The sequence below is a fragment of the Arachis hypogaea genome, chromosome 2 (assembly GCF_003086295.3).
Source record: "Arachis hypogaea cultivar Tifrunner chromosome 2, arahy.Tifrunner.gnm2.J5K5, whole genome shotgun sequence".
Taxonomy (NCBI): domain Eukaryota; kingdom Viridiplantae; phylum Streptophyta; class Magnoliopsida; order Fabales; family Fabaceae; genus Arachis; species Arachis hypogaea.
This window is the reverse complement of record NC_092037.1, coordinates 46,225,022-46,297,110: the sequence shown is the minus strand read 5'-3', so window position 1 is coordinate 46,297,110 and position 72,089 is coordinate 46,225,022. Positions and strand designations below refer to the sequence as shown.

Genomic DNA, 72,089 nt, shown 5'->3' with positions numbered 1-72,089 from the left:
TTTAAATAAAAAACTTTTTGAAAAAACTTGTATGAAGAAATATTATTTTGGAACATAGTTTAGAGCTCGAACACACAAAACCAGTGAGATTTTGAGCCTATTTGATTGGTTGCATTTTATCAACCAATATATTTTATTTTTGTGTGTTATTCTCTCTAAAATTGTAATCGTTGTCTTGCTTAATTCTATATTTCCACTGTTTGATGTATGCATGCATTTATATGACTGAGGTCTTGTTTCACTAAGCTTACATACCCATATGGCCTTACCCTTCCATTATCCTTTGCAAACCAATTTGAGCCTATTTTACCCATTTGTTCTTTACTTTAGCTCATTACTAACTCTAAGCGGAAAACAATAATGTCCTTAATTTGAATCCTTAGTTAGCTTAGACTAGTAAAAGTGCTCATGATTTAAGTGTGGGGAAGTTAGATTTGAAAATATTTTGTTTGAATAATTGGGTATTGTATATTTTAGTAAAAATGTGCAAAATAATAGTTGAGAACATATTATTACATTCAATACTTTAATCATATGCATTGAGAAAAATAAAAGAAAAAAAAAGAGAAGAGAAAAATAAAAAGAAAAAGGAAAAAGAAAAGAAAAAAATGTAATAATAAAAAGAGACAAAATGCCCCAAAGTAAGTGTTGGTATCAATGCATATATACTGAACTCAAATTTAGGATGCATGAATATGTGGAAAATATAGTTAATGGGAAGTTAGATCTTGTATTGTGATTATATGGATTGTCTTAAGTTAGGTGAGAAAAGTTTATATTAATTAAGGATTCAGATTTCAGTCCACTTGTCCAAATACAATCCTGCATTGACCCTAACCCCATTACAACCCTTAAAAGACCTCTTGATTTGTGTATTGGTGCATTAAATTTTTGTTGATTGTTAGATGAAGAGCAAGCTATAGAAAGCAAGATTAGTAGAGAATTGAGAGAATTAACCCTAGACACTTGAGAGTTAGAATGATATACACTACCAAGTAAGGGTTCAACGCTTAATTCTATGTTCCCTGCTTTCATGAGCTATCTTCTTCTTGCAAGTTATTTGTATTGTATTTTGTGATTTGAATTAGTGAAATCCAGTTCATATTTATTCTTGAAAAATTTAGTTACTTTTTCACCAAGTAGGTAGAATCATTTTAGCATGTAGTTGCATTCACATTCATAGGTTGCATTGCATGAGTCTTGCCTTTCCCTACTCATTTATTTAGTCTCCTTGAGTTTAGCATGAGGACATGCTAATGTTTAAGTGTGGGGAGGTTGATAAACCACTATTTTATGGTTTATATTGTGTTTTATTGAGTGGTTTTATCAAGTTTTTCACCCACTTATTCATATGATTTGCATGTATTTACAATTCCTTCCTAAAAATATCCTATGATTAATAACTTGCTTCCTAAGGACTTTTTGTTGTATATTTTTATCTTCCTTCATACCATTCGATGTCGTGATCTATATGTTAAGTGTTTTAGGCTTCATAGGGCAGGAATGGCGTAAGGAATGAAGAGAAAGCATGCAAAAATAGAAAGAACACAAGGAATTGAGGAGATGACCAGCGAGAAGTCATGCGGTCGCATGGCTCACGCGACCGCGCAAAATAGAAGGAATTACCGTGACGCGCTAGCGTGCCTGACGCGACCCCGCAAATTGGAAGCTGCACGAACAACGCGAAAGTGTGGACGACGCGCACACGTGGTACAAGAAATGCTGAGTGACGCGAACGCGTGGACGACGTGGACCCGTGACGAGCGCGATCTACAGAATCACAGAAGTCGCTGGCACAGATTTTGGGCCACATTTTAACCCAGTTTTTGGCCCAAAACACAGATTAAAGTCCGGGAACATACAGAGACTCAGGACATCAATTCATATCAGATTATAATCCACTTTTCATAATTTAGATGTAGTTTTTAGTGAGAGAGGTTCTCTCCTCTCTCTTAGGTTTTAGGATTAGGATTTTTTTAGTCATTAGGATTACTTCATCGTATCAGGTTCAATAATTTATGTTTCTCTTCTACTTTTATTTACTCTGATACTTTTATTTGTGTTTGATTTATGTCGCCCAATTGGCTTATGAATATTGTCCATGTTAGAATTGACATCTCTATTTAATATAAATTGAGGTATTTCAGACTTATATGTTATTGATGCTTGGGCTCTATCCAAATTATTTTCATTCAAGTAGATTTTATTCCCTTTTGGTTTTGGTTGATTAATTGGTAACTCTTGAGTTGTCAAACTCAGCAGTGCTTGAAATTGGCAGATTCTAATTAATCTAGATCGCTCTAAAGCTAGTCTTCCCACAGAGATTGACTAGGACTTGAGGATCAAACTAATTAGTCTACTTGAATTTCCTTTGCTTTAGTAAAGGATAACTAAGTGGGATTAAAACCCAATTCTCATCACACCTGATAAGGATAACTAGGATAGGACTTCCAATTTCTAATATCTTACCAAGAGTTTATTTTACAGTTATTTATTTATTTTACTTGTCATTCAACATACTCCTTCCTCACTTTCAAAACCCCCAATTTACAAGACTCATAACCAATAATAATAACATACCTCCCTGCAATTCCTTGAGAAGACGACCCGAGGTTTAAATACTCGGTTATCAATTTATTTAGGGGTTTGTTACTTGTGACAACCAAAACGTTTGTACGAAGGGATTTTCTGTTGGTTTAGAATCTATACTCACAACGCGACTATATTTTTACAAAATTCTTTACTAGTAAAAATCCTAACGTCAGCAATCTTGGACCTATGCCCATCTGGATCATTAGCCGTCTCATCAAATTGGGGATTCAAATTCCTCTTGCCCTTGAAAGTAACAACATGATCTTCATGATTAACCCTCTCTCCATATTCGGAAGATGCATCAAGAACTTGGGAGAACACCTCCTATGACATACAAATTAACAAAAGGTATAAAAATCACTCAACAATGCAAAATACATTTAGAAATAGCACACATACGAAGGGAAAAAATATTATATGATAGCACCTGAGTTTCTTTCGCTAGTGAGCTAAGTAATATATCCAGTTCAGCAGAAAGATCATCACTAAGGGTATCATTCTCGAGTGTTTTCTCAGTTTTTTCACTTTCATGATTAACTAAGGCAGCAACCTCAGTCCATCCGAAAATATCAGGCTGTTTTTCAGCTAGAAAATCTAGAAGAGATGGGGATTTACATAAAATCCCAAAAGACTCAGCAGCAACTTTTTCACTTTTGGTAAAAGTCCTTGATGACTCCTTCTTAATACCAATATCTCCATTTCTACGGAGAACAAATTTGTTCAATTCAGGCTCCTATTGATATAGCATAAGAGTTAAAAAATAGATAAAAACATAAGAAAAGTTGACCACAACACAATACACACAAAAAAAAGGAATTTACACAATATAAAAATACTTATATGTATATGTAATCTTTTTTGGAGTATACTCATCATCAGCATCATAATCGGGAAGTTTAAACATAGCTGTAATGGTGGGATCATCACATACTCTCCTAACTCGGAAAGTGCCATAAAATTTATCAAGTCCGACACCTTTGGTATCAACCTTCAGCAGCAACTTTTTTCCAATGAGCCCTTGGAATATGTAAGGATAAGTATCCCTACATATAAGCTATTTTCAAGGTAATAGATAAGAGATACACAATTTGAATAACACATATGAACCAAAATAAAGAATATGGGTATAAAAAAATGAACCACATAAAGTGAACAACACACAAAAGAAAACTAAGCACATACACTTGCAATTTTTTGAACCTCAAAAAATAAGTCAGCGCATGATTTCTTAAACAAATAAGATGCTTCACGATCAAAGAGAACGAAAATACCCTCCCCACTATGATCTTCAAGTGTTATTTTAATTTTAAATCTGTAGAATGAAGAAAAAAAAGAACACAATGATTCAAGATAAATAAAAACATGAAACATTATTCTTATATACAATCCACAACAAAAAATGAAAAAACATTTTGAACAAAATTTCTAACCTCAGAGTGACATTAGTTATATGCTTCACACAGAAATCACAGTAGTATGCACGATTTTGAGGATAGATACCCTTTTCACACACACAAGCAGAATACCACCAACTTCCGTCCTTAACAATACCTCTGATTGTACCAAAAATGATAAAAGAACCTTCCTAGGCAAGGGACATTTTAAAATTTGTTAACAATATGCATGAAAGAACAGATCTGAAAATTGTTCTTTTTTTTCTGTTCATTGGTGTATAAAATAAACACAACTAACCCAAAAAAATGTCAACCTCATTGTTATCTTGGAGCTCTTTAATAGTGCATCTTCTAGTTAAACACATGAAATCATCTTCCAAGGAGACAACTTTACCCTCATTTGTGATAAACAGTGGCTGGGTACCATTGACACCTTGCTCAATCATACTAACAAAAAAATGATGCAAGTACATGTACTTGTTACTCCAGATTGATTATAACTAAGGAACAGAAAGAAAAACACCAAAATAAACCATGCTAACTTCTGCCTGAATTCAACAACTTCAGGAATATCATGATTGAATAATATTTAAGTGGCATACATCACATTTTGAAGACCTACTTGACCTACACAGCAATACTAAAAGAGTCTAACAAAATTCATGGGAGACAACACATAGAGTAACAATAAGAAAATGTAGAGAAATTAAACAATGTACCCTTAAAGAACTTGACTTTTGCAAGTTGAATGACAACAACAGGCTGCTCCACATAGCTAGAGGCTAGGAAATGATTTACTTGATTAACATAGTCCCCAAACAATGCACAACGCACTGTAATACTGAAACTTAAAACATGAGAAAGAATGAAACAGAAAATAAGGAAAAAATATTATTAAAAGATAAAGAGAAACCACCATAAATGACTGAATTAACATACTCTTTTGAAGTTAATTTGAGCACAATCATTTTCACAATTTTCTGCTCTTTTGCGTATTCTTTCTCTTCACCCACTGAAGTTAAAAGATCAATGACATCTATTCCAAATAAACACAATCTATTAAATGTTTAAAAATTTCGTTAAAAAACTTGAATAAAAGAATAGCACGATGATGATATACATACTAGTGGACGAAATTGTGATCCTCAAAATTGGTCTCTTTGTATTTGCATGAAATCAAAAATACCCCAAAGAGATCATGGTATGATGAATTGGGATCTTAATAATTCCTGGTAATGGCACCAACAGTTTAGTGTTGTTGTTGGACCAAAAGAGTTACAGGCACTATTAGAGAAGCTCACAACTTCGTTCAACTTAACCAGCAAGTGTACTGAGTCATCCAAGTAATACCTTACGTGAGTAAGGGTCAATCCCACAGAGATTGTTGGTATGAAGCAAGCTATGGTCACCTTGTAAATCTCAGTTAGGCAGATTAAATGGTTTATGATGAGTTCGAAAATTAATAATAAACAGAAAATAAAATAGGATAAAAACACTTATGTAAATTAATGGTGGTGATTTCAAGTAGGCGTGTGGAGATGCTAGAATCCTCTCGAATCTCTGTTTTCCTATTGCTTTCATCCAATCCTTCTTACTCCTTTCCATGGCAAGCTGTATGTAAGGCGTCCCCGTCGTCAATGGCTACTTTTCATCCTCTCGGGAAAATGGTCCTATGCGCTGTCACTGCATGGCTAATCGTCTGGAGGCATCACCCTTGACAATGGCTACATCCCATCCTCTCAGTGAAAATGGTCCTATGCTCTGTTACAGCACGGCTAATCATCTGTCGGTTCTCAATTAGGTTGGAGTAGAATCCCTTGATTCTTTTGCGTCTGTCACTAATGCCCAGCCTTCAGGAGTTTGAAGCTCGTCACAGTCATTCAATACCGGAATCTTACTCGGAATACCACAGACAAGGTTAGACTTTTCAGATTCCCAGAATCCTACTCGGAATACCACAGACAAGGTTAGACTTTCCAGATTCCCATGAATGTCGCCATCTATCTAGCTTATACCACGAAGATTCTGTTGGGGAATCTAAGAGATATGCACCCGGCCTAAGGTAGAACGGAAGTGGTTGTCAGTCACGCGCGTTCATAGGTGAGAATGATGATGAGTGTCACGAATCATCACATTCATCAAGTTGAAGTGCAACGTATATCTTGGAATAAGAATAAAAGAGAATTGAATAGAAAATAATAGTAATTGTATTGAAACTTGAGGTACAGCAGAGCTCTACACCCTTAATCTATGGTGTGTAGAAACTCCACCATTGAAAATACATAAGTGAAAGGTTCAGGCATGACCGAGAGGCCAGCCCCCTGAATGATCAAAAGACCGAATGGCCAAAAGATGACTAATACACTAGTAAAAGTCTTATTTATACTAAACTAGCTACTAGGGTTTACATGAGTAAGTAATTGATGCATAAATCCACTTCCGGGGCCCACTTGGTGTATGTTTGGGCTGAGCTTGATCTATCCACGAGCTGAGGCTTCTCTTGGAGTTGAACGCCAAGTTATAACGTGTTTTGGGCGTTCAACTCCGGGTTGTGACATGTTTCTGGCGTTTAACTCCAGATAGCAGCATGTACTTGGCGTTGAGCGCCACTTTACGTTGTCAATTTCCGAATAAAGTATGGACTATTATATATTTTTGGAAAGCTCTGGATGTCTACTTTCCAACGCTATTAAGAGCGCGCCATTTGGAGTTCTGTAGCTCCAGAAAATCCATTTTGAGTGCAGGGAGGTCAGATTCCAACAGCATCAGCAGTCCTTTGTCAGCCTCCTATCAGAGTTTTGCTCAAGTCCCTCAATTTCACCCAGAAATTATCTGAAATCACAGAAAAACACACAAACTCATAGTAAAGTCCAGAAATGTGAATTTAACATAAAAACTAATGAAAACATCCCTGAAAGTAGCTTAAACTTACTAAAAACTACCTAAAAACAATGCCAAAAAGCGTATAAATTATCCGATCATCACATACCAACCAAAAAATCATAATCTTGGGTCATGTTTAGCGGGTCAGAAAAGGAAAACATGTTGAAACAAGTCTTTGGGATAACATCTTCGTCAACAAGTACAACAGTGGTTTGGTGAAGGAAAACCAATCTGAATTCATGAGAAGTTACTCTATAACTTCCATGATTTGACACAACAGTAAAGTATGTCATTCTATAAACTTGACCTTCAACTATATGATCCCTAAACCTATTAAGAAGCTATTTCTTAACTGTAGCTTGAATTTTTCCAGCCTGAAAATGCAACAAAAAATCAGATTAGTGAAAAATATAATTTTAAGTTGAAAACTGAAAAACAACAACTAACACCATATTTAAAACAATAGCTAATAGGGGCTAACATGCTCTTCAAGGAGAATCATCTCCATTGAGTTAGGAACCTCATGGTTACCAAAAGAGGGCACAACCTAAAGCCTTAGAACCCTAACTTTCCACCTTCAAGCCTCTCTAGGAGGATGCATCTTAGAAATTATATCAAATGGAGGAGGCATTGAAGAAAAAAAAAGAAAAAAAGGACGAAAACAGAGTTGATGAAATAGATGAAGATATAAACACATAAAATTTGAAATAAACAGAGCTTAGGAGGAAATAAAAGACAACAGAATGTTTGTGCATTGAATGTAGTTCACCAACCATCCTTTTATAGAAAAATTTCAGGGCACAAGACTCACCTTTTTTATTCAAATTGAACATGGAAATGGAGGAAAAGGAAAATCTCAGTCCACATGCATCTCCATTCAATGGAATAGGGAAAATTAATCACATGAGCAAAACCTGAACAAAAAAAAACGAAAAAAACAAGTGAAAGTTTGAAGAATTCAAGGAATAGGGACCAAAGAAAGAAGATATCACACAATACCTAATACAGTGCACCTACATATCATTATACCATAGGGAAAACACAGTCATCAACCACCCCAAATAATGATTCTACTCATGGCAATGAGAGTTCATAAATGTATTAGGTAGGCATAGATTCAAAACGGCAAATGAACATGAACAAACTTATAGACACACATCAATAAAATTCTGTCAATCACATCAACAATCATGAAATAGATTAGATAGAAACCCCATACCTTCATAATGATTCCCAAATTTCCAATGAAGAATGTATGGCACAACATGATTATGTGTGCAGAACATATTTTCAAGGGAAGATAAACCTGCTAGATAGATTTCTCTTTAGATGAAGAAGTTTGTTAGTTAGATAAACAATACCGTAAAGCCATTTTAGTGGCACAAGCCCATTCCTTTCTCAATGAAGCACATAAATTCATGACAAATAGCTCTAGTGCTATGCAAGAGGTGAAATATACACCAATTTTTGCATAACCAATAAAAAATTGAAATGCAATTGAGTTGACTAACCTAAGATTTCATCAAAATGCAAATAAATGACCAAGAAGCTATCAATCAATTCCTATCAATCACATCACCACTCACCAAATAAATTACATAGAAACCCTATACCTTCATAGGAATTTCCACATTTTCAGTGAAGAATATATGGCAGAATATCATTATGTGTGCAGAAGACATTTTCAAAGGAAGATAACCTACTCCACGTATTTCTCTTTGAAGGAGGGAATCCCCTAGTTAGACAAACAGTACCGTGATGCCATCTTAGTGTAACAAAGCCCATTCTTTGCGCAATGAACCTCTTAAATTCAAGGCAAAGAGCTGCATGTCTATGCAATAGATGAAATATAAAATAATTTTTATATAAACAATAAAAAATGAAATGCAATTGAGTTGAAATCAAAATATAAATAAATGACCAAGAAACTATACATCAATTTCTGTCAATCACATCACAACTCATATATAGATTACGTACAAAACTTATTCCTTGATAATGATTCACACAATCCACATGCAACCAACAATTCACTTTATGTAAACTTAATGGATTTGTTGAATATACACAAAAAGAAAAATAGATTCATCAGTTTTTAATATTGGAATGAATGGGTCTACTTTGGATATAATAATTTGAGTGCTTCATAAAATTTGACATCAAGCATATATAGCAGAACATGATTTTGAATGCAAAAAACATTATAAATTCCTAGATTCAGCCCAAACAATTGAAAGGGATTATTGAATGAAAATGGAAATCGGAATGCAAAACTTGAATAGGAGAGAATGGAAATGCAAAACTTGAATAGGAGTGGCACAATCCCATTCCTTTCTCAATGAAGCACACAGATTCATGACAAACAGCTCTAGTTCTATGCAAGAGGTGAAATATACAACAATTTTTGTATAACCAATAAAAAATTAAAATGCAATTGAGTTGACTAACCAAAGGTTTCATCAAAATACAAATAAATGACCAAGAAGCTATCAATCAATTCTTATCAATGACATCACCACTCATCAAATAGATTAGATAGAAACCCCATACCTTGATAAGAATTCTCACATTTTTAATGAAGAATACATGGCAGAACATCATTATGTGTGCAGAAGACATTTTTAAGAGAAGATAACCTACTCCACGTATTGATCTTTGAAGGAGGGAATTTCCTAGTTTGACAAATAGTACAATGATGCCATCTTATTGTTACAAAGCCCGTTCCTTTCTCAATGAACCTCTTAAATTCAGGGCAAAGACCTGCATGTCTTTTCAACAGCTGAAATATAAAATAATTTTTATATAAACAATAAAAAAATGAAAATGCAATTGAGTTGAATAGCCAAAAATTTCATCAAAATATAAATAAATGACCAAGAAGCTATCAATCAATTCCTATCAATCACATCACCATTCACCAAATAGATTATATAGAAACTCCATACCTTGATAGGGATTTCCACATTTCAGTGAAGAATATATGGCAAAACATCATTATGTGTGTAGAAGACATTTTTAAGGGAAGATAACCTACTCCACGTATTTTTCTTTGAAGGAGGGAATTTCCTAGTTAGACAAAAAGTACCGTGATGCCATCTTAGTGTGACAAAGCCCATTTTTTTCTCAATGAACCTCTTAAATTCAAGGCAAAGAGCTGCATGTCTATGCAACAGCTAAAATATAAAATAGTTTTTACATAAACAATAGAAAAATGAAATGCAATTGAATTGAAATCAAAATATAAATAAATGACCAAGAAGCTATACATCAATTTCTGTTAATCACATCACCACTCATAGAATAGATTAGGTACAAAACCCATTCCGTGATTGATGAGCGGATAATTTATACGCTTTTTGGCATTATTTTTAGGTAGTTTTTAGCATGATCTAGTTACTTTTAGGGATATTTTCATTAGTATTTATGTTAAATTTATATTTCTGGACTTTACTATGAGTTTGTGTATTTTTCTGTGATTTTAGGTAATTTCTAGCTGAAATTGAGGGACTTGAGCAAAACTCTGATAGGAGGCTGACAAAGGACTGCTGATGCTGTTGGAATCTGACCTCCCTGCACTCGAAATGAATTTTCTGGAGCTACAGAACTCTAAATGGCGCGCTCTCAACAGCGTTGGAAAGTAGACATCCAGAGATTTCCAGCAATATATAATAGTCCATACTTTATTCGAAAATTGACGACATAAACTGGCGCTCAACGCCAGTTCCATGTTGCTGTCTGGAGTAAAACGCCAGAAACACGTCACGACCCGGAGTTGAACGCCCAAAACACGTTACAACTTGGCGTTCAACTCCAAAAGAAGCCTCAGCTCGTGGATAGATCAAGCTCAGCCCAAACACATACCAAGTGGGCCCTGGAAGTGGATTTATGCATCAATTACTTACTCATGTAAACCATAGTAGCTAGTCTAGTATAAATAGGATAATTTACTATTGTATTAGACATCTTTGGACGTTTAGTTCTAAGATCATGGGGGCTGGCCACTCGGCCATGCCTGAACCTTTACCACTTATGTATTTTCAATGGTGGAGTTTCTACACACCATAGATTAAGGGTGTGGAGCTCTGCTGTACCTCAAGTTTTAATGCAATTACTACTGTTTCTATTCAATTCTCTTTATTCCTATTCTAAGATATTCGTTGCACTTCAACTTGATGAATGTGATGATCCGTGACACTCATCATCATTCTCACCTATGAACGCGCGTGATTGACAACCACTTCCGTTCTACCTTAGGCCGGGCGCATATCTCTTGGATTCCTTAATCAGAATCTTCGTGGTATAAGCTAGAATTGATGGCGGCATTCATGGGAATTCGGAAGGTCTAACCTTGTCTGTGGTATTTCGAGTAGGATTCCAGAATTGAATGACTGTGACGAGCTTCAAACTCCTGAAGGTTGGGCGTTAGTGACAGACGCAAAAGAATCAAGGGATTCTATTCCAACCTGATTGAGAACCGACAGATGATTAGCCGTGCTGTGACAGAGCATTTGGACCTTTTTCACTGAGAGGATGGGATGTAGCCATTGACAACAGTGATGCCCTACATACAGCTTGCCATGGAAAGGAGTAAGAAGGATTGAGGGAAGAAGTAGGAAAGTAGAAAAAGAAAGGGCACAGTATCTCCATACGCTTATCTGAAATTCCCACCATTAATTTACATAAGTATTTCTATCCCTTTATTTTATTTATCTTTTAAATATCTAATCCAATTACATTTGACTCTACCTGACTGGGATTTACAAGATGACCATAGCTTGCTTCATACCAACAATCTCCGTGGGATCGACTCTTACTCACGTAAGGTATTACTTGGACGACCCAGTGCACTTGCTGGTTAGTTGTGCGAAGTTGTGAACCATGGTATTGGTACCAGGTTTTTGGCGCCATTGCCAGGAAAAGAAAGAGCAATGAATTTTACAAAATACATAAACATATGAATCACAATTTCGTCCACCAGTGATAATGATTCACACAACCTACATGCAACCAGCAATTCACTTTATGTAAACTTAATGGATTTGTTGAATATGCACAAAATAAAAAAAATAGATTCATCATTTTTTAATATTGGATTGAATGGATCTACTTTGGATATAATTATTTGAGTGTTTTATAAAATTTGACATCAAGCATATATAGCAGAACATGATTTTGAATGCAAAAAACATTATAAATTTTTAGATTCAGCCCAAACAATTCAAAGGGATTATTGAATGAGAATGGAAATGGGAATGCAAAACTTGAATATGAGAGAATTGAATTGAGAATGCAAAACTTGAATAGAAAAAGCTGGGTCTATAAACTCACTTTGCTGGAGAACTCTGTCAATCACATCACCACAGAGAAAGTAGATTAGGTAGAAAACTCATACCTAGACAATGATTCACAAAATCAAATCCATGATCCATAAATTTAAAAAACATAAGTAAGAAGACAATCTTTATAATCATTATAAAATCCAAAAATTGATGAAATACACAAAGTACATGCAACAAACAATTCAACAGCTAGCAAAAGGAGAAATGATAATCAAATTAACAACTCAATTTGCTGGAGAAATTCTGTCAATCACATCACCACAGAGAAAGTAGATTAGGTAGAAATCCCATACCTACATAATGATTCACAAAACCAAATCCATGATCCATAAATATAAGAAGACATAAGTAAGAAGACAATCTTTATAATCATTATAAAATCCAAAAAATTGATGAAATACACAAAGTACATGCAACAAACAATTCAACAACTAGCAAAAAGAGAAATGATAATTAGATTAATATCAAATTCTAAACAATGAAATGAAGAAGTTGAACCAGATTCATAGACCATACTCAAATTAATAGCAACTTCCAAAGAATGTAACCAAGAACATGAATCCAGAAACACACCAAGTCACATAGACAATTTACAAATTAGAAAATTCACAAATTCTAGACAATAAAATCTGGGTTAACCGTTTAAGAAATACCAAAATTGATCACAAGGATGTACAAAATGAAGGAAAAGAAAAACGATGAAGAGAAAAATAGGTTTGGAACTAAAGGCACCAGAAGAGTGCACCTGATTGATTGATTGGAGATCTTGATTTTGAGACTGTAACAGAAAATTCCTAACCTGGATGAATGGCAGGGAAGTAAAGTCCCAAGAAACAGAGCGTCTACACAATGTTTTGTAGGGCAGAGGAAAGAAAATTAGGAGAAGAAGACAAAGGTCCTAAGATTTGAAGTAATGATTACATGTTCAACCAAATCCGTGAAGAAGGGAGGTTACGTGAGTAAATTGGTAAAAGGAATAGCTGACGGCAGAATCACAGAGGAGCACATGAACCCTTGACGGCTGGAGGAGAGCGTCTACCTAGAATTGGAGCCGGCCTGGAACGTGAGGAGCTCTCTACATCGGAGATGAATCCATGTGAATTCTATGTTTAATAGATGTATAATGAGAAAAGAACAAAGATTCAAACTCAGATGTTCATGTAGTTGATTTAAAAAAATAAAAATGGCTAACTAAATTGGACAAAGAATACCATATACAATATTATTATTAATTTTGTTATAAATAGTTGGGAGGCCATGGTTGGCCAAAATAAAGCTCCGTCCCTATGATGTATATATACTGATACAAATATTGGACACAAGATGATACGAGATATGTTAATACACAAATTTTCAAATTTTATAAGATACGCATATATATAAAATATAAAGTATTTTTTAGATAGATCGTAACGATATTTTTACATTTTATTAATATTAAAATATAAATTATTTTTAATATTTTATTTTAATTATATAAAATATTTAAAATAATTTTTGTTTTCATAAATAATAATATATAACACATATTAAGAATAAGATTAAATATGTTAACACGTGATGGTATTTAGGTGTGTTCAAGTATGTCAAGAGAAGAATTTTTTATTTTTTATTAGTTATTAAGACACGGTTAGACACAACAGACACACATGTCAAATAAGTGTCGATGAGTGTTGTATTCAATACACAAACACGACAACTCAGTGAAGTGTCCGTATTTTATAAGCTCCGCCCTAGTTGTTAAATCTCACTATTAATCTATGATTATGCAAGGTAAAAGAAGATGGATTAATAGTTTATGAAAATATCTCTTTTTTCTCCTTATCATGGGTTGAGTTTTGTAAAGAATGCTTTAAAAGTATAAAAAAGAAATTCTCAGTGGATTATGATCAGTTACTCAAAGTAAAGTAAGACTTCAGCACATCTAATCTATTGTTTAGTAGGACCAACTACAAAGACTCTGTTTCCAAATTTGAGACAAGCTAAACCAACAATAGATGAATCTTCTCATATTAGCTAAGACAACAAGTAGATAGAAATGAAACACAAATCCAATTGTCTTGAAGACAAATCGAATTGTAAAGCAAAATTTTTGGGTTCCCTTTCTATTCCTCCTTACGTTAACCCAGACTCACCAACAACCCCAGCAGCTAATTATTCTTTTCGATCTTCAGCGTATCAATGAAGTTCTTCCCTTGAGCGATGTCATTAGACGCAAGAAAATCAAGAAAATCTCTGAAGCTGCTTTCCCTGTACTTCTTTGGATGCTCATGATCATCATCATCATCATCAATAAGCTCTGCAGCAACCCCCATCTTATCATCCATTCCCAAACTAAACAAGCTAACAATGGAGAACCTTGTCCTGTCCCTGTGAAGAGTAGCTCTATGGACAACACTCTTGAACAAACCATTGCTTAGCACCTCAAAGTGATCACCGATATGAACTTGAAGTGCATAAGGAACATGTGGAACTAACTTCCAAGAACACGTAGTAGAATCCATTATCTCAAGGCCTTGGCAGTTTTGGTACACGATGGTGAGGCAGCTGTAGTCAGAGTGTGGTGGAAGGCCTAAGGCCATAGCTGGCTCTGGACATGGTGGGTAGCAGTTCACTGCCATCACTTGCATCCCATCTTCAAGTTTTTTTGTTAGAGCCGGTGTTGTTGATGCCTTCAATTTCAGACTTTCTAGGATTGCTTCCATCACCTCTAGGCTCACTTTCTTTATTTCTTCACAATATCTCCCCATCTTTTCCCTAAAATAATCTCCAAACTTTTATTTTTTACAAATCAAATTCTAACTATAAAATACTAATTTGAATTCCTTACAAATATTTTACCTTATTATGTCATTACACAATAGAATTAATTAATAATAAAAATTAAATTAAATATTTCTAATTTTACTATATTAAAGTCAACGTAGCTTTTCTGCAAGGATAATAAACATATCTAAGTTTTATTCTTCTAATATATATATATATATATATATACTAGATCCAATTACGTGTAGGTTGTTTATTGTCCGACAATAAAATAAGTACTCACTACTATAAAAAATAACAAATTACCAATAAATTTATCCACGAAATTTTTCTTTTTTGTCGACCAATTTTTGTTTACAAACAAATTGGTTGTTCGCCGTGGGTAAAAAAAGTAAAACATAAAATAAAAATATATTTAAGAAATACTATGAGAAAATTTAATTTCGCTTTTAAATATTAAACTTGCTTGATATATATATATATATATATTTTAGGAAAATAACAAAAAGTTTGGACATTCGAAAATTGAAAAATTAAATATTCAAAATTTAAAATTACTCAGCTAAAATTTATGCTATTTGATAATTAAGTATTATTAGTTTTTCCTTATAAATTTCCTAACTGCACTAGCAATATAGTAAAGAATGAATAAAATTAATATTGGTATTAAGTTTAAATGATTTTTTTATTAGCTAATATGATAAAACTTATCCTGCATGCACATGCATTGTTGATGTTGAGACATGTGGAACCGAACCGACAGAAGAATGAGAGAGGAACATTGAAGCAACTCCAACTCATGACTTATAAAAATACAAAAAGAAAAAGTTAAGAGATGTCATATAGTTGCAATGACTAGTTTAGATCATACAGCGTATGTGGGGCGATATATATTGTACATACTACCTAAAAACATGAATTTGTAGTTCACGTACACAGCACCGTTGAAGTTGGATGAATGCCACAAATGAATAAAATAATAGGAATGAAGATAATTATGTATGGTTAAAAAGGTACGTATATTTAAGACTTTTTTATTTGAATAAATTTAAAAGGGACCAGACTTACACGAATCCATTAAATGAAATTTTGACGCCAAATTAAAGTTTTCAGTAGTTTTTTTTTTTTTCAATTTCCGATATTTTTAGTTGAAATTTCTAACTAATTTTTTTTAAAGAAAAGATGTGCATAAATAATATGAAAGCATCACATAGAAATGGATTTTTTTTAAACGAAAATACCTGTAGTCTGGTGGATTATCAGGCCACATGTGAATCCAATCGTTCAAGGGGTGAGCATAGTGTTTTAGAAAAACCCTCCAAAATTGATGCTTATCAACCCCATTTTTCAAGCTTGTTGCGTACCTCACTGGCTTGCGCACATCACTTGAACCCAATTTCAACTTTTCCTTTGTCGGCAAATCGAAAAACTTCGATGCTACGGATATTGCTCCCTCCAACACTGACTCACTTATTCCGTGGTTTACAATCTGAATCAGTTTCCAAACTCAACCGTGTAAGCAAATCTATTACAACAAATTAAAGTTATTAATTATGAAACTAAACCTAGAGAAAAAAATTAATCTTTTTTCCAAATTAATGATAATAATGATAATTTTCAATTTTGTGACGTTTTGTTGGGATTTAGGTCAATATTGATTTAGGTTATTATTATTATTATTATTATTATTATTATTATTATTATTATTATTATTATTATTATAGGACAGAGAAATGGTGTACTACTTTTCTTTTCTAAAATATCTTTTAATATATTTATGAAAAATATATTTCTAAAACCGTGCGTTTCGTTAAATAAATATTAAGTATTTATCATCTTAACTAACTTGATATTTTCTATTATTATACATATTTGAAAAGATAGATTAATATGAAGTAATATATTTATTGATATACTAGCATATATAATATAAATAATAAAAAGATTAAGTATGCAATTTTTTTTCAAAATATCCTTCATCGTATATAATTATAAAAATTTATTTTATTAACTCCAAGAGTTGAAGTCATGACTTCTTTCTCAAATTTGTTATTATTATCCTATTTAATTTATTAAATAGTTGAACCAAAATAAATCGAATGAAAATTTTTTTTGAGAACTAATAAATTTATTGCTTACGAAAATTCTATACTGAAATATATTAAGTAGTTAATATTAATTAAACTTTTTATTCTAAAATTATAATTTTAATATTTATTTTTGAAAAATATACAATTTAGTGTTAGAATTTAAAATATAATTTAAATTTAGAATTAAAAAATTGGCTGAAAACAGTTAACTTCTTATTAGATTCATGAAAAACCAACACCGAATCATGAAGACGTTGGATATCTTTCTGAAAAAAAAAAAAAAACAAAATTGACCGGCATCAATACTATTGGTTAAATATATTAATTCAGTTTGATATAAAATTGGGATGTGAAATTTTAAAAGATAGAATAGAACTTTATTATAGCAGAGAAATTGAGAAAAACATAACCAAAGTGTTTAGATATATTTATAAATTAAACTTCCATGAAACACGTGTTTAATACCGTTAGTATTACGACGACAAGGTAGTTTGGAGCATATGCATATAATATAAAAGGATTCCAAAAAGCTTAAATTGATTTTGGAATTCACCGAGTATCGGACTCTTAACTTTTTAGATTTAACATTCTAATATCATATTATGATATTACTTATTTTAAAAAACTTCAGTTGATGAAAAAAGATAGCAATTATATCTCTAATATTCCATAAACCTCTATTATACACATCGTATAAATATTTCATTGACTCCTTATATTTTTTTATATAAAAATAACATACTTAAAACGTTAGACGTGTCTAAATTAAAATTAACTATTAAAATTAATTATTAAAATAAAATATATAAAAATAATATTTAATTTAATCTTGATAGGTAAAATTTAATCTAATCCTTACAATTTTAATTGTTTCTATTTATTTTTTAAATTTTACTATATAATTTATGTTAGTCTCTAAGATCATTTTAGATATTAACAAAATGTTAATGTGAATAGTTAAATATCTCCTTAAACTCTATAAAACAACATGGTATTTGTTTTGACACTCAAATAGTATAAAAACATTTTAAGTTATTAAAATTTTTCCTCTCAAAACAAGTAATTTGACATTCTTTTTAAATTATTTGAGTGTCAAATTTAAAATAGCATAGTCTTTCAAGTTCTAACATGCATATTATTTGACCTTAGTACTCCATTAATATTTATGTGTCGAAAATTATTTCTGAAACTAATATAAATCATATTTAAAAAATTCAGAGACTAAATAAAAATAATTAAAATTTTAAAAATTAAATTAAAATTCACACGTAAATTTAAAATTAAATTAAATATTAATTTAAAATACATATTAAAATATAAATATATTAAAAATAAATTTAATTATATATATTTATTATACATAAATATATAATAACTGATTTAATAGTTAATTTTTAGTATATACATAAGATATTTAAAAATTATATCTTGAGTTGAAATTTGAAAGAAATCATGTGACAAAATCTAATTTAATTTCAACATTTACAAAATTAACTAACTTACTTGAAAGAAGCCCAAGCTACGACAGGCGTCGCTAATTTCTTGAATTACACGAAACCTATTTTCTGCTGACAAGCCATTATTATTCCTGAGCGCAGCTATGTCAATAACAGCAACATTAGCATCGTTTGGTGCCAAACTGGGCCTTTGCAAAGTTGGAACCACGTAACGTTGTGGAACATAAGTGAAACCCATCTCTTGAGCACTATTTCCTGTTGAGAATAATGAACTTGATTTCTCCTCCTTATCATGATCCATTTTTTTCTTACGGATTGTATGTTTATTCAAGTTCAAAATTACGATGAATATAATGTGCAACAGAATTTATGCTTTTATAGCCATAGTGCTTGGTAGCTAAGTTATTACATTACTAATTAATGCTTTGAATTGGGACTGCCGTATTTGCAAAATTTAAAAGCGTCAAATTGTACTGAAACAATAATATAAAACACATATTTCATTCATGAATTCTGGTTACTATAGGAATTTTTATATATATATATATATATATATATATATATATATATATATATATATATATATATATATGCATCTGGTCTTTTTTCTTCAATAAGATTAATTATACAATTTTTAAACAAGACAACTTTCATGTTCTGCCGTGTTAGTTTTTTTATTGAGATATATGCATGTGGTACCGTTTTTTATGTTATTATACTACTTGGAGACCAGGAAAGAGACAAAATTAGTCTGAATCAACTTAGAAACAATAGACGTGGTTTTTGTTGTTTTGCCGCTGATTCTTGTATATGTTTTGTTTTGGTATGATGGATTTGAGATACTTGATATATGAATACGTAGAAGTGAAGAGATATTTGAATGTGGTCAGATTTAGTACACATACGTACATAACAATGTACTTTAACATACATGAAATTTTGTGTACTTTTTTTCTTCTTTACAATTTAATCAACATTAGAAAATGGAGTTAGTTATTAACCTGCACATTTTTATTTTTAATATTAAATTAATAATAATATTTTTTGAATTGTGATCTATTATGATATTTTTTTAAAATGTGGAATGATTTAATTTAGGGAGTACAAGTCACACTGTCAATTTTGAAGGAGTACAGAAATCGGACGTATTTAAAAAATTAAAAAAATTTAGAGTAAACAAATTGGACCGTCAATATTATTATATACAATCGACATCATTTTTGTCGATATTTGATTCAATTAAATCGACAATAGTTTTGTCTATAATATGCTTAATAAAATCGACAACAGTTTCATCTATAATATGCTTAATAAAATCGATAACATGCCGTCGATATTTGATTCAATAAAATCGACACGATTGCTGTCGATTTATTAATTTAGATACCGACAAATTCTTTATCTATATTTTGTTTTTTTCAATTTTAAATTTAAAAAGCGACAATTTTTCCGTCGATTTTAATAGTTATATGTTTTAATTATTTTTTTATTTAAAAAATAGTAAACAATTAATACAAATAAACTTTTAAATATATAAATAAAATTTATACAAAATATTAAATAACAAGACAAATAAACTTTTAAATATAAAAATAAAATTTATACTAAATATTATTTTGCCAATATAACCTTTCCTTATTTCTAGTTAATATTTGTTATGTATATATGTCAATCTATCTTTTGCCTTTATGAAAAGCTAATTAATAAAAAGAAGCTGTGACATACACTAATTAGGAATGAAAGTACAACAGGAATTAATTAATTAATTAATTAATTTACATGTTGTTGAAGGAAAGAAGAAAGTAGTGACTAGTGAGCAAGCTATGCATGTAATATATATAATTGAGGACTTAACTTGTGCATAGTTTTGATGATTCAACACTTGTAATTAAGACTACACTAGTAGTAGTACTAAGAACAAAATTGAAAACTTCAGTGGTGTCTGAAGCTACCTAATTAATCCAAAACATATAGAAATTTGCATTATCAAGAGGTAGTGAATGTGGCTACCCTTGTGATCTTCAGCCTTTTTACAGTGGAAACAAACATCCTACACCAACATCAATATATAATATCAATTAGTTTCATTAAAAAAAAAAAGAAGAGAATTTAGATGATGATGATGACTTACTCCAAAGGAACATCCCTAACTATAACAAGATCTCCTTCTTCGTCTTCATAAGTGAGGACATGGCATCTCTCACCAGGTTGAACTACAATTTCATCCATCTCTCTACTCCAGAGAATGGTGGTATTGAACATGTTTTTTTTTGAATTAAAGCTCGACACAACAGGTGGAGCATAGGGACCAGCATCATAGAAGAACTAGTAACTAAAAAAACTAAATTAAAAAACCAACAATCAAAGCTGTAGATACCCCTTTGTCATCTCCGGCATTGCCATCAACAACAGAAAGGGTCAACACCTAACCACTCTTTGTAGCTCAACGCAGACATGTTGATAATCTCCTCAACTCATTTTCCTTTGTTCTAAAAAATCCTTCGGTTCCGTTCCAACCATAAGTTCCAGATGATCGCGCAGAAACACACCATCCATCTCTTGCACTCCTGTTTTGTACTTGAGCTCTCAATCCAACTCTGGAAGTGGTCGTTTACTGCACCTGGGCAAACCCACTGCATTCCAACATAAGATAACCAAGCACACCATACCTGCCAAGCAAAGCTGCAACCAAGAAATAGGTGGTGGACATATTCTACATTACTGTTACATAAAACACACAAAGTATCTTGTTGGGGAATGATCCCAAGTCGACTCAGTCTCTCCTTCGTATTAACCCTGCCAACCAGGACAAACCAGACAAACAGCTCTACTCTGGGTGGGACAAGGCCTTTCCAAATGGTCCTAGTAAAGTTATAGCTATGTATATCCTCTGGAGCCATTTCCACCTGCAACACCTGCACAAATGAGTTAGTAGAAAAAATCCCTTGTTTATCATACTTCCATACAACTCTATCCTCTCTCCCAAGATCAAGTTTGACCAGCCTTAGAGTGAGGTGAAGCTGGTTTACTAGATTCAACTCCCATTGGAACAATTCTCTCCTCCATTGAAAATTCCATACCCATTCTAACCCATCCCAAAACCCACAATCCCCTATCATTGATCTTGTTTGGTTTGAAACCGAGAATAGCCTTGGAAAGCGGTCTTTCAGAGAACCTCCATGAATCCAGACATCCTCCCAAAACCGGTTCGTCTCCCATCACCCACCTCCATAGACAACCCAGTAATCATCTTTTGTCAGACTTCTTGACTCTTAAACTGTAACTGACAAATATCCTTCCACGGACCACCTCGGATAGGTAGTTCCTGAGAGTACAGGGGCTCATTTGGATTGAGGTTGTTATAGGAACATACAACCTTCTTCCACAGAGGACACTCCTCTTTAGAGAACCTCTACCACCATTTAAACAGAAGAGCTGAATTTCTTATCATAGCATCCCCAACCCCCAACCCACCTAACTTCTTAGGGGCCTGAACCACTTCCCACTTCACCAAAGCCATACCACTCTTTCCATCCTCTTTATTTCATAAAAATCTTCTCTGCAAGGAGATCAGTTTCTCTGTAACAACCTTTGGCATCTTATAGAGGCTCAGATAATAAACCGGTAGACTATTTAACACAGATTTGATAAGTACTAGCTTACCGGCCTTATTGAGGATCTTGGCCTTCCAGAGACTAAGCTTCTCCTCTACTTTGTCTATTACTGGCTTCCACGTCTTCACCAGCCTTGGGTTTGCTCCTAGCAGGATATCGAGATATTTAACAGGTAGATTGGCTTGCTTACAGCCCAGCACACCACACATACGTTGTACCCACTGTTCATCGCAGTTAACAGGAATCAAACTGGATTTATCAAAGTTAATGCTTAAACCTGACATCAATTGGAAGCATCTAAGCAACCTCCTGTAGTTTTTTATTGTGTCTTCCTCCGGCGGGCAGAACAAAACAGTATCATCTGCGAACTGTAGATGCGACAACTCAATATGATCTCTCCCAACCATCAACGGTAATATGCGACCGTTTCTCACAGCTTCTCCAATCATCCTATGTAGTACATCAACAACAAGTACAAAGAGAAATGGGGACAGAGGATCCCCTTGCCTCAGCCCCCTTTCCATCTTGAACGGCTTGGATGGTGAACCATTTATCAATATTGACATAGAGCACGTGCTGATACACTCCATCACCCAACCCCTCCATTTTCGGCCAAACCCCATCTTCTGCAGTACAAGGTCTACAAAACTCCACTTGACTCTGTCGTATGCTTTCTGAAAGTCCAACTTTATTATTGCTGCTTTCCTCTTCCATTGTTTGATCCACTGAACTGTTTCACATGCGATAAGAGCCCCATCATGAATCTTCCGACCTTTTACAAAAGCACTCTGTGTCTCGCCCACTAGTCCTGGCATAACCCCTCTCATTCTCCTAACCAGCATCTTCGAGATTACCTTATATACACACCCCATCATGCTAATTGGACGCAGATCTTTTATTTCCTTTGCACCGGGAAACTTGGGGGCCAACGCCACCCATGTGACATTAGCATCAGGCGGCAACCTTGAAGATTGGAAGAAATCCAACACCGCTGCCGTGAAGTCGGATCCTATATCATTCCAACACTTCTTTATGAAGTTCATGTTGTACCCGTCACATCCTGGAGCCTTGGATGATTCACAATCCCACACTGCCTCTTTAATCTCCTCAGGTGATGGTAGCACCTCTAGTGCAAGAGAATCCTCCTCGCTGATCCTTTCCACCAGGCCATCTCTGAACCCCATCTCAGGAGACCTCTCTTGATGATATAATTCTTTGTAAAACTCCCTGATTGCAATTTTAATCCTAGCTTGATTCCTTACCAATCTTCCATTAATAGCTAGTGTATCAATCCTGTTATTACGCCGTCTCGCCGAAGCTAAGTTATGAAAGTATCTCGTATTTTTATCCATGTCCCTTGCAAGCCTCGACCTTGACATCTGCTTCCAATGTAATTCTTTCCTCACATACCATTTTTCGCAGCACTTAACTAACGCCTTCCTTCTTACTTCCACTGTCTCGTCATAGGTCCCATTGCCAACCATGTCATCAATCTTCTGAATCTCTTCCTCAAACTTCAAAATTTTCCTGTCCATATCACCAAAGTTGTCTCTGTGCCATCTCCCCAAAGGAACCATCAACGCCTTCAGTTTATCAGTGAATTGTATCTCTCCCAGCCCTCTCCATTCCTCCTTGACTATCCTTAGAAACCCTTCATGAGTAAACCATGAATCCAGACTTCAAAACGGCCTCGGTCCAACTCTCAGTCTCTTCACTTCCACTATGATAGGACAGTGATCTGACAACTCCCGTGGCCCACCTCTCAAACGAGTCTCCGGGAACGCCTCAAGCCATTCCAAGCTAACCAAAGCTCTGTCAATACGGCTACATGACTGTCCTCTGAACCATGTAAACTTACGGTCTGAAATTGGCAGGTCCACTAAGCCCATGTCATGTACCCAAACCTTATAGTCCTGAGCCGATAGAGGTAAGCTTTCCAGACCTCGCCTTTCTTCCATTTGGCCAATCTCATTAAAGTCCCCCAGAAAACAACAGGCGCCTGGACATAGGCCAGCCGTGTAACTCAGCTCCTCCCACACAACACGTTTCTCATCTCTAGTGTGAGCCCCATTGGTGCGCGAAATTGTGAATAATACTTTTTCACAACTCTCATAATCCCCGGTCATGAACCCCAAAAACTTGGTAGTTCAATACCATGGCATTACACAACTTCGCACAACTAACCAGCAAGTGCACTGGGTCGTCCAAGTAATAAACCTTACGCGAGTAAGGATCGATCCCACGGAGATTGTTAGTATTGAAGCAAGCTATGGTCATCTTGTAAATCTTAGTCAGGCAAACTCAAATAGTAATGGTGATGAACGAAAATAACACAAAGGTAAAGATAGTGATACTTATGTAATTCATTGGTAGGAACTTCAGATAAGCGCATGAAGATGCCTTCCCTTCCGTCTCTCTGCTTTCCTACTGTCTTCATCCAATCCTTCTTACTCCTTTCCATGGCAAGCTTAAGCAAGGGTTTCACCGTTGTCAGTGGCTACCTCCCATCCTCTCAGTGAAAGCGATTGCATATGCTCTGTCACAGCATAGCGGAATTCATCTGCCGGTTCTCAATCAGGCCGGAATAGAATCCAGTGATTCTTTTGCGTCTGTCACTAACGCCCCGCCCTCAGGAGTTTGAAGCACGTCACAGTCATTCAGTCATTGAATCCTACTCAGAATACCACAGACAAGGTTAGACCTTCCGGATTCTCTTGAATGCCGCCATCAGTTCTCGCCTATACCACGAAGACTCTGATCTCACGGAATGGTTGGCTCGTTTGTCAGGCGAGCACTCGGTTGTCAGGCGATCAACCATGCATCGTGCAATCAGGAATCCAAGAGATATTCACTAGAGCCTTGAACGCTTGTAGAACAGAAGTGGTTGTCAGTCACCTTGTTCATGGGTGAGAATGATGATGAGTGTCACGGATCATCACATTCATCAAGTTGAAGAACAAGTGATATCTTAGAACAAGAACAAGCGGAATTGAATGGAAGAACAATAGTAATTGCATTAATACTCGAGGTACAGCAGAGCTCCACACCTTAATCTATGGTGTGTAGAAACTCCACCGTTGAAAATACATAAGCATAAGGTCTAGGCATGGCCGAATGGCCAGCCTCCCAATGATCTAAGAACTAAAATGTCCAAAGATGATCCAGAGATCTAAAGTGATCAAAAGATCCCCAGATGAAAATACAATAGTAAAAGGTCCTACTTATAAGAAACTAGTAGCCTAAGGTGTACAGAAATGACATAAAAATCCTCTTCCGGGCCCACTTGGTGTGTGCTTGGGCTGAGCAATGAAGCATTTTTCGTGCAGAGACTCTTCTTGGAGTTAAACGCCAGCTTTAGTGCCAGTTTGGGCGTTTAACTCCCATTTGGGTGCCAGTTCCAGCGTTTAACGCTGGGATTTCTTGAGGTGACTTTGAACGCCGGTTTGGGCCATCAAATCTTGGGCAAAGTATGGACTATCATATATTGCTGGAAAGCCCAGGATGTCTACTTTCCAACGCCGTTGAGAACGCGCCAATTGGGCTTCTGTGGCTCCAGAAAATCCACTTCGAGTGCAGGGAGGTCAGAATCCAACAGCATCTGCAGTCCTTTTTAGTCTCTGAATCAGATTTTTGCTCAGGTCCCTCAATTTCAGCCAGAAAATACCTGAAATCACAGAAAAACACACAAACTCATAGTAAAGTCCAGAAAAGTGAATTTTAACTAAAAACTAATAAAAATATACTAAAAACTAACTATATCATAACAAAAACATACTAAAAACAATGCCAAAAAGTATACAAATTATCCGCTCATCACAACACCAAACTTAAATTGTTGCTTGTCCCCAAGCAACTGAAAATCAAATAAGATAAAAAGAAGAGAATATACTATAGACTCCAAATTATCAATGAAACTTAGCTCCAAATTAGATGAGCGGGACTAGTAGCTTTTTGCCTCCGAACAGTTTTGGCATCTCACTTTATCCTTTGAAATTCAGAATGATTGGCTTCTTTAGGAACTCAAAATCCAGATAGTGTTATTGATTCTCCTAGTTAAGTATGATGATTCTTGAACATAGCTACTTATTGAGTCTTGACTGTGGCCCAAAGCACTCTGTCTTCCAGTATTACCACCGGATACATACATGCCACAGACACATAATTGGGTGAACCTTTTCAGATTGTGACTCAGCTTTGCTAAAGTCCCCAATTAGAGGTGTCCAGGGTTCTTAAGCACACTCTTATTTGCCTTGGATCACAACTCTTATTTCTCTCTCTTTTTTTTCGTTTTTCTCCTTCCCCTTTTTTGATTTTTTTTTGTATTCACTGCTTTTTCTTGCTTCAAGAATCATTTTTATGATTTTTCAGATCCTCAGTAACATGTCTCCTTTTTCATCATTCTTTCAAGAGCCAACAATTTTAACATTCATGAACAACAAATTCAAAAGACATATGCACTGTTCAAGCATACATTCAGAAAACAAAAAGTATTGTCACCACATCAAACTAATTAAGCTAGTTTTAAAGATGAATTTGAAATCATGTACTTCTTGTTCTTTTGTGATAAAAACAGTTTTCATTTAAGAAAGGTGATGGATTCATAGGACATTCATAACTTTAAGGCATAGACACAAACATAGACAAACATAAGCATGAAAATTTCGAAAAACAAGAAAATAAAGAACAAGGAGATTAAAGAACGGGTCCACCTCAGTGATGGCGGCTTGTTCTTCCTCTTGAAGGTCTTATGGAGTGCTTGAGCTCCTTAATGTCTCTTCCTTGTCTTTGTTGCTCCTCTCTCATGATTCTTTGATCTTCTCTAATTTCATGATGAGTGGGATCTCTTGTTGCTCCATCCTTTTCTTGGTGATGGGCTTGAGGTCATGCCTTCTCAGTTGAACCAGCTTCCTTCTTGAATCTCTCTTTCATTGAACGCCCTCTTCATAAATGTCTATGAGGACTTGGTCCAACCTTTGATCAAAGTTGACCCTTCTTCATGGCCACAACGTCATAGAAGTGGTCTTGATGCACCCTTGAGGTGAATCTCTCCATCTCCCATGACTCGGAGGTGAAAGCTTTTGCCTTCCCTTTCCTCTTTCTAGAGGTTTCTCCGGCCTTGGATGCCATAAATGGTTATGGAAAAACGAAAAAGCAATGCTTTTACCACACCAAACTTAAAAGGTTTGCTCGTCCTCGAGCAAAAGAAGAAAGAAGAGAGTAGAAGAAGAAGAAATGAGGAGAAAGGGAATGGCTTTGTATTCGGCCAAAGGGGAGAAGTAGTGTTTAGGGTGTGAGAGAATGAAGGATGGATGTGAGTGGTGAAGAGAAAGATGGGATTTGATAGGTGAAGGGTTTTTGGGGAAGAGGTGTTGAGGTGATTGGTGAATGGGTGAAGAAGAGAGAGGGTGGTGGGTTTGGTGGGGATCCTGTGGGGTCCACAGATCCTTAGGTGTCAAGGAAAAGTCATCCCTGCACCAAATGGCATTCAAAAACACGTTTTGAGCCAATTCTGGCGTTAAACGCCGGGCTGGTGCCCATTCCTGGCGTTTAACGCCAGGTTCTTGCCCTTTCCTGGCGTTTAACGCCAGTCTGGTGCCCCTTTCTGGCGTTAAACGCCCAGAATGGTGCCAGACTGGGCGTTAAACGCCCAACTGCTAGGCTTACTGGTGTTTAAACGCCAGCAGCATCTTCCTCCAAGGTGTGCTGTTTTTCTTCCTGTTTTTCATTCTGTTTTTGCTTTTTTCAATTAATTTTGTGACTTCTCATGATCATCAACCTACAAAAAAGATAAAATAACAAAAGAAAATAATTAATTATAAAACATTGGGTTGCCTCCCAACAAGCGCTTCTTTATTGTCACTAGCTTGACAGAGGACTCTCATGGAGCCTCAGAAATGCTCAGAACCGTGTTGGAACCACCCAACACCAAACTTAGAGTTTGAATGTGGGGGTTCAACACCAAACTTAGAGTTTGGTTGTGGCCTCCCAACACCAAACTTAGAGTTTGACTGTGGGGGCTCTGTTTGGCTCTGTTTTGAGAGAAGCTCTTCATGCTTCCTCTCCATGATGACAGAGGGATATCCTTGGGCCTTAAACACCAAGGATTCTTCATTCACTTGAATGATCAATTCTCCTCTATCAACATCAATCACAGCCTTTGCTGTGGCCAGGAAGGGTCTGCCAAGGATGATGGATTCATCCATGCACTTCCCAGTCTCTAGGACTATGAAATCAGTAGGGATGTAATGGTCTTCAACTTTGACCAGAACATCCTCTACAAGTCCATGGGCTTGTTTTCTTGAGTTGTCTGCCATCTCTAGTGAGATTTTTGCAGCTTGCACCTCAGAGATCCCTAGCTTCTCCATTACAGAGAGGGGCATGAGGTTTACACTTGATCCTAAGTCACACAAGGCCTTCTTGAAGGTCATGGTGCCTATGGTACAAGGTATAGAAAACTTCCCAGGATCCTGCCTCTTTTGAGGCAGTTTCTGCCTAGACAAGTCATTCAGTTCTTTGGTGAGCAAAGGGGATTCATCCTCCCAAGTCTCATTTCCAAATAACTTGTCATTTAGCTTCATGATTGCTCCAAGGTATTTAGCAACTTGCTCTTCAGTGACATACTCATCCTCTTCAGAGGAAGAATACTCATCAGAGCTCATGAATGGCAGAAGTAAGTCCAATGGAATCTCTATGGTCTCAGTTTGAGCCTCAGATTCCCATGGTTCCTCATTGGGGAACTCATTGGAGGCCAGTGGACGTCCAGTGAGGTCTTCCTCAGTGGCGTTCACTGCCTCTTCTTCCTCCCAGGATTCGGCCAAGTTGATGGCTTTGCACTCTCCTTTTGGATTTTCTTCTGTATTGCTTGGGAGAGTACTTGGAGGGAGTTCAGTAATTTTCTTGCTCAGCTGACCCACTTGTCCTTCCAAATTTCTAATGGAGGACCTAGTTTCAGTCATGAAACTTTGAGTGGTTTTGATCAGATCAGAGACCATGGTTGCTAAGTCAGAGTTATTCTGCTTAGAGCTCTCTGTCTGTTGCTGAGAGGGTGATGGAAAAGGCTTGCTATTGCTAAACCTGTTTCTTCCACCATTGTTGTTATTGAAACCTTGTTGAGGTCTCTGTTGATCCTTCCATGAAAGATTTGGATGATTCCTCCATGAAAGATTATAGGTGTTTCCATAGGGTTCTCCCATGTAATTCACCTCTTCCATTGAAGGGTTCTCAGGATCATAAGCTTCTTCCTCAGATGAAGCTTCCTTAGTACTGCTTGGTGCATTTTGCATTCCAGACAGACTTTGAGAAATCAAATTGACTTGTTGAGTCAATATTTTGTTCTGAGCCAATATGGCATTCAGAGTGTCAATCTCAAGAACTCCTTTCTTCTGACTAGTCCCATTGTTCACAGGATTTCTTTCAGAAGTGTACATGAATTGGTTATTTGCAACCATTTCAATCAGTTCTTGAGCATCAGTAGGCGTCTTCTTCAGATGAAGAGATCCTCCTGCAGAGCTATCCAAAGACATCTTGGATAGTTCAGAGAGACCATCATAGAAAATACCTATGATGCTCCATTCAGAAAGCATATCAGTGGGACACTTTCTGATCAATTGTTTGTATCTTTCCCAAGCTTCATAGAGGGATTCTCCTTCCTTCTGTCTGAAGGTTTAGACTTCCACTCTAAGCTTACTCAATTTTTGAGGTGGAAAGAACTTTGCCAAGAAGGCATTGACTAGCTTTTCCCAAGAGTCCAGGCTTTCTTTAGGTTGAGAATCCAACCATGTTCTAGCTCTGTCTCTTACAGCAAAGGGGAATAGCATTAGTCTGTAGACCTCAGGGTCAACCCCATTAGTCTTGACAGTGCACAGATTTGCAAGAACTCAGCTAAAAACTGATGAGGATCTTCCAGTGGAAGTCCATGGAACTTGCAATTCTGTTGCATTAGAGAAACTAATTGAGGCTTAAGCTCAAAGTTGTTTGCTCCAATGGCAGGGATAGAGATGCTTCTCCCATAGAAATCGGGAGTAGGTGCAGTAAAGTCACCCAGCACCTTCCTTGCATTGTTGGCATTGTTGTTGTTTTCGGCTGCCATGAGTTCTTCTTCCTTGAAGAGTTCGTTCAGGTGCTCTAAAGAGAGTTGTGCTTTGGCTTCTCTCAGCTTTCTCTTCAAGGTCCTTTCAGGTTCAGGATCAGCCTCAACAAGAATGCCTTTGTCTTTGCTCCTGCTCATAAGAAAGAGAAGGGAACAAGAAAATGTGGAATCCTCTATGTCACAGTATAGAGATTCCTTTAGGTGTCAGAGGAAAAGAAGAGTAGAAGACAGAAGTAGAAAATTCGAACTTATCAAGGGAGATGGAGTTCGAATTTTGCATTAAGGGATAGTGTTAGTCCATAAATAGAAGGATGTGAGAAGGAGGGAAGTCATTTTCGAAAATTAAGTGAAAAAATTTTGAAAATATTTTTGAAAAACATTACTTAATTTTCGAAAATGAAAAGGGAAAAGAAATCAAATGATTTTTGAAAAAGATTTTGAAATTAGAAATCAAAAGGATTTGATTGAAAACTATTTTGAAAAAGATGTGGTTAAGAAGATATGATTGATTAAAAAAATGTGATTGAGAAAATATGATTTGAAAAACATTTTAAAAAGATTTGATTTGAAAATTAAAAACTTGACTAACAAGAAAAGATATGATTCAAACATTAAACCTTTCTCAACAGAAAAGGTAACATACTTGAAATGTTGAATCAAATCATTGATTGATAGTAAGTATCTTTAAAAATAGAAAGAAATTGATTTTGAAAAAGATTTGATTGAAAAATTGATTTGAAAAAGATTTGATTTTGAAAAGATTTTGAAAACTTAGAAAAAAATTTGATTTGAAAACAAAATCTTCCCTTCTAGCCATCCTGGCGTTAAACGCCAGAATGGATACCATTCTGGCGTTTAACGCCCAAAATGCTACCCTTTTGGGCGTTAAACGCCCAACCAGGTACCCTGGCTGGCGTTTAAACGCCAGTCTGTCCTTCTTCACTGGGCGTTTTGAACGCCCAGCTTTTTCTGTGCAATTCCTCTGCTGTATGTTCTGAATCTTCAATTCTCTGTATTATTGACTTGAAAAGACACAAATTAAAAATATTTTTGGATTTTTAATAATAAGGACAAACCACAATGCAACATGAATCAAATAACAATGCATGCAAGACACCAAACTTAGCAGTTTGTATACTACTGACACTAACAAAATGAAAATGCATATGAGACACACAAAACAATCAAGTCAAATTGAATTCAAAGATCAGAGCAAGTAAATCATCAAGAACATCTTGAAGATCATTTAGACATATGAATGCATGCAATTGACACCAAACTTATGATGAGACACTAGACTCAAACAAGAAATATTTTTGGGTTTTATGATTTTGTAAATTTTTTTGTGTTTTTCGAAAATTAGGTGAAAAAAAAAGATATCAAAATTCTTAATGAGAATTCCAGGAATCAGTGCAATGCTAGTCTAAGACTCCGGTCCAGGAATTAGACATGGCTTCACAGCCAGCCAAGCTTTCAAAGAAAGCTTCGGTCCAAAACACTAGACATGGCCAGAGGCCAGCCAAGCCTTAGCAGATCACTGCTCCAAAAGCAAGATTGATAAGAAATCAACAAGCTCTTGTGGTGATAAGTTGAAACCTCGGTCCAATGAGATTAGACATGGCTTCTCAGCCAGCCAGATTTCAACAAATCATCATGAAACTCTAGAATTCATCTTCAAGAATTTCGAAAAAGATAAATACCTAATCTAAGCAACAAGATGAACCGTCAGTTGTCCAAACTAGAACAATCCCTGGCAATAACGCCAAAAATTTGGTGTTATTGCCGGATCTTGGCACTGATGTTACCAAAAGCTTGCTCAAAACTTGAACAATCCCCGGCAACGGCGCCAAAAACTTGACATGCGCGAAATTGTGAACAATACTTTTTCACAACTCTCATAATCCCCGGTCATGAACCCCAAAAACTTGGTAGTTCAATACCATGGCATTACACAACTTCGCACAACTAACCAGCAAGTGCACTGGGTCGTCCAAGTAATAAACCTTACGCGAGTAAGGGTCGATCCCACGGAGATTGTTAGTATTGAAGCAAGCTATGGTCATCTTGTAAATCTTAGTCAGGCAAACTCAAATAGTAATGGTGATGAACGAAAATAACACAAAGGTAAAGATAGTGATACTTATGTAATTCATTGGTAGGAACTTCAGATAAGCGCATGAAGATGCCTTCCCTTCCGTCTCTCTGCTTTCCTACTGTCTTCATCCAATCCTTCTTACTCCTTTCCATGGCAAGCTTAAGCAAGGGTTTCACCGTTGTCAGTGGCTACCTCCCATCCTCTCAGTGAAAGCGATTGCATATGCTCTGTCACAGCATAGCAGAATTCATCTGTCGGTTCTCAATCAGGCCGGAATAGAATCCAGTGATTCTTTTGCGTCTGTCACTAACGCCCCGCCCTCAGGAGTTTGAAGCACGTCACAGTCATTCAGTCATTGAATCCTACTCAGAATACCACAGACAAGGTTAGACCTTCCGGATTCTCTTGAATGCCGCCATCAGTTCTCGCCTATACCACGAAGACTCTGATCTCACGGAATGGTTGGCTCGTTTGTCAGGCGAGCACTCGGTTGTCAGGCGATCAACCATGCATCGTGCAATCAGGAATCCAAGAGATATTCACTAGAGCCTTGAACGCTTGTAGAACAGAAGTGGTTGTCAGTCACCTTGTTCATGGGTGAGAATGATGATGAGTGTCACGGATCATCACATTCATCAAGTTGAAGAACAAGTGATATCTTAGAACAAGAACAAGCGGAATTGAATGGAAGAACATTAGTAATTGCATTAATACTCGAGGTACAGCAGAGCTCCACACCTTAATCTATGGTGTGTAGAAACTCCACTGTTGAAAATACATAAGCATAAGGTCTAGGCATGGCCGAATGGCCAGCCTCCCAATGATCTAAGAACTAAAATGTCCAAAGATGATCTAGAGATCTAAAGTGATCAAAAGATCCCCAGATGAAAATACAATAGTAAAAGGTCCTACTTATAAGAAACTAGTAGCCTAAGGTGTACAGAAATGACATAAAAATCCTCTTCCGGGCCCACTTGGTGTGTGCTTGGGCTGAGCAATGAAGCATTTTTCGTGCAGAGACTCTTCTTGGAGTTAAACACCAGCTTTAGTGCCAGTTTGGGCGTTTAACTCCCATTTGGGTGCCAGTTCCAGCGTTTAACGCTGGGATTTCTTGAGGTGACTTTGAACGCCGGTTTGGGCCATCAAATCTTGGGCAAAGTATGGACTATCATATATTGCTGGAAAGCCCAGGATGTCTACTTTCCAACACCGTTGAGAGCGCGCCAATTGGGCTTCTGTAGCTCCAGAAAATCCACTTCGAGTGCAGGGAGGTCAGAATCCAACAGCATCTGCAGTCCTTTTTAGTCTCTGAATCAGATTTTTGCTCAGGTCCCTCAATTTCAGTCAGAAAATACCTGAAATCACAGAAAAACACACAAACTCATAGTAAAGTCCAGAAAAGTGAATTTTAACTAAAAACTAATAAAAATATACTAAAAACTAACTATATCATAACAAAAACATACTAAAAACAATGCCAAAAAGTATACAAATTATCCGCTCATCACCCATAAACCAAGAAAAACGCACAGTCAACAGACTTCTCTGACAGTATCCCTTCAACACACAGCCATCGCTCACCTTTATAGCAATTTTGCATTTTAAAGAAGCCATCATCCCACATTAATAACAAGTTGCCAGAGGCACCATCAGACTCCACATATTCCCATCCCATACTTCCACTCCCCCATATTTTTGACACATCAAACCTTGTCACTAGCTGTCTTTTAGTCTCTACCAGACCTAACATATCCATCCTATGTTTCCTTCTAAGTTCTTTTACCATTCTCAGCTTCCCGTCACCCCTTAACCCCCTAATATTCCATGAACTGATAATCATTTTGAAATATAATTACACACCTTTTTGATATTCTTCGGCCTGCTTCGTCTTGCTTTAGCCTTCTGTTTTGCCACTCTTCTCTTACGAGCAATCTCTTCATTCTGTTCTTGGAGGATAGCCATAATGTCTTCCTCATCATCAAGTAGCATTGCTCCAGACTCTTTTGCAAGCTCCCATGTCTTGTGGTTTTCCAGCACTTGTTCACCCAAAGTTTCATAATCATGACTACTGATCTCATTATCATTAAGGTGTGTTTGTTTCCCTTTATAATTACCTCTAACACCATACCCCTCCTCCATATTCTGCAAGGGTCTACTCTTAGCACTACCCAAATTAGTTCCCAATCCTGGCTTCCCTGTGGTTACATTATCACCAGCAACTGTTTCATGGTAGTCATCATCACTATGCCGATTCCCCCCTCGACCGGTTGAACCTCCTGGTGGTTCATCACAGCCTCATCCTCCCTAGCAACGTATTTTCCCAACTCATAAGCCCCTGCCGTTATCCCTTTGTCGTCTCTTAACAAACTCACGGTAGTTTCTATGTACTAATATGTTGAGTTTCCTCCCTATTGGAATGCCTTCCATGTACACCTTCACAAACAGGCTTCCATCACATTCTTCATAAGCGCTGAGTGCAAGCATCAGATTCAAAGAAGCAGTTGAAGAAATGTTAGAAAAAGAGGAACAAGTAGTAGCAGCTTTTCTTCCCATGCTAATAAAAAATGGTAATAGTAGGTAGCACTATCACAATTGCACCAAGCCTCTTATTTTTATCTCCCTTTAAATAATAACAAGAGAACCTAGAACCCAGATTTTATATTCCTATTCCTATTGCTATTGTTGATGATACTAAAGGTTATATGCATCATAAATGACACAACAAACAACAGAGTCATATGAAAATGATTTTCCAAACACACTTCTCTTCTTCTGCTTCATTCTGTTATCCAATTAGCTAAAATATAATGGATACTCTTCCAAAAAAGGGGCTAACTTAATTTAAAAATCTAAGAACATAGTTGGTAGCATTCAACAATCAGAAAAGGAGTAGCTTAATTTCAGATGCAAAAAAAATACTCCTCAAAATAGTCACGGTTTTTTTCGGAATCAAAGCAGCAAGTATATCAAAAATTCAAAATCACTTCAGAAAATAACAACAACAACAACAGATGAAATGAAAGAAAAAGAAAGAAAGGGAAGGAATGGTGCCAACCTTGCGAATGGAATCCAAAAAATGGAAGTGGCGGGATTAGAACAAAACTAGAAATGCTGAGATCATAGCCTAGATGTTGCCAGTACATCTAACAGAACGATTCACTCCTCCATTGGTCATTTTAGCAATTATCTGTTGAACAATATTAACATCATAGTCTTTTTCATTTTAGAAGAGTCAAGTTTCTCTATATATAGATAGGTGGAACAGATCAAAGGCTTTTTAGTTTGTTATTTTAGGATCGATTTATATGGAGGTTTAGTTAAAAATTCTCCGGATAAGCTCAAATAAATGCCAATTAAAAAACAGTTCAATTCAGATGGGATAAAATGAGATCTTTGGACTCATTTGAAATAGATTGTTAGTTTGAAAGACTTTATTAAAATTCAACTTTAGAGAAAATTTTCGTTTTTTGCTATTTTATAAAAAAAAAAAAATAAATTATACTAAAAAGAAAATATAACAATAAGAGAAAAGAATTATTTCTGGAGTATTAAGAAGAGTAGTTGTGATTTTAAGACAAAATAGAAAGAGAAAGAATTTAAATTTAAAACTAAAATGAAAAAAATTGAAGAGTTACCTTATTGATGAAGCAGCTTTAGCTTCCACAGTTCCACAGAATTGTTGAGATAAACATTGCCACTTGAAGAAGTGACGTGTTCTTTGTTTGTGAAGTGATATCAATTATCATAACAAAAGCAAAATCCAAATCAGAACAAAAGCAAAATCCCTAACCAAATATCAGTACAGAAAGAGAGAATAAAATATGTACCAAAATCATTTTAATTAAGCAGAGAAAGAATATTAGCAGAAAAATAATATATTAAGAATTCATGAAGCAGCAAATTATGACCAGAATAAACATGACCAGAATTTCTAGATTTAGAAAATAGGATATTACAATTAGGTCATGATTTACACCTGAAATTGGGGATTTCCGAATGAAACTGAAGTTGGCTTTGAAAAGAGTTCAGTAACAGTCAAAAAACGATACCTGGTTCTTGTGAGCTCAATTGAGAGAGAGAGTGGAGAAGGGCCAAAGTAGGAGGATCGATGACAGCAACAGAGAGAATGAGCGACGACGGCACGTCAGCAACGGAGCGACGGCACGTGCAAGAGGAACGACAGTGGCGGCGCGAGCAAATGGAGTGACGACGGCACAACCGTGAAGTGAGTTAAATTGTGTTTCTGAATGCAGAAAAGAAGTGGAATGAAAAAAAGAAAAGATAAGGATAAAATTGTGTTTCTGAACTTGGAGCAGGAAGTGGGCGCGGGCTGGTGTTTTTAGCAATAAAAATTGACGATTAATTTATAACCCACAAACTATCCGGCAAGTGCATTGGGTCGTACTAAGTAATACCTCAGGTGAGTGAGGGTCGATCCCATGAGGATTGATGGACTAAGCAACAATGGTTAAATGATTTACTTAGTTAGGTGGTGCACGAAATTGTGATCTCTGACAACGGCACAAAAAACTTGGTACACGCGATCGTAATCTCAACACTTTTCTCATAATTCTGCACAACTAACCAGCAAGTGCACTGGGTCGTCCAAGTAATACCTTACGTGAGTAAGGGTCGATCCCACGGAGATTGTCGGCTTGAAGCAAGCTATGGTCATCTTGTAAATCTCTGTCAGACAGATTCAAATGGTTATGAAGCTTTGATAATTAAAAGATAAATAAATATAAAATAAAGATAGAGATACTTATGTAATTCATTAGTGGGAATTTCAGATAAGCGTATGGAGATGCATTATTCCTTTTGAATCTCTGATCTCCTACTATCTTCATTCAATCATTCATACTCCTTTCCATGGCAAGCTGTATGTTGGGGATCACCGTTGTCAATGGCTACCTCCCGTCCTCTCAGTGAAAATGGTCCTCTACGGTTTCTATACAGCTAATCAACTTTCAGATTTCTCGTCTCGGATGAAAAATACCAGGCACAGCTACCGCATGGCTAATCAGCTATTGGTTCTCAATCATGTCAGAATAAGATCCAATGATCCTTTTTGCGTTTGTCACTACGCCCCACAGTCGCGAGTTTGAAGCTCGTCACAACCATCCCTTCCCAGATCCTACTCGAAATACCACAGACAAGGTTTAGACTTTTCAGATCTCAGGAATGCTGCCAAATGTTTCTAGCCTATACCATGAAGGTTCTAATCTCATATTCAGATGCCCCATTATCATAAGGGAAACGATGTGAATCGTTGATTAGAAACCCAAGAGATACACACTCTAGCTTTCGTAGGTAGAACGGAAGTGGTTGTCAGGCACGCGTTCATAAATTGAGAATGGTGATGAGTGTCACAGATCATCACATTCATCAGGTTGAAGTGCGAGTGAACATCTTAGAATAGGAACAAACTTGAATTGAATAGAAAACAGTAGTAATTGCATTAATACTCGAGGGACAGTAGAGCTCCACACCTTAATCTATGAGGTGTAGAAACTCCACCATTGAAAATACACAAGTAAAAAATAGTCTAGGCTGGCCATTGAGGACTATAATGTTCCAAAGATAAAAATACAATGTAAAAGGTCCTATTTATACTAGACTAGTTACTAGGGTTTACAAAAATAAGTAAATGATGCAGAAATCAACTTCCGGGCCCACTTGGTGTGTCCTTGGGCTGAGCATTAAAGCTTTCATGTGTAGAGACTTTTCTTGGAGTTAAACGCCAGCTTTTATGCCAGTTTGGGCGTTTAACGCCAGCTTGTATCCTATTTCTGGCGTTTAATGCCAGAATAGGGCAGGAAGTTGATGTTTGAACGCCAGTTTGCGTCATAAAAAATCGGGCAAAGTATGGACTATTACATATTGCTGGAAAGCCCTGGATTTCTACTTTCCAACTCAATTGAAAGAGTGCAAATTGGGTTTTTGTAGCTCCAGAAAATCTATTTTGACTGCAGGGAGGTCAGAATCCAACAGCATCTGCAGTCCTTTTTCAGCATTTGAATTAGATTTTTACTCAGGTCTCTCAATTTCAGCCAGAAAATAGCTGAAATCACAGAATAACACACAAACTCATAGTAAAGTCCAGAAATGTGAATTTTGCTTAAAAACTAATAAAAATATACAAAAAAGTAACTAAATCATACTAAAAACTACCTAAAAACAATGCCAAAAAGCGTATAAATTATCCGCTCATCATTAGGCAAGCAGAAAATGGTTTTGAGATGTTCAAAAGGTTTAAAAGTGACTTCAAAATATCAGAAGACAGAAAGTAATTAAGTTGAAAACAAAATATGGGAGAAAACAGTTAAGGCTTCAGAGTTATCTATTTTCTGGATTGACTTTTCTTATTAACTATTTTAATCATGCAAGATCTAATTCATGGCAAAGTATTTGTAACTAGACCCTAATTCCTTAGACCTTCCTAGTCTCCTCCAAAATTCATCAACTGCCAATTCCTTGGTCAATCAATTTCAATTAGAGGGTGATGATCAAATTCCAGTTTATATGCCACAAGAATCCTAATTATCCAAAAATAAGGGGATTATATGTCACGTATCCCGTTAAATACAAACAAGTAGAAATTCAGGATAATATGTTTTCAAGCTGTTGTTCAAGTAAAGAGCTTTTCCAAGTTATACAAGAACTCATTTAGAACATGGGTCATGCTTCCGTTCCACCCAAATTCATAAAATAAAGAACGAAAACAATTATTGAAATATAAATCAAAACATGAATTAAAATAAAAAAAATAATTGTATCAATCCATACAATAGATAGAGCTTCTAACCTTAACAATGGAGGTTTAGTTGCTCATGACTCAGAGAAAATAAGGATTCAGGTAAATTGTAGAATACGGAATGTAAATTGGTATAGAATTCCCTAATGGAAAACCCGGAATCCCCTGAAGAAGAAAAGTTTTTCCTTTTTATAACTAATCCTAATTTATTTAAAATATAATATCTAAAATTAAGATAATATCTTTTCCTATTTTCAAATTCAAATTTGAATCAGAATCAATTAAATAATCCATGCCTTGTAACGTGGGGACCACTTGGCTTCACTGGATCTGCGCCTAACTTGGCAGAGAGTTGTGCCTTACTTGAGTGCCAAAATGGGGCCCGAAAATTGCCCCCAGCGTTTTCTACGTTTTCTGCACGTGGCGCATATCATGCGTACGCGTCAGTCACGCGTACAGGTCGCTGATCTATTCTGCGTGTCACGCGTACGTGTCAGGTACGCGTACGCGTCGCTGTGCAACTTCGCTTTTCACGCGTACGCGTCAGGCACGCGCACGCGTCGCCAAGGAAAGCTCCAAATCATGCGCACGCGACACTCCTCGATGTCATCTCCTTTAATTCTTGTGCTGCAGAAACTCTATCAAATCCAGCTGAATGCTACCTAAAATAAACAGAATTGCACAAGACTCAAAGTAGCATCCATAGTGGCTAAAAGACAATTTATTCTTGATTAAACTTAACAATTTAAATACAAATTCACTTGGAAAAGATAAGAAAGATGTTCATGCATCACAACACTAAACTTGAATTGTTGCTTGTCCTCAAGCAACCAAAACTAACATTGGCTTAGGATGTGAATTTGCATGAGAATGAGAGTTTGATTAAGCTCATGTCTCTTCTTAAAATGGGGTTTATTCATTGTAATTTTGAACAATTTTGGCATTTCACTCTCTTTTGAATAAGAGGAATGTCAGTGTTAGTCGGAATTAGAATTCGGATCATATTATGAATTCTCTGATCTTTATACTCCAGTTTAATCTTTAAACACAGCATGATTTTCTTTAATTTATTTTTCTTTAGTGCTTTGCACCTTGAGCCTAACCGTGACTTTAAATGTTTTGTCTCAAGGGTTACTTGACACAGAAACACCACAAGCACTTAACTGGGGAATTTCCTTTAAGTTCTGATTTTTCTTTCAGTTACTCCCAGACAGTGGTGCTCAAAGCCATTGGCATACTCGGTTAAACGCCCTTGGTCTCGACTCTAAGTGTTCTGTCTCAAGGATTACTTGACACAATCACACCACAAGCATATGACTAGCAAAACAACTCTTTGAGCTTTTAATCATGTCTGACCTCCCTAGTCATTGATGCACAGAGCCTTGGACCTTGCTTTTATAGTTTCTTTTTTTCTCTTTTTTTCTTTTTTTTGTTGTTTCTTTTGCTTCAAGAATTAATTTTTTTATTTCAGAGAAGTCATAATAATTCTCTAAATTCCTGTTCCTTATACATCAACATTCTTTGATTCAAATTCAAATATGTACTGTTCATGTCATGCATTCAAAATCACAAATAATACCACCACAATTAAGTAAATAAGACTACTCTTAAATATAACTTAATTTCTCATGCAACACATCACTTCTTTTTCTTTTGAATTCAAATTTTAGTGAGCAATACATGAGAAATTTTTTTTTACTAAAAGTACTAAAGATCATGCAAGCAATCAAAGCAACAGAAAATAGACGAAAGAAGGATAAAAAGATAAAAGAAGGATAAAAAGATAAAAGAACAAGAGAGAGTTAGGATTTAGGAAGGGGATGATTTGAAATCAGGCGCTGAGGTGGTTTAATTGGGCGTCGCATGCGACGCGTACGCGTGAGGCACGCATATGCGTGGATCGCACGAACCTCAAGCGACGCGTACGCGTCGAGGACGCGTCTGCATGGTGGGGCTTGTGCGCCCAGCATAATTCTAGCCCCACACCAGCATAACTCTCTGTCCAAACACCTTTTACGCTGATTTTACACATCCACGCGTGTGCGTGCTTGACGCGTACGCGTGGAGTGCCAAAATTGTAATTGATGCGCACGCGTCATGGACGCGTACGCGTGATCAAATTTTTGCGCAAGGCACACTTCCTTCACCAATCCCGCGCAACTCTCTGTTCACTTTTATTTTTCACGCACACACATATGACGCGTACGCGTCAGCGACGCTTGCGCGTCGTGTGCTCATTTTTTTTGAAGTGTCCGGTTCCTGTTCAAAAATAGCTGTATGATCAGAAAAATAGTGAAAACTCAATAAAAATCAAATTAGTAAGAAAACTACTACTACGAAAAACAACTAAGAATGAAAAGGAGCGATCATACCACGGTGGGTTGTCTCCCACCTAGCACTTTTAGTTAAAGTCCTTAAGTTGGACATGTGGTGAGCTCCTTGTCATGGTGGCTTGTGCTTGTACTGATCTAGGAATCTCCACCAATGTTTGTAATTCCAATTGCCACCGGGATTCCAAGCTAGGCGCATAACGCCTTCGAGCAAGTTGAAGCAAGTGACAAGGCCCCAAGAGTGTTGATTGTGGGAATGAATTCCAGGGTCCCAAACCTTGCTTTTACACATGTCTTCTTATGGATCCCCATTGTTCCCACCGGGTGGCAAGCAATCTGAATTCTCACAGAGACATCCAAATAACCTTCTAGACCCATTCAATTGAGCTCTACACCAATCCTTGCACTTCAATTTGGAGCATGCAACCATATTGAACCTTGCTTGACAACTCTTGCCACTAACCATCTTCCTCTTACTCTTAATGCCACAAAGAGCTCTTAGTTGACCATCCGTCTCCAGTAGACCATATTCAAGTGGAAAAGTAAGGATAGGAATTTTACCCACTTGAATGTTGTATTGGATGGTGATGGCTTTGGAAGAGGTCTTGCAAGCTCCACTCCCTTGTGTTCTTCTTTGAATTCTTCTACCTCTTTGCAAGCTTCCTCAATTTTAACCTCTTCCTCTTGGTAGCTTTCTTCTAATTCAATCTCTTTTTCATTGTTTACCAAGGGCATGGGAGGTTGTGCATCTTCCTCTTCTTCCATATGTGAGGGTGGAAAGTTCTCTAATTCACTGGAGTATAAACTCCTAGTATAAACCCCTTTGATTGGTTTCCTCACTTTCTTCCATAGGATCTTGCATTGTATCTCTTGGGAAGGAATTTGCTTGTTCCTCTTCTTGGTTCTTGATCATTGTCTGCACATATTTCTCTATATTTTTTACACTTGTCTTTATATCATGTAGGAATTCTTTCATGAGAAGCTCAAGATCTGATGGTATTTGAGATGAATAAGGAGATGGTGGCTCTTGATATGCATAAGAAAGAGATGATGGTTCATGATAAGTGTAAAAAGAGGATAGTTCTTGGTATGAATAGGAAGATGGTGGCTCTTGATATGGGTAGAAGGATGATGGTTTTCGATATGGATAGAGATGTGGTAGTTCTTGGTATGAATATGGAGATGGTGGTTCTTGATATGAATATGGAGGTGGTGGCTCTAGATAGTTGGAACATGGAGCATTGAAGTTTCTTTGGTTTTGACTTTGGCAACCAAAATTTAGATAGTTCCTCCATCCACCATAATATGAATCACTACTTGGGTGTGAGTAGTAACCCAGGTGATCTCTCTCCATTATTTTTTCTTAGCACAAAACACCAAAAAGGATTAAACGCACCATGTGGTAAACAGGAAAACAAAGAAGAAAGAACAGAATTCTAAGAATTAAAATAAAACTAACTAGGAAACACCAAACTTAATTTCAGAAATTAAGAAAAATATTGGTGTTATTTATTTATTTAAATTTTTTTCGAAATTTTTTTAAATAAAATTTAAATAAAATTAAAACTAAAATGCCTAATCTAAGCAATCAAACAACTAATAGTTGTTAATCACAGTCAATCCTCGGCAACGGCGCCAAAAATTTGGTGCGGTAATTTATAACCCACAAACTATCCGACAAGCGCGCCAGGTCGTACCAAGTAATACCTCAGGTGAGTGAGGGTCGATCCCACAAGGATTGATGGACTAAGCAACAATGGCTAAATGATTTACTTAGTTAGGCAAGCAGAAAATGGTTTTGAGATGTTCAAAAGGTTTAAAAAATGACTTCAAAATATCAGAAGGCTGCAAGTAACTAAGTTGAAAATAAAATATGGGAGAAAATAGTTAAGGCTTCAGAGTTATCTATTTTCTGGATTGACTTTTCTTATTAACTATTTTAATCATGCAAGATTTAATTCATGGCAAACTATTTGTGATTAGACCCTAATTCCTTAGACCTTCCTAGTCTCATCTAAAATTCATCAACGGCCAATTTCTTGGTCAATTAATTCCAATTAGAGGGTGATGATCAAATTCCAGTTTATATGCCACAAGAATCCTAATTATCCAAAAATAAGGAGATTATATATCACGTATCCCGTTAAATACAAACAATTAGAAATTCAGGATAATATGTTTTCAAGCTGTTGTTCAAGTAAAGAGCTTTTCCAAGTTATACAATTAGAACATAGGTCATACTTCCGTTCTATCCAAATTCATAAAATGAAGAACAAAAACAATTATTGAAATATAAATCAAAACATGAATTAAAATAGAAAAATAATAGTATCAATCCATACAATAGATAGAGCTCCTAACCTTAACAGTGGAGGTTTAGTTGCTCATGACTCAAAGAAAATAAGGATTCAGGTAAACTATAGAATACGGAATGTAAATTGGTATAGAATTCCCTAATAGAATCCCCCGGAATCCCCTAAAGAAGAAAAGTTTTTCCTTTTTATAACTAATCCTAATTAATTTAAAATCTAATATCAAAAATTAAGATAATATCGCTTCTTATTTTCAAATTCAAATTTGAATCATAATCAATTAAATAATACACGCCTTGTAACGTGGGGACCACTTGGCTTCACTGGATCCGCGCCTAACTTGGCAGAGAGCTACGCCTTACTTGAGTGCCAAAATGGGGCCCAGAAATCGCCCCCAGCGTTTTCTGCGTTTTCTGCACGTGGCGCGTGTCACGTGTACACGTCAGTCACGCATACGCATCGCTGGTCTATTCTGCATGTCACACGTACGCGTCGCTGTGCAATTTCACTTTTCACGCGTACGCGTCAGGCACGCGCACGCGTCGCCATTGAAAGCTCCAAATCATGCGCACACGTCAGGTTCGTGCACGCGTCACTCCTCGATGTCATCTCCTTTAATTCTTGTGCTGCAAAAACTCCATCAAATCCAGCTGAATGCTACCTAAAATAAACAAAATTGCACAAGACTCAAAGTAGCATCCATAGTGGCTAAAAGATAATTAATTCTTGATTAAACTTAATAATTTAAATATAAATTCACTAGAAAAAGATAAGAAAGATGCTCGCGCATCAACGATGTATATGTCGATTTTATTTTGAAAAAAAGCAACATCTTTAGCGTCTATTTTATACATTAATTCCACACAATCTATTTGATTTTAAAAAGCAATTTGGACTGTTCAAATTTATCGATGGAAACGTTGTTGATATTTTAAATATAAAAATAGACACCATGTCTGTTGATTTTAATATAAAGGTATTTTCAACCCCCGCTTCGTCGACAATATAATGATAGTTAAAAGAGATTTAATGCATCATCAAAAAATCGATGACCAGGCTGTCAATTTTATTATTTTATTTTTAATTATTTTTTTTTAAAATATCGACAGCAGACCGTCGAAAAATATCGACGAGAGAGATGGTCGTCGATTTTTTGCGTCGATAAATACACTTTTTCTTGTATTAAATAGTACAATTAATTTAACTATAATTCAACTAAAATAATTGAATTATAATATATATATATATATATATTCTAAAATAAATTCTAAAAAATACTTCGAGTAAAATTATTACAAAAAAAAGGGTTAAAATAGCGATTTTTTTTAAATTATGACGGTTCCAACTGCCATTATTACCAAAAACGGCGCCTCCAAAAAAAGTTGATATTTTGGGGGCCATTCTAGATAATACGGCGATTTTTTATGATTAAAATGGCGGTTAGAAACCACCATTATTTTCACGTAAAATGGCAGTTTTTAAATTATTTAAATAACCGCCGTTTTTATCAGGGTATAGTGGCATCATTCCTATTTATAATGGTGGTTTCTAACCGCCATTTTTACCAGGATATAATGGCATCGTTTTCATTTAATATGGCAGTTTCTAACCGCTGTTTGTACCTAATTATGATAATAATTTTATGCTTTTTAAAATAAGATTGAAACCACCTATTTGAAGTGATATTTTCAGAATGCGAACTTTAAAATCTCGTAATAACCAAAAGGCATAGCCATAAATCAAATATCATAAGATGATTTTTAATTCATACATGATCCAAAAGTCATAATTGAAAAGTCATAATCTAAAAATAAAGTATCAAAGTAACATTTTTCAATAATACGTCTTAACATATAATTTTTAATACATAAAATCTTTTTCATGTAAGGTCATGTTTCGTTGTTGCTCACTCCAGAAGACCTACTTCCTAACTCTTTTGGTGATAGAATCTCACACAAAAGATAATTTTTAATTCATACATGATCCAAAGGTCATAATTGAAAAGTCATAATCCAAAAATAAAGTATCAAAGTAACATTTTTCAATAATACGTCTTAACATATAATTTTTAATACATAAAATTTTTTTCATGCAAGGTCATGTTTCGTTGTTGCTCACTCCAGAAGACCTACTTCCTAACTCTTTTGGTGATGGAATCACACACACACATTAATATAGAATTTCATTTCTTCTTACAAAATTCTCTACCCTTCCACCTATCACTAATGCTATTAAGATTTTTCTTGCTAATATATTAATAATACATTCTCATAAGTTTCAGATTGATAAAGATTTATCAATATGAGAATAATATGTATTAAATAAAATTTTATGTATAATAAAATTTAATTAAATTTACATATATTTACTCAAAATATTATTAATAGATTAATAAAATTATTGATACTTTGAGTTTGTTGAGTTTATAAATGGTCTCGATAATAATATATATATATATATATATATATATATATATATATATATATATATTATGTTTTATTTTATTTAGTATTAGTAGCCTATTTATAGTGTATTTTAGTGTAAAGATATTAAATAGAATTATTAATTTAGTTTAAAGAGATAAAAAAAATTAAATTTGTTATTACTAAAATTTTTTTACTATGTATCAATTAATGTGTTTATTAGTTTTTATTTTAGTATGAAAATGATCTAGATCATAATACTAATAGTATATCATAGAATTATTATTAGTATATCATAGGATTATTATTATTAATGCATTAACTGAATTTTAATATTTATTATTTATATATATTTACAACTTATATTTGAGAATTATTTATTTAGTTTTATAATAAATTATTTTTTTAATTTAAATAATTTATTAATTAGTTTGTACTTATTATACTATAATTATTTAATAATTTATTGAAAAAATATTAATATAATGAATAAAAATTTTAAAAAATATTATTTAAAGAATAGGGATAAATAAATCCCTAACCAATTCGAATTTAGAGACAATTAGGCCCTGTTCATTTTTGAACTTGACATGTCAGTATTTTCCATTCAGAGTTGACGGAAAAAAATCCACAGAGACCGCATTGTGTCGCGGAAGTAGAGAATACGGACTGAAGTAGATCGTTTTTATTTTAAGGGATCGCGTTGTCATTCTGAAAAATGGACAGGGGCTAGGTTGGTAGTTCACTCATCTTTTAACTAACGTCAATTTGAGATAAGTTTTACATAAATCCAGGCTCCAAGCACCAAGTTATAACACACTAAAGTTGGTCAAAATTCTGCTTTTACCGATTTCACCAAATAGCCAATTTTTACCAAAACTCAGTTCAATCTATTTTCAACCCATTCCAAAATCACTTCTATACATCTCAACACTCATTCATCATCTTGTATCCATTCAAACACCCAATCAAGTAAGTTTTAACATAATCACTCCAACTTCATAAGTTTTCTATCAATAATCAAATTGGTAATTCATCATATAACTAACTCCTCATGATTCAAATCAACAATTCACTCCAATACCATTTCTAAACACTTCAAATACTCACTTATCAACCCCTATCCATTTCAAACTTAATCAACCTAATTATAACTCATTTAACACATTCCATCGTATATATTCTTTCTCAACAATAACATATAACACTCTCATATCCAACATTCACAACCAAATTAAATTCACTCATTACTTCAACCAATTACATCTCACACCAAATTAGATCAATTATCCAACTCAACATCATCAATTCATCAATCACAACATAACCACACCATCACTTACCTCAACTTACCAAGTAGGAGATTTTCTCACCCTATCACAGTCTCCTACACAATTTTCATATCAACGCCTCAATGCGCAATAATTTAAACCATCATAATCAAACACATCACAACAATTTAAACCATGCATATTCATATATACATCCATTCAACTAATCACAACAACAACCAATTTCAATCCAATCCTGTCCTAGAGATAATTAACCTAAGTTTTCATATAGTGTTACATGGTGTCTATCCGAAATTAAGACCCATACCTTCGTTGATGGCGGTTTCAACCTCCAAAAAATTCTTCTTTGGCAATACCAACCTCCACTAATTCTTACCACTTCGATCCACAACTTAACTCCGCACTAAATCAACTCCAAAGCCAATTCCAAACGAGCCAAGATAATCCATACAATCTAATCACAATAATAATTCAACATTCATACTAGAGCACTACTTAAAATCATGGATAATAAATGGTTTGAGCTTTTATACTGTATCTCATGCATCCTTGGGCTAAAACTCCATCAAAACTCAAAGTTGAACTTCCCTAAATATTAAAAAACCGAAATTCCTCAATAACTCAACCCAAAAGTGCAAATTGAAAAGAAATAGAAAAATGGGCAAGAAATTCAAGAGTTTCTTGCCACAATACTTATATAGAATTGGAGAGGAATTCAAGACATATGCATGGCTGTAAATGGTTCGTCAATCGAAATTCTAGAGTAAAAGTTATATCCAAATAAAGATGATGGAGTTAGGATTTTTCTTTCTTTTCTCTCTTCTCTCTTCAATCCATGCCTCGTACACAAATGAAAAAGAATGATGCTGAAATAAAGCTATGTGTGGATTTATATATGTGAGTTTGGGTATGGTGTAGCCCAATTTCATTTTCTTAGCTCTTTGTTCTAATTTTGGACCAAAATCTTTTAGAATGAGATTTTTAATTCATATCCTAATTATTTTTATCTCCATAAATTATAAATCCTAATTTTTTAACTTTCTTTATTCATAACTAATTTATTAATTATAATTTAATCAAATTTTATATGATGTGGTTGAATTTTTGTATTATCCTTAAAAAAAGTACCTTTTATTTTAAGCTTTATTTTATTTAAAGGATGCTATACATATTATAATTATATATAGGTGAGTTCCCGTAATATTCTCATTTTTAGAATGACATAACTAAAAGTGTGATATTTTAGTAGTGAGACTGTTACATATAATTTTATATTTATTATATTTAATATTATTCATTTATTTTAGTATTAATGAATATGAAATAAAATAAGTTTGGATTACTTTGAACTAATTTCTATTATCTCTTAAATATTTTTTTTAAAAAATAATTACTTCAAAAATTTTAAATGCAAAATTAACTGAAGTGGATATTCAAATTATTTATTGCTAAAGTATCAATGCACTTTATCAATTATTGATACAATTATTAGGGGTTCATGGGAAAAGTTCCATTTTCCATTCCAAGCAATAGTGCAACACATTATTCTTAAAATATAATATTTTTTTCACATATTCTGATTTATCTTTATTTCGTCTTTATTTATTCTCCAGCTGAAGATAGACTATTCTCTTCTCCGAGCTTCAAACCCTGAAAAAACAATGCAGCAGACAAATCATTATTCCGAAAAAATAAATAATAAAAGAGAAAAAGTTAGTATATATATATAGGTTAGTATGTCTATTATATATGTATAAAAAGGCTTAGGACGAAAGATTTGGTAAACAAACACTAGTATTTTTTGGCTATTGCATCCTATATTTAAGATAACACTTAAAAAAGATAGTCTAATATTAATATATACATACAGGCAACCTTTTATATTAGCAGCAATAAGATAGAATTATAATAACGAATTTTTAATAAACATACTATAAGTGATGTTGTTGATAAATTAAAAAATATTTATCAAGTATTATTCTATTAAATATACAAAAATAATTATCATAAAAATAATATAATTTTTTTTAAAAATTGTTTTTAAATTTATTTTAAAATTTAAACTTCACTTCTTTTAGAAAACAAAAATAATCCAAATGGCAAGGCTAACTATTGTGCCGAGAAAAAGGGAAGAAGAAGAAAGAAGAGTCTCTTGTCCCCCCCCCCCCAACAAAACCCCAACCCTAACAAAATCCTAACGCAATCCATTCCAAATGTTTCGTTCCTCTCTGTCTCTGGTTCTTCAATCCATTCGATGATGACGTGCGTTCCTTTATTGAGCTTCGATCTCAATCTTTGCTCGCGAATGAGCTTCGATCTTCTCTGCTCGCAAATGAGTTTCGATCCTCTGCTCCTCTTCTTGTTGAGCTTCGATCCTCTGCTCGTTGAGCTTCGATCCTCTGCTCCTCTTCTTGTTGAGCTTCGATCCTCTCTGCTTGCGTTCATCACCGCCGGTCACCATTCGATTATCACTGCTCTTGTTTTTGGTGAGATTCTCGTTTTTGGCGTTCTTCTGCAGGTACTGATGATTCTACCGTTCTTTTTTTGTTTTATTTTAGCACCATTTTGTGTTTTGAATCTTAATTTTTGGTTAAACTTGTAGCTGTGCGCATTAATTTTAAACTTGTGAGCATGTATCCCTACCTATTTCTTCAGAATTAGCTGTGATATCATGTCCTGCATGTTGATGCTATGATCCTATGAGGACTGATTTACAGTTGATGCATACTATGCCTTAGTTGATTTTTAGATAATAGAGGTACACTATTAACACCAAATTTTAATATTAAAATTTCTTTATTCTTAAATAGCTAAGTTGTAAACATAATTAAAGCTTACTTTCTTTCTTAGGTTGTTTTTCCACTTTCAGTAAGCTAGCTGAGGAATTAATTAGGATGAGTGTGAGTTAGGTAGTGATGAATCTACTCTTGTCACCAACATAATAATATAATTTAGTTTGGAAATCAGATTTCAAGCAAATGTAATGGTTAAAAAGTGGCATGACGAAGAATGAAGTGTGATGGATAGTAATAAGAGTGGAGTAGTGGTATTCATATATTGAAAAAAGATTAATATTAGCATTATAAGCTTATAACCTTTTGTTTATACTCACTACTGAAATAAAATAAAAGTGGTTGATGTGGCATGTGGTTCTTTTACATGTGTGCTTTTATATCTATGAATTATGATTTGTTGATTGCATTAGTTGATTGCATTTATGTTGATAACTTTGTTGTTACCAATTGCTGTTAAAATCTAAGCTTATAATTTTGCATTATGGCTTCTTGTATTGTCAAGACGTTGGGCTTCTCTTGCCGGAAATGACGATTGCTATTTGAGAAATTGGGAGATCAAAGCACATAGTAGCATAGCAAGGTAGTATAATAACACTAACAAGCCATGCAAGCTCTAGTGTGTTCTTATTTTTGTGTGTCAAATAATAATAGACCTATTGATTTTGCTAATTCAGAATTTCAGCTCTAGTGCAGGTTGAGATTTTGAGGTAGGAGAATTTTTAGGCAAAATAAAGGAAACTATTTTTTATTTTATTTTATATATTAAGCTTCCTTAGAATTTATGTTGATTATTTTTTCTTGTCTTTTGGCTAAAAAATCAAGCTGCCCCAAAAGACTGAGACAACATTTTCAGATTGAGCTCTGAGACTGTGTATTTGGACTGAAATCTCTGTAGAATTTAAAATTGAACATTATTGTGTAAATTTATTGTTTTAGTGTGTGCGGTGCTGATTTTGAGTATTAGCTTATTTTCATTCCATGTACTCTGTAGAAATAAATATATAAAGTATATGTGTTGTGCTGATTTTGAATATTAAGCTTCCTAAGCACTTTCCTTACAGGACAGCATGTGAATTATTCATGTGAAGCTGAAGTACTCAGTTATTCTACTTTTCTAATTTCCTCTAGATAGACTCTAAAGACAGCCACCCTGAGTTGCTGATTTTCTATTTTTCTTTTTTGTCCCTTATTTTGGTCACATATAAACTAATTAAAGACTTCATACTATTAAAAACTCTGTTGTTTTCTTCTTAATGCTTTGGTCTGCAGACGGCAAAAATTGTGTTCCTTTCTTTTCACACTCATCTATACCACCATCACAATCTGTCACTCTTTCCAAGGTACTGAGGATTCTGCCTCTTTCTTTTTCCTTTTCTATTTGCACTGATGACTCTGCCTCATTCCCAAAGCTCGTGATGCTTTCTTTGTGTTTCCGTAGGTACTAATGATTATACGATGGAGTAGAAGATTTTGATGACTTGTTGACTAAATTTGACAAGAAGAAGGGACAGTGTATAATGAACCATACTTGTAAATTGCCAATGAATTGGGATTAAAGATTCTTTTTGATTGTGTGGAAAATTGCAAATCTAATCCCCACAGGTGGCTTCTCTATAATTAATTGTTATTGTAATCAATTCTTTATTTTGCCTGAATCGTATTCCTGTAAACATTAATCGAATAAAGATTGATTTGAAGTTTAACTTGCTTGGCATGAAATTGATTTGAAGATGTAGTATGTAATTTGCTTGGGTTGTAAATAAGATTTTAGCTGACTAAATAAGTTCTGTCCGTTCTTACTTAATTATATTCTAATTTCATGTATCTAGAAATCTCCTAGGAGAAGAATTGATAACTTAGATTTTAATGAGATTGAACGGCCTGAGCATTGGCTGGACTCTTCATTGAAGCAAATTAGGCCTAACAAGTAACAAGGTATGCAAATTTAGTAGCCGACTCTTATCAACTTTATATTGAGTTCACTGGGCTAATATCATTATGGTAATTAGAAATTATGTTGGTTGATTACCTTTAATTTGTTCATAGTTGCTTATATGTGTAGTAGTTTATCGGGATTTGGTGGTATATATACAGCTAGCTTTGAAGATTTTCACTTAGTAGTTTTTGGTATATTGAATGCTTCACTAACAAAGGAATTTCGCAGTGTAATTTTTTCCATTTATTTATTAAATTATTGAGACAGATATGGACTTCAAGATTAAGCTTTTTACAATTGATGGCAAAAGAGTGAAGTTTACTATTTGGGACACAGGTAACTGGTTAGTTATTTGATGAAATTTTTTTGTGCAAACGTAGAAAAACAAGGTAGTTAATTAAGAATCTTCATTGTTCTAACTCTATGCTGTGTGTGGAAGTTATTGTAATATTAAGTGCTTTTTTTATTGTTATTTTGGCCATTGATGTATCCTAGTACTCCGCTTTATACTGTGTGTGAAAGTTATTATTTCTCACTATCATATGGGTTACAGTGAGTTTGAACTTATTTGGGAAAAAAAATGGAAGGAACCACTTTCAATTTTCTTACTGATCTTGTACTTCTAATGAAAAATGTTTTCTACTCAGTGGTAGTGCCTATTCTATATTGGTTCGGATAACAGTGATCACAATGCATGAGAACATGTACTAGGTTGATGATTGTGTTAGCATCTCAGTAAACTATCTTCTTCTGTAGGTTTTCTTACAAAAAATAAGAATCAATGGGCATAAGCAACTGGTGGAAAGGCGAGATGTAGAAAGATATGATGTGTTGAAAGAGAAGAGTCAGAAAGTGAAGTTGATGATAATCCTGAAGCCTTCAAGTGCTAACAAAACATCAGAACTGCGCAATGATCTCTTATTAATTGGAAAGAAAGTTTGGGTCATAAAGTAAAACTTATTCAGGATGAGTTTGATAAAGATCCTCGGGAGAATGGTTCTAAGGATGAAAATGGTTCCAAAGATGCTCATCGTATTTGCCTTTTTTTTCCCCCCTTTTTAAGTACATGTATTTTGTTAAGGGTCGTTTATTTAATTAATTTGCCATATTTTGTTATGTGAATTAAAGAGTTATAATAATATATTTTAACTTGATAATATATATTCAAGTAGAATAAGTTGAGGTTGTGTTTCTTTTATTATATTTTTTATTTTATTGTATCAAATTTTAATGAAATGCATAAATTATTGTACTGATAGCTAATAAATAGTGACAAAATGTACCTAGTAGTATCACAAGAGAAAACAACGGTTTTAAAGAAGAGCCAATGCCTTTAAATTAATGCCTTAGTAATATAAGAAGTGGCAGTGCTTCTAATAAAGTGATGCCAGAATCTGACCAAGAGCATTGTTTTTGTTTTAGAATAGACAGTTTTTGAAGAGTTGCTTACAAAAGCATTGCTTTTGAAGCAAAACCCGTTGCTTTGACCTAACACAACGACTGCATCTGTAAGAGGTCTGAAAATGTTGCTTTAGGTCTAAAAATATTGTTATAGATCAAAAATAACTTTTTATTAATCTTTAGATAATATTTTTTAAATGTTGTCTCAGTTTGAAAATGTTGTAGTGAAATTTTTTTATTATTAAACTTGAATCTAATAATATATTTATTAAGAAAAGAAAAATAATCTCATTATATATTATGACTAATCCTAGCTATATTTATTAATATTATTTCACATTTCTGATAGACTAAACTAATTCAGACGGTAAGAATTTATAATAAGAGCATTATTTATATTATCCCTATTAAAATATATTTTTAAAATGGAAAAATAATAAAATAAAATAGAAACATTCGATAAATTCACATCATAAGATCATAAAATATAAAAAATTTTAAACTCTAAATTCTATAATTATCATGTCAGCATCCTTATTAACGGTATTAACTTTTAAATATAATTAAAATATATTTAAATCATTAACAAGAAATTAAAATAAATAAAACGTTATTAAAGTATTTTTAAAATTTTTGAAAATCTTAAAAATAAAAAATATACTTTATCCAAAATTTAGTTACTATCTTTTGTGCAATTTTATTTCCTTAAAATTCAGTAGTCCTAAAAAACAAAACAAGAATAAAGCTAGCTAATACAAGCAGTTAGAAATTGAAATGATGAAATGGACTTACGGGGTATAGTTAATATCAACTTTTCCAGCATTGACGTTAGCTATCGTAGAGAAAGCTTCTTGAGAGAGATCAAATGTTCCCTGGCAGCCTGGAGAGGGACAAAGATCGACAACCTTGACGGTAACACTGGCGCCGGTGCACGGTTGAGTGACGCCGGCATTGGTCGCACCTGTGCATGTGATCTTATACATTTGGCCACATGCACCTCCATTGTTGTATATTCCCTCGCTTGCAGCTGCAATCATCGTTCCCTCGTCCTCGTACCCGTAGCATGCGGATGCTGAAGATTTTCCAAGTAGCATATCAAAGCACATCATTATCTTCATGTTATATATACATATCCAAAAGAAAAACTTTGGTCTTCTATCTAACGAATTTTTTATTAAAATAAATAAATTAAATAATAATTTTTTTTTTTACCAAAGATAGGAGACTCGAACCCGCAACCTCTTAATTGAGTATGAAGAGACTATGCCATTTGAGCTATTACTCATTGGCAAATTAAATGTAATAATTATCGAAATAAATAATTTAAAAAATATTTACCGATTTACATTTTCAAATCATATTTAGTTAACAAAACGGAGTCTTCTTATACATGGCGTCCAAATTCTGACTGAAATATTTTTTAAACGAGATATAATTTAAAAATGCAAATCAGTAAATATTTTTTAAATTATTTATTTCAATAATTATTCCATTTATTTTATTTATTTAAATAAAAAATCTCCTATCTAACTAGTGTGGCCTTACATAAAAGGTTCAAATTTCAAAAATACAAAAAAATTTAATATGGAGAAAATATATAAAACTAGCTAACTTTTAGTTAGTTAATAATAATTATTTTTTTAAATATATAATTTAAAGTTTAAAATAAAAAATTTATTATTTAAGATCTAAAATTTAAAATAAATAAAATAATTTTTATAAAATTAATTGACATTGACGAAAAAAAAACTTTCTAACGTTACTCTTTAATGTATAAAAAAGAATATTTAAGAAATAAGAATCGAGAAAGAAACGTAGAAAAATTAGATTAATATTTAATATGTAATACATAGGTAAAAAATTACTTATTTGATATGTTTTATTAAATAAGTTAAATTAAGAAAATAATATAAAGGTATATTATTCTAAAATTTTTTATTTTGATTAATTTTTTTATTCATTTAGCTTCTTTATTGAGAAGAAGAGAAATAAAGCTGCACTTGAACTCTTGAAGTAAGCATGAGATAGTTAAGAAACATGGACGTCGTTGCGTCGGTTACTTAAGTGGGTTTAAAGGGCACTAACAGGCTTGTTAAGCCGCCTATTTTATCTTGTTAGTACTTACACAAATAATAAGAATATCTTTTACCAACCCAAAATTAGAATTTAATTTTAATATAATATTAATAAAAAAATTTTATATGTATATTTAATTACGTATACGTCATCAAAATTAATTATTATTTAAATTGATCATGTGAATAATAATTTAAAAATAAATATATGTGATTATAAGTGTAAAATTATATTATTAGTGCATTAAAATTAAACTCTAAAATTATTCAAATTTTATTAATAAAAAAGGGAGGGAAATGTTTTTTGGTCAAGTATTTGGTAGTTTTTCTTAATTTTTTTAATATAATTTTTTTCTTAATTAGAAAGCGGTTGCTAAAAGAATACAAATACAAAGGGCCATTTCAGGAGTTTGCACAAAAAGGATATTGTTTGTGAATCAGTCTTATTATATATACGAGCCATTGTATAGTGTATTAATATATGCATTAATTAATTCAATACTCTTTCATTTAGTAAACGTGAAATTAGTCAAGATAATAAGTATTTTAAATTCTAAATAAAAAATTGATTCAGAAATAAATAAAAAAATTGACACACAATGGCTTAGATAAAATAGTACATTTCATGATATTTTTCCAAGTAGGATTTGTGCCCCTTTTTTTAATAAGAAAAATAAAAATACTCACGAGTGTAAACTGTATAGTAAGTTGCTGTTCCCGAAGTAGCGGATGTCACCGAAACAAGGCTAAAGATCGCAAGCCCCATGATAATAACAGCGCTCAGTTTGTTCGCCATATTGAAATATTGAAATGCAGGGAAAACTAAAGTTTTATTGTACAATGTAGCGACGGAATACTTAATTATATTGAACACTTTAAGTAGCTTCTGAATTTGTTCTGTTGGAAAATTGGATAACATTAATACCATTTTATAGTGACTGAATGCTATGTTAGCGGTCCGTCATTTTCGGAAGAGGAAGAGGAAGAGGGTCTCCGCACGTTTCTACGCAGCCACCGTCCCCGGACGTTTCTGCCCAGCCGCCACTATTTCTAGAGTTAGAATATTCTTAATAATTATTCAAGTCTCCATATATAACTACAAAATCTCTATCAAAATATAGTGATAGATTAAAACTTTTGTATCTTATAAATTATTTGAAAAATTTTTTATGACATAAACATGTTAGATATAATTTTTATTTTTTACAATAAGTATTATTTTCTGGTGATGAAATAAAGTAGTTTCTTCACATAAAGAAAATGGTATGGTCTTACGTCCTTCAGCTGCATATCGGTGTTATTGTCTAGATATCAGATATTTACTATAGTACAGGTGATGCGTGAGCATTTTATACCCTTTTTTATAGTATTTTTTTTAGTATTTTTGGTTATATTTTATTCATTTTTAGTATGTTATAGTGCAAAATTCATCTTTTGAATGCTACTTTGAGTTTTTGTGTTATTTTTATGATTTTAGGTGAATTTTGGGTAAGTTTGGCAGAATCTTGTTTAGAGACGAAGAAAAGATAGCAGATGCTGTCAATCCTAACCTCCGTGCATTCCAACTAGCATATCTTGAGTTATAGAGGTCCAATTGACGTGGTCTCAACAGCGTTAGAAAGTTGACTTCCAGAATGACTGCCAAAACTGGCGTTAAACACCAAGTCTGGGTGTTTAACACCCAAGAAGGACTGTTCTCAAGTTGAACGCCCAAAAATGGTGTTCAACGCTAGTCAGGGAGCAGGACCAGTGAAGTTCAACACTCAGAACCCAAGTTGAATGCCAGTCTTCAGCCTGAATCACTCCTAGTAGGCCTCAAAGTGGATTTTAGCATTCCTTAGTTTATTTTGTTTTCTTTTTATAATTTTTAATTAAAAATAATATCTTTTAAGTTTAGTTTTAGAGGTTTTTACTATAAATAAGAGACCTCATTCCTCCTAAGGATCATGCCTCCCAGGAGGGGAGACAAATCCAGAAAGATCTTCTTATTATTTTGTTTTCTCTGTAAAGCATGGGTCACTAAGCCTCCTAGTTAAGGTTAGGAGCTCTACTTATTTCTATGGATTAATATTATTACTTTTCTATTCTAATATATGTTTGATTCCATTCTATGATATATTGTCGTTCTTCATCCAAATGAATCTGGGGTGGAAATGGAAGTATGACCACTTTTTCTACATGAGTTCTTGTGAGTCCGTGACAGGATAGTATTGAACTACAGTTTGAGAATACATCTCCTAAACTGCAAATTGCCTGGGCTAATTAGATATGTGACATAAAATCTGGTTAACTTTGGAGCGATTGAGGTTTTTGTGGCACTAAACTAAAATACTACGCTTCATTCTCTGATCTGAAAGATCTGACATTGTCTGTGACACTTTAAGTAGGATCAAGAGAGAGTGAATTGCATTGAGCTTTACCCTCGTTCGAGTTGAATGACCACTGACCTGGTTTTTTATGAGAATCAGAGGAGATTAGATTGCCAAGGAATTGGAGTTTAATCACTTACATTTTGTTATAGAATGAAACATCCATTGTTAATTTAGACAATAAGAAGTATTAATTCAAAAAGATAAGTATCTCCGAGGCCTTAACTGTTTTTATATATTATCTCTTTACCAATCTTAAATTGCTTTTCTTTACTTTCTTGTTTCATGCGCCTACAACAACAACTCTCTTTTCTGTTTTTCTGACTAAGTCCAGCAAGATAACTATTGCTTGCTCAATCCAATAATCCTCATGGGATCGACCTTCACTCACCTATATGAGGTATTACTTGGAATACTTAGTACACTTGCTGGTAAAGTTGTGCGAGTTCTAATTTTGCGCAATTTTGCGCACCAACAGGAGGCAGACAGCAGGCTTCTATTAGTGTAATTGTGTTATTAAAACATAGAAAAAATTGAGATAACTAATCATGATTAGGAAAAAGGGGTTATCTGGACAAATCTGAGTATGTCTATCACGCTTTTTACTATTTCATTTTTTATTTTTTTCTTATATAGCAAAAGTTGCTTTTTAAGTTGGTAGCTCCAAAAAAAAAATCATTTTTGGTTAAATAGTAACCCACCGAAAATCACGAGTAATGAAACCAAAAAACAAAATGAAAAAACAAAAGTAAATGCCAAATAAAATAGAAGTAAAAATCACAGCTTACAGTGTTAAGCAGAGAGCAGAACTCAATCTTATAGTATTAGGTATTCCAGCCCCATTTCAAATTTTACCACAGTCGGACAACTTAGACGCGTATTGGGTGGTGGTTGCGGAGCATTAAAACATTGTTAGCTTTCCTAGAGTAAGTGCTGTTCGCGGTGGTTGAGTGTATGTTTGTGGTTACTTTGAATCTGAACAGAAAAATGGTTGTTCCGGTGGTTGTACCGCACCGCATCAGGAGACAGGTAAGAGACCAAGTATGGGATTTTAATTTGGGTTGTTAAATGTGTTGCTGAATATGTTTAGGTGTCAATTATAATTATGTGATATCAATTTATCTCTTTTTTAATTTATTTTTTTCGAGGTCAAACTTAAATACATATTAATGTATTTTGAAAACGATTTAGGGTTGTGTATTCTAATTTTAAAGGTAGGTTAATTTTATATTTGACGCCAAACATTTAGTATTAAAGTATAATCGTAATGTAAGAAACAATTAGATTATTAAGAATAGGGAAAATGGCACCTTATTTGTGTTATCCATCTGAAGTAAATAATTTACGTTGTGTAAAAGTTTTAGTACATATGATGTTGCGATAAGAAGCAATTAGTCAATAAAAAATAACCGCACTTATTATTTTTTTCCCTTAATGTAAAGACTCTTTTGTGACAAGTGTTCTTATTGTCCTTTTGAGAATTTCTACGTATTCTTTTTTTATATATTATAACTGAACTTGTAAGCTAAAAAAATCAACAAGGCTCATGAATTAATTGAAGCAAGGAAGATTTTTAGTGTTGGTTAGTTTTTAAATTTATATTTTCTTGTAATTTGAATTTGAATTTCATTTGACATTTTCATTTAGAATAGGCTATAAAAGGACCCATCCTGGACTCATCGGGGGGCTTTTTCTCTACTCTTCTTCTATTTGATTTCTTTCATATTTTGTAAGTCATGAGTGGCTAATTCTCTTTGTTAAGAAAAAGAGCTCTATGAGTTTTCAATGAATTGATTATTGTATTTCTTTTTCTCTAAGTCTTGTAATTCTTGTTCTAAGAAAGAGCTTTGTTCTTCAATCTAAGGAACTAAATCTATTGAGAAATAATTCAGTTCTTACTTGAATTTTGTGATTATTCGAGAGGAAAGAATTATATAATTGAACTCGAAATCTCTTTCTCATAATTCTTGTGATTTTGGGTGTGGGATTGATATGTGACATATAATCACGCATATTTAGATTATAAGAATTGTGTAGTGAAATAAGAGAAGTACTTCACCTCTTTTCTTGAGAAATTGATCAAAGAATTAGTAATTGATTGAGTTAAGAGAAATCAAATCATCAAGAGATTGAGATTTGATTACTTAAAATTTGCTTGAGATTAAAATTGCATGAAAGGTGAAATAGCACACATTGATCCAGAGATACCCATATCTCTAATCTTCAATAGTTTCTTCATCTTAACTCCCCAATCCCTTTTAATTCTTGCAATTTAAGATTCACGTCGTTTACTTTCTTGTTTTTAATTCATTGAAAATTATAAGCTTGGTTACATTTTCTTTATTCAGTTGTTTCCTTTAATTCTTGTCTTTTACTCTTTTTTATTCTTCTCTATTTTAATTACTTACAATTTACATTCTTAACACTTTACTCTTCTTGCAATTTACATTTTTATTATTTACATTCTTGTACTTTAAATTTCAAACAATTTACATTTACGTTATTTACTTTTTTGTCATTTTATTGCTTTCAAATTCTTATTCCTCAAGTCATTTAAATTACATGCTTCTATTATCAGATGTTCATCATCAAATTATGGATTGTATGACTAGAATACTCAATCAATTATTTCTTGCTTAATTATTTAATCCTCGTGGGATTGACACTCACTCACCGTGAGTTTGTTACTTGATAGACCCAGTGCACTTACTGGTAGTTATCCGAGATTGTAAAATTCCGTATCAGTACACATGATTGGACTCTTGTGCATTGTAAAATCTCCTATCAGTACACATAATTGGACTCTTGTGCGTATGCACAAGACATGCGTACGCACGATGCCAACTTCTTGCGAGAATCGAACTAGGTTCCGCGCGTTTTTGCTGAAACACTGTTTTTGAACCATTTAGCCTTTCCGACAAGTTTGTGACCCCCTGTAACCTCCGTATGGAGTCGAATAACCAAAATTTAAGCTTTGAATATACTAGGGGAGAATATAATAAATTGAATTTTCAGATAAAAAGTTGGTTAATATGATGAAAATATTATGGGAATGGTAGTTCGTCCCGCCCATGGTAAAGACAGTAGCTTAGTCCCACTCACGGAATGATGAGATTGACTATTTTGATAAATGAATGGGGTTACTACATATTATAACTTATGAAATTGATTGACTTGGTAATATGATTGAATGTGATATGAAAACTGAAGTGGGAATGATGTGGGTTTCGTTCCATTTGTGTATTATTGTGGCACCTGCACTGAGTAAGGATGGTGGCTTTATCCTATTTGCGCATAGTTGCGGTGTGATGTGGAGATGGAGATCTCGCCCACATTTTCTCTGTTTACAAGTTGGAAAGGCACTAATCCTTCGTTTTATATGGCACGACCTCTATAAGAAGGTGGTAGGGTACTTTTTCTTGGAACATTACCTCCTGAGTACCTTCAAGAGAAGGTGGTAGATCACTCTTCTTTGAAATTTATTCCTCCTGGAGATGCACAGCAAAGAGACAATATCAGGGTTAGTTATCGGATGTGTCGAGTCTGGCACTTTAACCAATACGTAAGCTCACGACCAGTAGGACAGACATGAATCATGTGCATTTGTGCTATTATTTGAGTATGCATAATTATTTTTGGTTTCCCTATATGAGTAATTTGTTTAACTGCTAGTTGTACTACTTCTTCTAGTTGTGTTTATTTCTGATTGTCTTGTATTTGGATTGTGTTTGTGATTGATCCTATTGAACTAAGAAATCTTAAAATTGAGGTTAAAGATGATGATGTATTGAAAAAAATTGAGGCTAGAGGTAGTTGATAGAGTTGAGACATTAGCAAATTTAATTCTATATGGATTAGTTAAGAACCTAGGCTTGTTTTAATTTATATATTTATTTTTTGGTATTAAAAATAAAAAAATATTCGTGTTGTTAGCATTTATCTAACATTCCTTAATTCTAACCGTGATTAGGCCTAAAAGCTCGCTCACCTCGTTAGAAATAAATATAATCTAATCAATTTTTATCTAATAATATTATACATTGGTATAATCATAGGAGAATTAACTTTAGCAAATTAACAACACGCTGTTTAGTTACCGTAGAAGTATTATTATGTATAAAATTATCAATAAATTATGTGTGGCTTCTGATGAAAATAATATATTCAACATGGATATTATTTGTTAGGTAAAAGATAATAGATTGACAAAGAAAATTAATTACAATGGGTATATTCATTTTAACAAATATTCTTTTATCCAATACTATAAAATTACTACAGGTTCAACTTCCATCGATAGCGGTAGAATTATTAAATTGGGATATTTTTGGGTTATAGTATTCGTTAACCAAACAATTAATGAAACACTCATCTATGCCTTCTCATTTTGATTACACTTATACCTAAAAGAAATTATACCTAAAGAAAAAAAGAAAAAGAAAAGAAGAGTTGAAATAGCAAAAATGATAAAAATGATAATTTTTATAATTTTATGTGGCTATCTATATATAGAAGACTAGAAGACTATGATTATCTAATAAAATTAATTTGTATTTATTGCATTCAATTTGAATAAGTAAAAAATCATCTTATTTTAGTTTAGCCCTTAATTCACATTATTTGAATTTAGCTCAATATACATGATTTGATTTGATTTAATTATTAGTAAAAAATATCTCAATTGTCTATTTTATTCATAGATTTATTATTTTAATGATCGATAAATTAATCAAATTAATTAATTAATACATATAATTAGTATTATGAATTTGGTTTAATAAATTAAAAAATAAATAAATAATACTAACAAAAAATTAAAAGAAATAAATTAGAAAATACTACTAAATCAAATTGATATGAATTATAATAAATTATATAATATTTAAATATCTAATTAAAATCAATTAGTTGATATAGTTAATTTATCATAATAAATTGTATTTAATGTGTTAAAAAAATAAATTGCTAAACACTCTCAAAAACATGTCACGTCAGCTCCATCATTAAGTGCACAGAAACTTGATTTTTATATAATAGAATAGATAATAAATATAACAGATGAGCATATAATATGTGATTTATTTTAATTATAAAATTATTAATATATAATAGATTTTTTATTAATCCTTATTGCTTATTTGTTGTTAATTTTTATGTTATTACTTAACAATTTTCGCTTATGAAACTATCAACTATCTAATATTATGGTTTAGTTAATAAGAATGATGGCATCAATTTTTTTCCAAAGCCTTGTTATAATTTATAATTAGAAAAGAGCCATAAATAAATTTATTTCCTTAATGAATGTTAATTTTGTTGTAAAACTCTATATTACCTTTAAAATTTTAGCTAATTGAATCTAATTTCTACATTTTGAAATAAATTTACTTGAGAAAATTAAAATATAAATCACATTATTAATACAAAATTAATTTATTAATATAATTAGTGGTGTTTACTTGAACAATTAAATTTAATTTTTAATGATGTTAAAGTCAACCCATTTTATTGTCTTGTGCTTTTAAAAAATTCACAAAATTGACATAAAAATCTAATAATTGAGAAAAAATTTATTATAATGGATATATTCATTTTAACAAATATTCTTCTATCTAATACTATAAAAAAAAATACATTGGCCACCTTGAATTACTACAGGTTCAATTTTCATCGACAGTGGTAGAATGTCTAAATTGAGATATTTTCGGGTTATAGTATTCGTTAAACAAACAATCAATAAAACATTCATCCGTGCCTTCTCATTCTGAGTATATTTATACATAAAAGAAATTATGCATAAAGAAAAAAAAGAAGAAAAAAAAGAGTTGAAATAACAAGCTAAGAGCCATAAAAATGATGATTCTTATAATTTTGTGTGGTCATCTACATATAGTAGACTACAAGACCATGATTATCTAACAAAATTAATTTACGTTTATTGCATTCAATTTGAATAAGTAAGAAATCATCTTATTTTAGTTTAGTCTTTAATTCAGATGATTTGAATTTGGCTCAATACCAAGATCCAGTTTTGCCGGTTTAACATTTTTTTAAGCAACAGTTTTTGCTGTTACCTGAATCGGTGGAGTCAAAGGTTCCTGGTTCGACTGATCCGATCGGTTTTTTGAATCTTGGTATTGAGCCAAATTTAAATTATGTGAATTAAGAACTAAATTTAATAAGATAAGTTTTTTACTTATTCAAATTGAATGTAATAAATACTGTTCCGGCCCGGCCCAGCTAGCACGTCGCTCCGGTCTGGGCGGCCGATCCGGCGAGTACATGAGACCCAAACCGAGGGGAACACCTGAATATTCCCTCTCTTCCAGCACGGCACATGACAGCTGGGGAGGAAAACTTCTTGGAAGGCAGGTCTGACCTAGGAGCAGAGTATATAAGGGGAGGGCCCTACCCCTACCCCATGGTACGTCACTATCCACTCACCTTTACTGCCATTTGTATGGATTCTGACTTGGGCGTCGGAGTCCTTTTTGCAGGTGGCTCCCTCCTTACACCACAACAGCTCGGGAGATCAGGAGGCTCCAGTTCTTCACCCTTCGACACCGACTCGGGAGATCCACTCGTTTACCAACAGCTAGATCTAGATTTCCCCTATCTCGCTCACCTTACCAACCCGACACGTTCGGCAATCGAACCACCAAACATTGGCACCGTCTGTGGGGAAATCTGGATCTGGCTTGAATGGATTTTCCGTTAGGTCTTGTAAAAGGAGAGGATGGAGGTGAGCCACGTGGAGAGGACTTGGTTCGCCACGCCGGTACGGTAGCCTCCTTGGCTTCCTCCCACGAACGCACGAGATCCCCCCTCGGCGAGATGAACTTTCCTCCCATTCCCAGGAAAGGCGTCCCTTCGGAGAGACGAGGAGCGACAATGCTAGAATAATGCAGGAGCTGCGCCACAGGGTGTAGAAATTGGAGCGGGAGCTAGCGAGCTGGGAGCGCTACCAGTCGCCCTGAGGAAATCTCGGTCCCGATCCCCTCAAAGGAGGGGGAAACTAGAGGAAGAAGCCCCCAAAGAGACCGCCTCAGGCACACACCAACCCCCCGGTCCGGGTGATAAACCTCATTTTTAGGGTTTATCTTGTATTGAGTTTAGAGTATTTTGATAACCTTTTGTCACATTTAGCCTATGAATTAGCATGGTTTTGTTATCTCTCCCATATTTGTGCTTAAGTGTAAAAACATGCTTTTTAAGCCTTATTTTGATGAATTCTAATTTCTCCTTGATTCCATAAGATGCCTTGATGTGTTTGCTAGTAATTCCAGGATTGAAATAGGCTAGACATGGATCAAAGGAGCAAGGAAGGAAGCATGCAAATGGAGAGAAGCACAAAAGACAAAAGAATTGATCTCGGCCAAGCACGCGCACGCGCACAAGGTGCTCGCGCGCACATTGCAGAATCGGCCAGGGACGCGCACGCGTACCGTGCGCGCACGCGTCGATGACCGCACATGACTTCATTAAAGCAACACGTGCCTGGCGATTTGAGAGGGTTTCTGAACCTATTTTTGGCGCCAATTGCTGATAGGAAAGAATAAAAGGATCAAGGATTGAGGGGAAGGCATTATCATCAATCATTAGGGAATCATATAGCATAATTAGAGTTAGTTTTAGAGAGAGAAGCTCTCACTTCTCTCTAGAATTAGGATTAGGTTTAGGTTAATCTTTCTTCTTAGATCTAGGTTTAATTCATGCTTTGATTCACTTTTCCTTTACCAATTCTTAATCTTCTCCTCCTCCCCTTTCTAGTTATGTGCTTTAATAATTGTAATTCTTCATTTTGTTTTGGATAGATTGTTGTTTCTTTGTTTCCTTTCAATAATGCAATTTGAGGTAATTCATGATAATTGTGATTTCCTTGATTGTTGTTGTTAATTCTTTGCAATAATTATTGTTAGATTCTATTCTTGTTCTCAAATTACTTTGCTTTTCTTTTGTAACTTCCAAGTGTTTGATGAAATGCTTGGTTGGATTTTAGTGTAGGTTTTGTTCCTCTTGGCCTAGGTAGAGTAATTAGTGATTCTTGAGTTATCTAATTCCTTTGTTGATTGATAATTAGAAGTTGCTAATTGATTTGAATGCCTCTAAAGCTAGTCTTTCCTTTAGGAGTTGATTAGGACTTGAGGAATCAAATTGATTCATCCACTTGACTTTCCTCCATGGTTAGAGGTTGACTAAGTGGGAGTAATGGACAATTTGCCATCACAATTGAGGAGGATAACTAGGATAGGACTTTTAGTTCTCATATCTTGCCAAGAGCTTTGCTAGTTGTTAGTTTATTTTCTTTGCCATTTATATTTCTTGTCTAAAATCTTAAAAATCCCAAATATAACTCACAACCAATAACAAGACACTTTATTGTAAATCCTAGGGAGAACGACCCGAGGTTTAAATACTTCGGTTTATAAATTTTAGGGGTTTGTACTAGTGACAAACAACTTTTTGCATGAAAGGATTATTGTTGGTTTAGAGACTATACTTCAACGAGATTTCATTTGTGAATTTCTAAACCGTCAAAAATCCAATCATCACCGGGCCAGAGAGCCAAGGGGAAAGAAGGGATGTGCCGAGGAGACGGCAAGACCCTATAATCTACACTCGACCTCCAGCGAGACATATTGAGGAGGAAAACCAAGATGATAGCAGAGAAAGACCAAGGAGGCGGCGACACCCTGTAATCATGGGGGCAACCCCTTTTCACCACTCCATTCTCGGGGTCTGGCTATCGAAACATTTCGATGAGCCAACGAACATGAGATACGACGGAATCCAGGACCCTCAGGAACATCTAAGAACCTTTAAGGCCAGGATGAATCTGGAAGGTGTGGGTGATGAAGTAAGATGTCGCGCCTTTCTCGTGACCTTAGCAGGGCTGGAAATCCGTTGGTTCAACGTTCTCCCCCAAGGCTCCGTGACAACCTTCGCGGACATAACCCGCACTTTTCTGGGTCAGTTCACCACGCGCATTGCCAAAGCTAAGCACCTGATCAACTTGTTAGGGGTGATGCAAAGAAGCGGGGAGACGACCAGGAAGTATTTGGACAGGTTCAATGACGAATGCCTGGAGATTGACGGTCTGACCGACTCGGTGGCCAGCTTGTGTCTGACAAACGGGCTATTAAACGTAGACTTCAAGAAACACCTTACCACCTAGCCCGTGTGGACAATGCAAGAAATCCCAAATGTGGCTAGAGATTACATCAACGACGAGGAAGTCAGCCAAGTCGTGGTAGCCAACAAACGACAGCCCGCCTATCACCCTGCCCGTCAGCCCGGTAACGGGGAAAGACCTAAGAAGCTCTCCAAGGACGGAAAGCCAGCTAAAATGTTCAAGTCATTCCACCGGGTAGGGAAGTTCACTAACTACACCCCCCTGAGAGCCCCGATAGTCGAGGTGTACCAGCAGACAGCCTACAAAGGCATCTTGTCGAAGCCTTGCCAGCTGAAGGATAGAACTGGAGGGAACAAAAATATCTACTACGACTATCACAAGGGCATCAACCATAAAACCTAAGATTGTTTTAACCTGAAGGACACTCTGGAGCAGGCAATCCGGGAAGGTAAGCTGGCAGAGTTCTCTCACCTCATAAGAGAACGCAGGAGGCGAGATCGCGACCGATCTGGCGATGACAGGAGCCGCGCTGTGAAACCAAGGCAAGAGCCCGAAGAGGACAATGAACGTGGCCTCACCATCGTGAACGTTGTGGTTGGGAGAGACGCTGCACCAAGGTTGAAGTCGGCATACAATAAAGACGCCAAAATCTTGGTCATGTCATTATCTACTCCTTCACTCCCTCCAGGAGAGTCCCGACAATATCATTCAGACCGGACGACCAATGGTTCCACGACATTCCAGGGAACCCTCCTATGGTAATCACAGCAAGAGTGGGAACTGGTTTGGTCAGGCGAATTCTCGTTGACACTGGAGCCGACTTAAACATCATGTTCCGAAATGTGTTTGACGCTCTGGGCCTTCGAGAAACCGACCTAAAAACTCACCAGCACGGTGTCGTTGGCTTGGGGGATAACTTTAGCAAGCCTGATGGAATAGTTTCCCTCCCGGTCTCCATAGGAGGAGGTCAAGGAAAGAGGTCGTTAATGGCAGAGTTCGTTGTTCTAAGGGACTCCACGGCCTACAACCTTATCCTGGGAAGGAAAACAATTAACGAGTTTGGAGCGACAATCTGCACCAAGCTACTGATGATAAAGTTTATGGCTGACGATGGGTCGATAGGATCCATCAAGGGAGATCTAGAAACGGCGGTCGCGTGTGACAATGTCAGCCTCTCCCTAAGAAAGAAGTCAAAAGAGGCATCCGAGATTTTCTTAGCTGATCTAGATGCTAGGATCGATGACAAGTCGAGATCGGAGCCTGAAGGAGACCTCGAGAAGTTTAGGGTTGGCGACTCGGAAAGAGCCGTTGGTGGAGATGATTCGAGCAAACGCCGATCTGTTCGCCTGGACACCAGCCGACATGCTGGGATTGACCCCCCAGTTCATGTCACACCACCTGGCTGTGAAGGCAGAGGCCAAGCCCGTAGCACAAAGAAGAAGAAAGATGTCCCAAGAGAGAGCTGACGAGGTGGCCAAGCAAACGGCCAGCTTGCTAGAAGCGGGGTTCTTCCGAGAATTGGACTACTCGACCTGGCTGTCAAACGAAGTCCTGGTTAAGAAGGCCAATGGAAAGTGGAGGATGTGTGTAGACTACTCTGACCTCAACAAGGAATGCCCCAAGGACTCCTTCCCCCTCCCTAATATTGATGCTCTAGTGGACGCGGCTATAGGGTATCGATTTCTGAGTTTCATGGATGCATACTCTGGCTAAAACCAGATACCGATGCACCGGCCAAACGTGGAAAAAATGGCGTTCATAACACCAGGAGGTACGTACTGCTATAAAGTGATGCCGTTTGGACTAAAAAATACAAGAGCTACATATCAAAGGCTAATGAATAAGATTTTTAGCAATCTTATCGGCAAAACGGTAGAATTGTATGTGGACGACATTCTGGTGAAGACCACCCAGGCCGAAGACCTTATCAGTGACCTAGAGACTGTGTTCGCATCCTTTTGACGGCACACACATGAGGCTTAACCCTCTCAAGTGCGCCTTCTCCTTGGAAGCCGGGAAGTTCTTGGTTTTCATGATAACCCAAAGAGGTGTGAAAGCCAACCTGGAGAAATGTGAAGCAATCTTGTGGATGACGAGCCCGGGATGTGTTAAAGACGTGCAGAGATTGGCAGGAAGACTCATGGCACTATCCCGGTTTCTCACCGCTTTGGCTGCCAAACCTCTTCCGTTCTTGAACTTGATGAAAAAAGGGATAGTGTTTGAATAGACCCCGGTGTGTGAGGAAGCCTTCAATCACTTCAAAAGCATAATCTCAGCACCCCCTATCCTCGGCAAACCTAGGAATGGCGAGACACTGTTCTTATACTTGGCAGTAACTGACGAGGCTCTGGTGACCGTCCTGGTTCGGGAAGAGGGAAAGATCCAGTAGCCGGTCTACTTTATGAGCAAGGCATTGCAAGCGGCAGAGTTAAAATACAGTAAGCTAGAAAAGCTGGCATATGCGGTCCTGAGACATCGAGCACACGGTGGAAACTCCATGTGGACGGAGCCTCCAACCAAACGTTTGGGGGAACGGGGATCATCCTAGAGAGTCCAACTGGAGTTGTGTACAAGAAATCAATCAAATTCGAGTTCCTGGTGTCCAATAACCAAGCAGAGTATCAAGCCCTTCTTGGCGGCCTACTCTTGGCAAGCGAAGTCGGGGCCACCATAGTGGAAGTATGCAGCGACTCTCAGGTCGTCACATCGCAGATTAATGGAACTTATCAGGCCAGAGACTTCGTGCTGTAAAAATACTTAGAAAAGGTCAAAAAGCTTAGTGAAGAGTTTGACGAGGTCACGATGTAACACGTTTTCCCCTCATGGATGGATCCAATCACTAACTTCTTGTAAAATGGTAACCTCCCTGATGACGATAAGGCAGCAAGAGAACTGAGAAGAGAAGCGGCCAAATATACAATAATACAAGGCCAACTATTTAAGAAAGGGTTGAACCAACCTCTATTAAAGTGCCTACCCCCCGACCAGACAGACTACATCTTAAGTAAAGTCCATGAGGGGTGTTGTGGCCACCACATCGAAGGAAAGGCCTTAGCTCGAAGGCTTGTCAGGGTTGGCTACTATTGGCCCTCAATGATGTTGGATTCCCAAGAGTTCATAAAGAAATGCAGGAGATGCTAGAAAAATGCCAACTTTCACAAAGCGCTGGCGGTGGAGATGAGCTTGCTGATGGCCTCCCGACCTTTCTCCCAATGGAGTGTCGACCTGTTAGGACTTTTCCCGATCGGACCTGGGCAGGTCAAGTACCTAATTGTTGCCATCGACTATTACATCAAATGGGTGGAGGCCGAGCCGTTGGCTAGCATATCCTCGGCAAACTGTCGAAAGTTTATATGGAGGCAAGTAATATCCAGATTTGGAATCCTAGAGGTCGTCATCTCGAACAACGGAATACAGTTTGCCGACAAAAAATTCAGCAAATTTCTTGCCGGTTTAGGGATAAAGCTGAAGTTCTCGTTTGTCGAGCACCCCCAAACTAACGACCAAGTTGAAGCAGCGAACAAAGTCATCCTACGAGGTCTTAAAAAACGACTTGACCAAAAGAAGGAAGCCTTGGCAGACGAGCTAGCGTCCGTCCCATGGTCTTATCGCACAATGCAGTAGTCCTCCATCGGAGAGACGCCCTTCCAGGTCACCTATGGGGTTGACGCGATAATACCCGTGGAGATTGGGGAACCGAGCCCACGACTACTCTTGGGAGGAGTCGAGGAAGCCGTGGAAAAGGACTTAGTAGATGAGACTAGAGAGATGGTCCACTTGTCAAAGATGGCGTTAAAACAAAGAATGGCCATGCGTTAGAATGCCAAAGTGCTAAAAAGAGATTTCGAGCCAAACGACCTAGTCTTACAACGCAATGACGTGGGGCTCCCGATACCAGGGGAAGGAAAGTTAGCAGCAAATTGAGAAGGTCTATATAGGATAAAGGAAGTAGCAAGCAGCGGAGCCTATAAAGAAGTAGCCGGCAGGGAAGTTCCTAAGAAGGTTCTACTCCTAGAAGCCGAAGCACACCTGGCAGACAGGCGGTGCCCTGGTTTAGTAAGGCCCGTTATATTTTATGTTTGCATTATCTTCCATTGGTTGTTTACATGAATTGCAATTTATCATGATATAATTATGTTCAGACTACACTAATTGTCCCTTTCTCGTTTCATATTTTAATTTACTGTTAAATTGTTTAAATTACCTTGCCTTGTAAAGTAACCAATTAGATAACGACACGGCATCCCGGGACTGATCAGCTTGGGAACCATCGAAGTCGAGAACGCTACAATAAACAGCTACTAAATAAGGCCAGATTTTAGACGCTTAAGCAAAAAAGTCACGACTCGGCTTCGTTTTTGTCATAACATTGTTTCAAAGTTAAATAATTACACATAAAAGCCCCTAGGCGGCTTCAAAAAGTCAGAACGATAGAACGACAAAAGTTGTCTTACAAACTACCAAACCAAAAACAAAGAGATAAAGTACATATAACTCATTTCTTGGAGAGGTCGACAATCTTCCCATCCTTGATGGTCTTTAAGGCACCCACGGCGGACACATCAAACTCAGGAGCTAAGAGCTTCACCTGGGCCTTAATCGCTTTGTCGGCGGCCATGTTGGCATCCCTGGCCTCCTTCACGGTCTCTTTATTCTTTTTCTTTAGAGCAGCAACCTCGGCCTTGGCAGCATCGGCCGAGGCCACCAAAGTGACCAGTTCCTCCTCCAGCTCTGCCACCCGAGCTTGCACAGCAGAAACCTGGCCTTCCAAGGCAAGCTCGCACTCGGAAAGCCGGGCAACCGCCACGTCAGAGGCCGTCAACTTCTCCTCTGAAATAGCTAGCTGGGCCTTCAACGTAGTCACCTTCGCCTTCGCCCTCTCCACAGACTTAATAGCTCCTTAAAACTTGCCCTCCAAGTTCTGGGCACTGGCCAAAATGGGCTCTGTCT

The 72,089-nt window shown here is 35.3% G+C and overlaps 2 protein-coding genes, 1 long non-coding RNA gene and 1 other non-coding gene across 5 annotated transcripts; 2 read left to right on the top strand and 2 right to left on the bottom strand.

The window, feature by feature from the left end:
• Positions 1 to 14,067: 14,067 nt before the first annotated feature.
• LOC112743771 (flavanone 3-dioxygenase 3) lies at positions 14,068 to 18,911 on the bottom strand. Its single transcript, XM_025793108.2, has 3 exons — positions 18,568 to 18,911; positions 16,216 to 16,463; positions 14,068 to 14,965 (listed from the first exon to the last, which is right to left on the bottom strand). The coding sequence occupies exons 1-3, from the start codon at positions 18,820 to 18,822 to the stop codon at positions 14,359 to 14,361; spliced, it is 1,110 nt and encodes a 369-aa protein (XP_025648893.1). The 5' UTR covers positions 18,823 to 18,911; the 3' UTR covers positions 14,068 to 14,358.
• A 10,801-nt stretch (positions 18,912 to 29,712) lies between these two features.
• On the top strand, positions 29,713 to 29,820 carry LOC112766417 (small nucleolar RNA R71). Its single transcript, XR_003184331.1, has one exon. It is a non-coding gene; the product is annotated as a small nucleolar RNA R71 (small nucleolar RNA).
• A 19,026-nt stretch (positions 29,821 to 48,846) lies between these two features.
• Positions 48,847 to 56,555, bottom strand: LOC112743758 (EG45-like domain containing protein). The gene is made up of 3 exons (XM_025793092.2): positions 56,325 to 56,555; positions 54,355 to 54,634; positions 48,847 to 49,080 (listed from the first exon to the last, which is right to left on the bottom strand). The coding sequence occupies exons 1-3, from the start codon at positions 56,431 to 56,433 to the stop codon at positions 49,074 to 49,076; spliced, it is 396 nt and encodes a 131-aa protein (XP_025648877.2). The 5' UTR covers positions 56,434 to 56,555; the 3' UTR covers positions 48,847 to 49,073.
• Positions 49,520 to 53,354, top strand: LOC112743764 (uncharacterized). 2 transcript variants are annotated; one of them, XR_011872627.1, is made up of 7 exons: positions 49,520 to 49,948; positions 50,728 to 50,805; positions 51,495 to 51,565; positions 51,664 to 51,827; positions 52,055 to 52,160; positions 52,429 to 52,497; positions 52,918 to 53,354. It is a non-coding gene; the product is annotated as an uncharacterized lncRNA (long non-coding RNA). The 2 variants fall into 2 exon arrangements; XR_011872628.1 differs by lacking the exon at positions 52,055 to 52,160.
• Positions 56,556 to 72,089: the final 15,534 nt, after the last annotated feature.

Coding starts and splice junctions, on each gene's coding strand:
- LOC112743771 (XM_025793108.2), bottom strand. CDS start 18,822: ATGGATCATGATAAGGAGGAGAAATCAAGTTCATTATTCTCAACAGGA. Junction 16,464..18,567: donor GTAGCTTGGGCTTCTTTCAA/GTAAGTTAGTTA, acceptor AAACTGATTCAG/ATTGTAAACCACGGAATAAG. Junction 14,966..16,215: donor GATAATCCACCAGACTACAG/GTATTTTCGTTT, acceptor AGATTATTTTAG/GGAAAAGATGGGGAGATATT.
- LOC112743758 (XM_025793092.2), bottom strand. CDS start 56,433: ATGGCGAACAAACTGAGCGCTGTTATTATCATGGGGCTTGCGATCTTT. Junction 54,635..56,324: donor TTACTATACAGTTTACACTC/GTGAGTATTTTT, acceptor GAAAATCTTCAG/CATCCGCATGCTACGGGTAC.